Source organism: Sorex fumeus, unplaced genomic scaffold (assembly GCF_029834395.1).
Source record: "Sorex fumeus unplaced genomic scaffold, SorFum_2.1 ptg000047l, whole genome shotgun sequence".
Taxonomy (NCBI): Eukaryota; Metazoa; Chordata; class Mammalia; order Eulipotyphla; family Soricidae; genus Sorex; species Sorex fumeus.
This window is the reverse complement of record NW_026606104.1, coordinates 11955655-12016602: the sequence shown is the minus strand read 5'-3', so window position 1 is coordinate 12016602 and position 60948 is coordinate 11955655. Positions and strand designations below refer to the sequence as shown.

General features: G+C 38.7%; 2 protein-coding genes across 4 annotated transcripts in view; both read right to left on the bottom strand.

The window, feature by feature from the left end:
• Positions 1 to 2015: 2015 nt before the first annotated feature.
• Positions 2016 to 28174, bottom strand: LOC130031496 (guanylate-binding protein 4-like). The gene is given in 11 exon segments (XM_056122844.1): positions 2016 to 2276; positions 2627 to 2731; positions 4542 to 4735; positions 5281 to 5383; positions 12072 to 12284; positions 17740 to 18020; positions 21038 to 21283; positions 22654 to 22862; positions 23043 to 23152; positions 25094 to 25221; positions 27985 to 28174. Coding segments are annotated over 11 exon segments (2040 nt in total).
• Positions 28175 to 44604: 16430 nt separating this feature from the next.
• LOC130031684 (guanylate-binding protein 1-like) overlaps positions 44605 to 60948 on the bottom strand; it is a 19838-nt gene continuing 3494 nt past the window's right edge. For all 3 annotated transcript variants that reach the window (XM_056123119.1, XM_056123121.1, XM_056123120.1), the window contains 9 exons: positions 57734 to 57861; positions 56561 to 56670; positions 54152 to 54348; positions 51725 to 51967; positions 50073 to 50353; positions 48849 to 49061; positions 47638 to 47740; positions 47210 to 47403; positions 44605 to 44946 (listed from right to left, as the gene is read on the bottom strand). In XM_056123119.1, the coding sequence (XP_055979094.1) occupies positions 44830 to 44946; positions 47210 to 47403; positions 47638 to 47740; positions 48849 to 49061; positions 50073 to 50353; positions 51725 to 51967; positions 54152 to 54348; positions 56561 to 56670; positions 57734 to 57861 (1586 nt within the window). In that variant the 3' untranslated portion in view covers positions 44605 to 44829. The remainder of the gene's footprint in view (positions 44947 to 47209; positions 47404 to 47637; positions 47741 to 48848; positions 49062 to 50072; positions 50354 to 51724; positions 51968 to 54151; positions 54349 to 56560; positions 56671 to 57733; positions 57862 to 60948) is intronic.

Sequence of the window (60948 nt, the reverse complement as noted above, 5' to 3'; positions counted from 1 at the left end):
ATTAAAAAATTTTGAATGGGGTGATACAGCTGTAGTTAAATTTTTAACTGGATGGTGACTTTGGGTTCTGAAGCATTTCTATAGCTTGTTAATCTCTACAGAGATTCGTTTATGAGTTTTTGAATCATTGCTGTTTAATGAGCTTATATGGTGCCAGGGGCAGGTCATGGACGTGACTGCCAGGCTCCTGGAAGAACAAGAGGATGGGGGAAAGTTGCCCATTCCCTACTCAATGAGAAGTGGAGGTTTTGGTCACAAAATGGGTGTACCCAAGTTTTCAACAGATTCCTTCTTGAATGAGGCTCGTCCTGAGCCTGTGGAGTCTGGCTGTGAACATGGCAGATATTGGATTATGTAGGTTTTCAAGTGCAGAGGCTATGTTTGGGTGGGTGGTAGGCTCTCCTGCTCCCCTCCAGGGTGCCACAGATATGAGACTCAGCCAGGTGCAGTCTCCAGAGGCATCTCTCTGTCCTCATATTTTAACAAATGTAGATTATGTAAAATGTAATTTAAAGTGAAGAAAATGAACAAATAGGTTACAAAATTATAGGAAGAAGGATTAGGAAGTAGCTAGAGTTCACTAAATCCAGGCAGCATAACAAGGTGATTGAAATGTGTTTGAGAAAGCATTTGGACCATGGTCATGAACTTTATTCTAGTTAAGAGGTGATATATGATCATGAACTTGAACATGAACTTTAATCTTTTTAAGAGTCATGTATAGAGTGATGCATGAGTTCCATGGATAGCAGAAAGATAGAGAATAAACATAGGAGTCTGGATGGAAACATTTAGGAGGTATACTACACTTGGATGCATGGTGTAGTCCCAAATTTTAGTCCTGCACAGAATTCCTTTGCAATTTTAACCAACAATTCATTTTTCTTCCATCCCATGTATGCATCATTTTTTGTTGTTTATTAATGTTCTTATTGAAATGATGACACTTGTAGGGGCTGAGATGTGGAAGACAGATTCTTTTATATTCTCTAAGTTCCATTTTACTTTCTTGTTTATTTATAATGTTGTTTACATTGTCAACGAGGTTACTAATTCAATTTCAGCTTCTTTCATTCTGAACTGATGTCCTTCTGTTTTTTCTCCCCTTCAGGTAGGTGACCATGTTGGTTTCTTAATTTATTTATATTTGGATGAGTTTTTAAAATTTTTCCCATTAACTTTTAATTAACTTACTAATGGTCTCCAGTTTATCGCACATTGATAGCACTGTTGTTTTTAAGTTTTCTTAAGTAGTTTTCAAAGTTATATTGTCTTTGAATCTCTTTCTGGGTTTTTGTCCCTATCCATCAAAGCAACCTAATCTTACAGTTTTTCATTGCACCTGGTGTTATATGAGGGCCAGAAGTGGTGAGCTGAGTCTGAGTTGACCTGAGCAATTATGGGCTGTTTAGGTTTCCAAGAGTGAGCAGGTGGTTGGGCTCTGAGTTGTGTTCACGTGAATGACATCTGGGGATTCTGTGATTACCATTCCCCTATAGCTGTTATAGCACCTAGATGTAGTTGATCTGGCCTCTATCACAGGGGTTATAGTTCATAATGCTTGGAAATTGCTGTGCAGTTAAAGTTTGGCCTGCAGGAGGACTGGCGCATGGTAGGAAGCTTGCCACAAGTGAGGGGAGAGTGCAGTTAGGACAGAAAAGGGACCCCTGTGGTAATGATAGTTGGAAGTGATCATTCTGGATAAAAACTGAGTCTTATCCCCAAGGAAACTGGAGACATTTGTAGCAAAAAATGTATACTAGTGAAGGGATAGGTGTTACAATAGTTTATGACTGAAACCAATTATGAACAACTTTGTCAGTGTGTATCTCATGGTGATTCAATTGAAAGTAACTTAAAAAATTTTTAAAAAATCAAAGAAAATGTCCCGCCTGGTTGAATAGTAAATGGAGATTATAGTCACATGTATTTAGTAACAGTTGTTCAGCAAGCTGATCTTCATAGCTACTGGAGAATATTTGCATTTACTAGTCCATGTTCAGGAATAGCTTCTCTCAACCACAGGTCTTATGGACAAGGTTTACTTCTGGAGTGTCTTCCTCTGTGGCCTGGGGCAACAGCACATGTTTTGTGTTGACTTCTTTCAGCTCTCCCCATAAACTATCTGCATGACTGTGCAGAACAGATGGTTCAATGCTTGGGTCTAGTCGTGCAGCCCAGGGTCTGGTCTCGCCCAGTGTTGGGGCCATCAGGCTGTGGTACCAGAGATAACTATGGGCCTCACACATGCCAGGCATGGACTTCAGTTCTTTAAGCTATTATTATAAATAATTTTATAGTTCATTTTTTATTTCTTTATTTTAACTAATTTAATCATTAGTACTTTTTTTTTTTAATAACAGGACCTTATATTCCTGCTAGTCACTTTTTTTTAAATGTAGGAGTACTGCTATTTATTCAGACACTGATTAGCTGATTGAATTGGGCATGAACTCCACCGCTAATCATTTTTATTCCTCGAAATCTTTGCTTTGGATAAAGGCCATAGATTAGTAAGGTTTGAGCCTATTAATAATGCTCCTGCACCAATTATCTTATATTTCACAGGTAGGTTTGCTATCAACACAGTACCAAGAAAAATAAGTGTCTCTGAAACTATTTCAACCCAATTATTTTGGATGCTTGTAATATTTTCTTCTACTTGATTTATAGTCCTATTCATTTCTTCAGACTTATTTGTAAACCCTTCAGTACGTAGTTTTTCTTGATTCTGTAAAAGAGAGAATTTTTCTTTTAAATACTTCGATTAGCATTTAACAATGCAATAAGATTGTGTCTTTTATTATTATTGCTTTAGGTATTCTTTGATGAGTTTCTATAATTTTTCCATGCTTGTACCTAGATAATAAAAAAATCCAAACTTCATTGCATCTATGATCCCTTAGTACCATCACACTGGGGGTGGGAAACAGTTGTGGGTATATCAGACCTGACACTATCCATCCCAGTATATGTTTCATCTTTGAGGATACATGTGGAAGTACAGAAGTTCAATTCTAATTATTTCAGCATTTAACTCAGGAAACATGGTCATACATGAAACAAACAATGGAAAGTGAACTCTTTATAGAGCAGTGGTTATCAAGTATCAGGTTGGAACATAGGATACATTTTATTCTAGGAGTATGAATAAATCAAGAATATCTGGAAACAAGCAAATTTGATAGTTTTGGCATCCCATATTTTATTTCATGCACAGTGTGATCATTTCAAGACCAGGGCTTGTTGTAGTTCTTGCTGGTGCAGCTCCTGTGCTGCCTGAACTGAGTATCCTTTGATATCACTCCAGGGTTCTTGGAGACAATATCTTCAGATATTAAGTCCAGACAATGGCAACAGACTGATGCCAGGGGGGCAATACTCTCCAGCATATAGTAAAAGTAAGTAAAGTAAAGGCCCTCCCGTTGATCATCGATTTGCTCGAGCGGGCCCAGTAACGTCTCCATTGGAGACTTTATTGTTACTGTGTCTGGCAGATCAAATACATCACGGGGAGCTTGCTAGGCCCTGCCGTGCGGGTGAGATACTCTCCGTAGCTTGCAGGGCTCTCCTAGAGAGAGAGCATATAATATAGGTTGATAATTCCCTTTGGCTGGGCTTGGGGACATGATTACCTTTGAAGCCTTTAAGGTTGCTGTTGGAAACCTTTAAGAATAATAAGCTTTGTTACTATTTAGAGAACTTAGAGATGCTGAGTTTGTTTCCCTTGAAATTATTTGTTGCCATGCAACCACTGATCATCCCTTTTGTTTCCCCTTCCCTTTTGCCTCTGTATAATCATTGCTTGGCATGAATAAGCTTTTCAGCTGGTCACCAATCAATGACCTGCTTTTCTGGCTCCCAGTCAGTAGCTTGCATTTGTGTCTATGAACGATCAATCTTAGACTGGGTAGGAATCAGCCTGTAGCTCAAAGGTACCCGGCACCTTGGGACAGTGACAAGTGATATTTTTTTAAAAGATGTTTATATCATGTATCCTAAGGATTCAAGGAGTCATGCCCTATTCACTTGGGGCCACAATGGAAACTTTGTAATAAACACAGTCATCTAGGAGCTTTGGTGATGGTTATAATGACTAAAGTAAAATGTTACTGAAAAAGTGGTTCATTATGATTTACATTTTAGTATAATCCAGATTTATTCTGTTTCAGCAAATCATGTGCCCTTAGACTTCCCAATGTGGTACTTTTTTTTTATAGCTTCCTCCCTCCCTCCCTCCCTCCCTCCCTCCCTCCCTCCCTCCCTCCCTCCCTTCCTTCCTTCCTTCTTTTTCTTCCTTCCTTTCTTCCATATTTCTTTTCCACACCCTGCAATGCTCAGGGGTTACTGCTGTCTATGAACAAAGGAGTCACTCTTGGCAATGCTTGGGGGGTTGTATGGGATGCCGGGGATCAAAACCAGATTTGCTGCATACAAGGCATGCACCCTACCTTCTGTACTATTTCTCCAGCCCCTGTTATTTCTTTTTGAGGAACTAGGGTATATCCATCAGTTACTACCCAGGGTCAGTCAAAGGTTACCTTCAGCAAGTGTTCCAGAATTATTTTCAGCTCTTTCAATTTTATTTCCATTTCTTCCTCCAATTTCTTCTTCACTTGGATTAGGTTTTCCTTCAGAGTATTTTCTAGAGCCTTTGCTTTTTGCTCCTCCATTTTATTTCTCTTTCTCACCAGATCCATTTTCTTCTTAGATGCTTGATTTTGGGCCTGTTCAACTGTTTAGCAGTCGTTTTACACATGGCAAGAAAAAAGCAGTTATGTAAACTGAACTCATCTGAGCTCAAAGATTTAAACATGACTAGAAAGATTTTACATGATTTATTTATTTATTTTTGCTTTTTTTGGGGGGGTCACATCCGGCGATGCTCAGGGGTTACACCTGGCTCTGCACTCAGGAATCACTTCTGGCAGTGCTCAGGATACCATATGGGATGCTGGGAATCAAACCTAGGTCGGCCGCGGGCAAGGCAAATGCCTTATCTGCTGTGCTCTCGCTCCAGCCCTTTTACAGATGTTTTAAAACTGGCAAAATGCACCTCTGAATTCTTAATTTACCCAAGTCAGCAAATGGAAATTAAAATATGAATGAAATGCACTTTTTTGCTGTATTAATAGCTAAATCTTCTATACCTTTTCAGATATATCATAGTGTTGTACAGAAAGTGGAAACTTCTGGTTTAAGAAAGGTTTTGATCTCACGCTTGTCAAAGAGCTCTTCAGGGACTCACCTCCCATTTGTGAATACAACTCTCCCTTGTACCTGCTATACGTTTCTCTGCATTGGTGAGGGATTTGTCTGCGTGAAGGATGGCTTGCTCTGTTGATTCTTGAGATTGCAAGAAGCCCTGGAGGACCTCCATTGACTTTAAAAAGAAAACACAAGAAGCAGAGACTAGTCAAATAGCAAGTCTCTTGATGGGAGACATTACTGTTTAGTTAAACCAGAAAATTCTTCATTCTTATGAGGTTTCACAGTGGTTCCTTTTCTTCAGTTGCCACAATATAAAAACCTCTCTAAGGACTCATAAAATTTTCTAAAGCATTATCCTTCTTGATATACCAGTGGCTTCTCCTAAGATTGTTGCGAACTACCTACTTTGTTTATAGACATCCTATTTATGTGTTTATAGAAATCTTCCCTCTTATAAACATAGCTCCATCATTGTTTGCCCTATTTTTGTATTCTTTTTCATTATCAATCCTTGATTTTGGAGGGTATCATTAATTGATACTTCAATTTGTAGGTCTTTTAGAAAAATTTCTTAAACTCATCAGAAAGCTGAGTTTTAAATGACTTTCAGGTATTAAGAGTATCCTTATCATTTTTGCTACTTGATGGCTCTGTGATCTTGGAAACATTAACTTTTTGTACATTACACTCTTTAGTTGTGAAGGAATAAAATAATATTATTTTGAAAAATAAATGATAACCAATCACAACACCTAATACTTTTCAGCTAGGAAAAGAGTAATTAATGAATGCCAAGTATCATTATCAACATTGCTACTGGCACCACCATAATAATCATGATCACCACAATAATGTTTGGTATAATAATAAACATTAAACTATTGCACCTAATTGAATATTTTTGGTCTTCCTCAGGTAAAAGTCTTAAAATTCTTTAATTTTTAAACAATTCTAAGCACTGTGATTACAATAAAGTTAATAACATTTCATAAATACTATGTAAATTACAATCCAGCTTTATTGCTTCATGACTAATCTTGTAAGAGATGCAAATCAAGCCACTAAAACTCATTGATCTTTGGACAGAAAACTAGAGTTCTCTCAGAAGGGGGTTGAGGTGACTCCCTGATCTGCAAAAGCCCCATAGTTGCATCCACACCCCACAGCTGATGCCTTATAAATGACCCAACTTCAATGTTTCACAACTAATCTCTACAGAGATGCCATGTCAATGAAACTTCCTGGTACACCATTGGGGCCTGAAAACTCTGGAATCTTCTTGAAATATGGGTGGACAGCCTCCACTGCCTATTGCAGGAAGCCTCAGCAGGGACCTCCACATCCCACAGTCTCCACCATGTAAAAAATGCCCAGCTTCACAGATTCATTACTAATTCTTGGAATAGAAGCTCAGGCAAAGTAACTCACAGTTACCCTGGCCTTCACGCTGAGAACTATGTCCCCACACCCACACTGAGTGGAGATACTGAGAATCACCCCAGTCCTATAGATTTTGGAGTTCATGAAGTGCGTGGATTTATATGCAGCTATGAAACACTTCCATACTCCATAATACAGACAGCCCAGTAGGAACACAGCAAATTAGACTTCAAAGTAGCATAGAAGTCAGCTAGGTGCAATAAACAAAAAGAGAAACAGAAAGCTCAACTAGCAACAAAAAGCTCAGTAAACCCTCAGCCAATTACTTTAATAACTCCACTGTTATAACAATTTTCACAAATTTTCTTTTACTGAGGCATTTAAAAAAATTCTATATGCCATTTTTTCTCGTAACAAGCAATATAAAATAATTTTCTTTGTGCTGTTAAAGGGGCAGGCTTTGGAGATGAGTGGGAAACTGGGGACAATGGTGGAGGGAAAGTCACATTGGTGGTGGGATTGGGGTTGGAACTCTAAATGCCCAAAGAAACTGTATCATAAACAGCTTTGGAAACCATAGTGTTTAAATAATGTTTAAATAATATTTTAATAAAAACACTTTTTATAACAGTGTTTTTTTTGATGTTTTCCTTTTTTAAAAAAATTTTTTATTAGTGAATCACCGTGAGGTACTGTTACATACTTACGTTTCTGTTTGTGTTTCAGTCATACAATGATGGGTTGCCCATCCCTCCACCAGTGCACATTCTCCACCACCAATGATCTCAGTATTCCTCCCACCTCCCCCTCCCCCTTCCTGTCATATCCCCCCGCCCCTCCCCCCCTCTGTGGCAGGTCATTCCCTTTTTCGTTCTCTCTCTCCTTTTGGGTATTGTGACTTTCAATAGAGGTATCAAGTGGCTATTGTGTTCGGTTTATAGTCTATTATTGGAAGCTCCCAAGCCGAGCAGTCCTCCCAGCACCCTTTACATGGTGTTTCCTTCTCTGTCTAAGTTGCCTTTTTTTCAGCATGTGAGGCCGGATTCCAAGCCATGGGGCAAACCTCCTGGTCCTTATCTCTACTATTCTTGGGTATTAGTTTTCTCTTCTGTTACTTTATATTCCACATATGAATGCAATCTTTCTATTTTTGTCCCTCTCTTTCTGACTCATTTCAATTAACATGATACTTTTCATGTTGATTCACTAATTTGAAAATTTCATGACTTCATCTTTTCTAACAGCTGCATAGTATTTCATTGTGTAGATGTACCAGAGTTCCCATAATGAGTCATCTGTTCTTGGGCACTCAAGTTTTTTCCAGATTTTGGCTATTGTAAACAGTGCAGCAATGAACATACAAGTGCAGATGTCATTTCTACCATACTTTTTTGCCTCTCTGGTGGGTATATTCCCAGAAGTGTTATTGCTGGGTCAAATGGGAGCTCAATTTCTAATTTTTTTGAGGAGCATCCATACTGTTTTCCAAAAGGGATGAACCAGTTGGCATTCCCACCAGGAGAAAGGAGAGTCCCTTTCTCCCCACACCCACACCAATACTGGTTGCTTTTGTTGTTTTGGATGTGGGCCAGCCTCTTTGGTGTGAGATGGTCTCTCATTGTTGTTTTGATCTGCGTCTCCCTGATGATTAGTGAGTAGAGCATTTTGTCATGTACCTTTTACCCATTCTGATTTATTCTTCGAGAAATTTTCTGTTCATTTCATTGTCCTAAAGGTAAGGTAAAGGTAAAGGCCCTCCTGTTGATCGTCGATTTGCTCGAGCGGGCCCAGTAACGTCTCCATAGGAGACTTTGTTGTTACTGTATCTGGCATATCGAATGGCATACTCTCGGTAGCTTGCCGGGCTCTCCGAGAGGGGAGGAGGAATCGAACTCGGGTCAGCCATGTTGGCCGCGTGTAAGGCGAACGTCCTACCCGCTGTGCTATCACTTCATTGTCCTATTTTTTAAAAAAATTTTATTAGTGAAACACCATGAGGTACAGTTGTAGACTTACAAATTTTTGTGCTTGGGTTCCGATTATACAATGATCAAATACCCATCCCTCCACCAATGCCCATTTTCCATCACCATGGATCCCAGTATCCCTCCCACCCTCATCGCCCCTGTCCCACCCTGCCTCTGTGGCAGGGCATTCCCCTTTGTTCTCTCTCTCCTTTTGGGTGTTGTGGTCTGCAAAAGAGGTATTGAGTGGCAATCATGTTCAGTCTATAGTCTACTTTCAACATGCATCTCCCATCCTGGGAGGATCCTCCAAACACACTTTATTTGGTGCTCCCTTCTCTATCTGAGCTGCCTTTCCCCCTAGCATGCCCGGCTGGCCTCTAAGCCATGGAGTAATCCTCCTGGTACTTATCTTGGCTATTCTTGGGTATTAAAGGTAAAAGGTAAAGGCCCTCCCGTTGATCGTCGATTTGCTCGAGCGGGCCCAGTAACGTCTCCATTGGAGACTTTGTTGTTACTGTGTCTGGCATATCGAATACTCTCGGTAGCTTCTTGGGTATTAATCTCCTATTTTGTTACTTTATGTCCCCCAGATGAATGCAATCTTTTTATGTTTGTCCCTCACTTTCTGACTCATTTCACATAGCATGATATTTTCCATGTAGTACCACTTGTATGTAAATTTTATGACTTAATCTTTTCTAACAGCTACATAGTATTCCATTGTGTAGATGTACCAAAGTTTCTTTAACCAGTCATCTGTTCTTGGGCACTCAGGTTTTTTCCAGATTCTGGCTATTATAAAGAGTGCTGCAATGAACAAACAAGTGCAGATGTCACTTTGACTATATTTTTTGCCTCTCTGGGATATATTCTCAGGAGTGTTATTGCTGGGTCAAATCGGAGCTCAGTTTCTTAATTTTTTGAGAATCGTCCATACTGTTTTCCAAAAGGGCTGAACCAGTTGTCATTCCCACCAGCAGTGAAGGAGGGTCCCTTTCTCGCTACATCCGTGCCAGCATTGGTTGCTTTTGTTCTTTTGGATGTGGGCTAGTCTCTGAGGTGTGAGATGGTATCTCATTGTGGTTTTTATCTGTATCTCCCTGATGATTAATGATGTAGAGGATTTCCTCGTGTGCCTTTTTGCCATTTCATCGTCCTATATTATGAATGGGTTGGATGTTATCTGGAATTCAACCAGTGCCTTGTATATCCTTGATATTAGCCCTTTATCAGATGGATATTGGGTGAATATCTTTTCCAATTCTGTGGGTTGTCTTTGTATTCTGGTCACTGTTTCTTTAGAGGTACAGAAGCTTCTTTTTTTAAAGATAGTCCCATTTTTTAACCTCTGTTTACTCTTGCCTGATCAGTGGCAAAAAGTCATCTTTGAAGATAACCTGTAGATTCGATGTAGTGGAAGGTTTTGCCGACCTTGTCTTCAATGTACCTTATGGATTCTGGTCTGACGTTGAGGTCTTTAATCCATTTTAAACTGACTGTTGTGTACGGTGTTAGGTAGAGGTATAAGCCCATTTTTTTCCATGTAGCTGTTCAGTTTTGCCAGCACCATTTGTTGAAGAGGCTTTCCTTGCTCCACTTCACATTTCTTGCTCCCTTATCAAATATTAGATGGTCATATATTTGAGTGTGTATGTAAGGATATTCAAACCTGTTCCATTGGTCTGCTGACCTGCCTTTGTTCCAGTACCATGTTGTTTTAATTATTACCACTTTATAGTAGTAGAGTTTGAGGTTGGGGAATGTGATACCTAGCGTGTTCTTTCCCCCCAGAATTGGTTTAGCTATTAGTGAGGGTTTGTTCTTCCATATGAATTTCAGGAGTGTTTGCTCCACTTCCTTGAAGAATGTCATGGATGTTCTTATAGGGATCGCATTGTACCTGTACTATGCTTTGGGGATTATTGCCAATGTTAATTCTCCCAATCCATGAGCAGGGGATGTGTTTCCATTTCCTCGTGTTCTCTTTTATTTCATAAAGTAATATTTTTTAGTTTTCTCTGTACAGGTCCTTCACCTCCTTAGTTAAGTTGATTCCAAGGTATTTGATTTTCTGAGGCATGACTGTGAAAGGGATTGCTTTTTTCATATCACTTTCTTCTCTCTCATTATTTGCATATTGGAAAGTCATGGACTTTTGGGTGTTGATTTTATAGCTTGCTACTTTACTTTACAAGTCTATTGTTTCTAGGAGTTTCTTGGTAGAGGCTTTGGGGTACTCTAAATATAGTATCATATAATCTGTGAACAGTGAGAGCTTGATTTCTTCCTTTCCTCTCTGGATGCTTTTAATGTCTTTTTCTTGCCTAATCACTATTGCAAGTACTTCTAGTACTATATTGAACAGAAGTAGTGATAGTGGGCATCCTTGTTTTGTCCCTGATCTTAAAGTGAAGGCCCTTAATTTTTCCCCACTGAGGATGATGCCTGCTATAGGCTTGTGGTAGATGGCTTTGACTATATTGAGGAAGGTCCCTTCAAAACCCATTTTAGTGAGAGTTTTCACATGAATGGGTGTTGGATCTTGCAAATGCTTTCTCTCCATCTATTGATTGATCATGTTTTTATCTTTTAATTTGTTGATATGATGGATTATGTTGATTGACTTCTGAATGTTGAACCATCCTTGCTTCCCCGGTATTAATCCCACTTGATCGTGGCGTATGATCTTTTTGATAAGTTGTGGATTCTATTTGCTAATATTTTGTTGAGGATCTTCGCATCCATATTCATCAGAGATATTGGCCTGTAATTTTCTTTTTTTGTGTTGTCTGTTTGCTTTTGTTATTAGGGCGATATGTGCCTCACAGTAACTGTTTGGGAGTGTTTCTGTTTCCTCAATTTCCTGGAAAAACTTGAAAAGAACTGCAATAGGTCCTCTTTAAAAATTGGAAGAATTGCTAGTGAATCCATCAGGACCTGGAGTTTTGTTTTTGAGGAGACTTTTGATTACAGTTTTAACTTCCTCAATAGTAATGGTATATTCAGGTATAAATATAAAATTACAATATTCTGTCATCACACTCTCCACCAGAATGTTCCTCTGTCAACCAATGCCCCTCTGTCCTCTACCATGGTAAGTTCATGTTTGTAGTCCATTTCTAAGGCTCTTTTATCTTTGAAAAACCATTTGTTATTTGCCTCCCTATTTTTTCTTTATACCCTACCTATGATGGGGTTATTCTGCATGATTTTAACTCCTGGATTATAAATTTTGTTCTTAAATTATGATTCTTCAAACAAAAAACTATTGAACTATTTTATCATTCAAAGTACTACTCTCATCTAGAGTCCTAATAATACATCTTAGACTTGGAATAAAATTTCTAGTGTATTCAAGAGTGACTCTATATTTTAAAAATGTAAAACAACATAGATAAATTAATACATTCTTCTTTCTCTTTGTTATGAACTTATGTTCTTGATTACCAAAAGAAATAACAAAGACCTGCTGACTACTCTCTGCTCTTTTTCCCACTTCCATTTTTTACATACCTTAACTCCTTTTTTGGGTACCAATGCATAGTCCTGCTCAACTTTGTTCTTCGCTGCTAAGTAGAGACTGTGTCCTCCAGGTACAAAGAAAATTCCTTTTGAAATACTTTCCATCAGAGTTCTTGAAATCTTTCTAAGTTCATCCTCGCAGTGTTTGAAAGATGCCTCCTCATTTTGAAGCAAGAAGGCCTCTTTTTTTTCCTCTATCATGCTCTGCCAGGAAATTTGGAGAAATAGAACAAAAACAATCTGTTAGTAAGGAAAGTTCAATTCTAATTTTCTTGAAAAAAGAAAAAAATAACTGATTACCTAACAGAGAATTGTAGTGGACCTTTAATAGAATTCTTGCTTTAATCTCAGTTATGACAAAATCTGAAATTTGGAAATATCTTTATTGTGAATTTGTTGTTTTTATTACTATAGTTTGTGCTGGAGGGATAACACAACAGATAGGGAGTTTGCCTTGCATGTGGCCAACCCAGGTTCGATTCCTCCACCCCTCTCAGAGAGTCCAGCAAGCTACCGAGAGTATCCTGCCTGCACGGCAGAGCCTGGCAAGCTACCTGTGGCATTTCAATATGGAGACGTTTCTGGTGCCTGCTCGAGCAAATCAATGAACAATGGGACTACATTGCTATTTTACTATAGTTTAGGTAACATGTTGATAATAGTATTAGCATTTGTGATACTGACGTAGTTATCACACCTCACCATCATCAAAATTCCTCAAACCCTCCACCATTGATCTAATATCATTTCTAGTTTAGCTCATCATTTACCCACACTCTCAGTTTGATAATTTGTTTTTTAGGAATTTAATACTAAAAGTAATTCATTGAATTACTGTAAATCATTACAATTCATTATATTACAAAGCTACAAAATAATTCACGATTAAATTTCAGAAGTACAATATTTGATCACCAATCCCTTTACCATGCCCACTTCCCTCCACCAAATCCCCAGTCTTTCCCATTGGCCAGTTAAAAATTTTAAATGTTGTTTATATCTCTGAGTAATTTTAGTAATCCAAGGCCAAGAGTTCATAAATTTTTTTAATATTATCTATTTCCATGTTTTATTTCTGTGCTTATCAAAGATCAGTGAGGCCGTCTGGCACTTGTCTTTCTCCCTTTAAGTGACTTATTTAACTAATATGAGACCTTTCAATTCTATGCAAGTTGCAGTAAACTATATGATTTCATCTTTTTTATAGCTTCACAATATTCTATTCTGTATCTAGACACCACAATTACTTTGTTAGGCATCTGCGTTGCTACCATATACTGGCTATTGTTCTACGTGATGAACTATGCACATATATATTTGGATTAATAATCTTGTGAGGTAGATGTCCTAAAGAAGGATCACTGGTCAGATGGAGGCTCTATTTTTTACTTTATTTGGGAACTATACATACTGCTTTTCATAAATATTATAGTAAAGAACATTTGTTAATGAGGATATAATTTTTCACTACAACCTGGCAACAACAGTAATTTGAAGTTTTTTAAAATATGCCATTTTCACTGGTGTGAGGTGATATTTCATTGTCATTTTACTTGAATTTCCCAAATACTAAGTGAATATGAGTACTTTTTTATATACCTACTAACTTTCAGTGTGTCATCTTTGTAAAAATGCCTATTCATCTTCTTTCTTCATTCTTGATGCTTTTATTTGATTTTCTTTAATTGTTAAGCTTTTGAATTTTTTTTATATTTTTATAGAAAAATATAGAATTTTTTAAAATTAGAATTTTCTAATATTTTTCTTAGATATTAGTCTTTATCTGATGTACTGAGTGGAATAATTTTCTTCCATTTAATGGAACATCTTTATTTTAGGCAGAGTTCCTCAATGCTACTAAGTTGGAGAACCTAAGAGAAATCTATGAATTCTTATACAGGATTCATTCATCTCAAGATTAAATAAGAAAAAAGTAGAAAAACAGAAAAGGTCAATCACAAGTATGGAAACTAAAGTAATAATTGAAAATCTACTCACGATGCCAGAGTGGTAGTATAGCGGATAGGATATTTCCCTTGGACACAACTGATCTAGGTTCTATTCCCAGCTCCCCATATGATCCTATTAATATATCACAGGTAATCCCTTAGTGTTCAACCAGAAGTACATCTGAGCACTGCCTGGGGTGGCCCTCAAACCAACCAATCAACCAACCAACCAACCAACCAACAAACAAAAAATTTTCCCAGAAGAATAATCCAGGTCCAGATATTTCACTCTAGTGTTCTTCTACCAAACTTTCAAAGAAGAATTAATAACCACCTCCGAATTATTCCAAAAATATTAAAGAAACAGAAATTCTTCCTAATAGCTTTTAAGAAGACACAGTTATTCTAATACCAATAATACAGAGAAGTATTACAAATAAAGAAAATTATAGATCAATTTTTCAGGTAAACATTAATTCAAAGGTCATCCAACGAAATATTAGTAAACTAGTTACAACAAAAGAGCAAATGATCATATAACATGATTAAATATAGTGGGATTTGCTCCATCTGAAATGATGTTTCTATATATACATGTAACTTAATACTATATACCATATTGATAAAAGTAAAGATAAAACTCATATGACCAGAGAAAGCTTTGATGTGGTTCAACATCCATTCATGATCAAAACCCTCAACAAAATAGGAAGAAGAAACCTATCTCAAGTTGGTAAACTACGGCCATACCACACTGATTGCTCCCCATCTTGTCAAAATGGTAAGAGTCATTTACTATAAACCACAGCCAATGTCATACTTAAGAGCCCAAAACTGAAGGTGTTTCCTTTGATATCAGGCACAAAGCAAGAATGTTCATTTTGTCTATTGTTTTTTATAGCTTTGAAAATCTTTCCCATAAACAATTACGTAAGAAGAATAAATTGAAGGTATCCAAACTGAAAAAGAAGTTAAACTGTGACCATGTGCAGATGCCATGAAATTATACACATGAGGCCCTATAGACACTATTCAAAAACTCTTAGAAACAATATGTGAATGCAGCAAGTTAGTAGTTTTCAAAAACACACTACAAAAAATAGGTTGCATTTTGATATGTTAATAATGAAGTAGATGAATTTTAAAATTGAAATTTAATATGACAAATTTAAATAATATCATTTAGTGTCCTAAAACAGCAAATACCTAGGAATCAACTTAATAAAGGATTTGAAATTTTTTTTTTACAAAAATTTGTTTTATTTTTGAGTGTTTACATTTAAAATTCTAAGTAGCTATTGAAAAAAATCAAAACAGCATGGCACTGTAATAATGATAAAATGAATAGCCAATGGATTTGATTTAAAAGCCCAGATAAGACCTCTCAGAGTCTCCTGCCCCCGCGCCTGGCTGTTCTCACTGGGGCCCCTTGGAGGGGGGACGGGTTGAGTTTCCTTCCCCTTTCCAAACAGAGCCCTGGCAGCCGAAGACCTCCAGAACCAGCCACAGCCATGCTGAGACCACTCTCCCCACGTCCGGAAAAGCCTCATGCTTGAAGGAACTGGCAGAGGAACCCAGGCATGTGGGTCCAGGGGCTGAGATCTCCAAGCCTGCTCGGATCAGGACTGGGCCTTCTCTACCCAGATCCCCCATCTTCCAGTAGGCATTCACGGCCACGCGACATCTTATTATCTCGTTTTTACTTTGGAGAACCTGGCAGGCTACTGAAAGTATCCTACCTGTCTGGCAAACTTCCGGTGTCATACTCAATATGCCAAATACCAGTAACAATGATAAGTCTCATTCTCCTAGCCCTGAAAGAGCATTGAATATGGCTCTTTTAAAATCTTAGGGCTAGGAAGGAGATGTTACTGGTGCCTGCTCGAGGCAATCAACAAACAATAGGATGATCTTGATCGTGATCATGAGAAGACTTCAGATTTATGAACAGTTAATCAGTGACAAAGAAGAAACTGGCCTGAAGTGGAAGAAGACAAGCATCTTCAAAAACTGGGATAGGCAAACTAAAGTTAGATGCAAAATAAGAAAGCTATATCCATATGTCACACCATACACAAAGTTAATTCAAAGTACATAGAGTATCACAAGATTATATCAGAATTCATAAAGTTCATTGAGGAAAACGAGAGAACACTTTATGATATAAACCTCAGGTAAGCAACAACAACAACAAAGGGAACACATCACATTTAGAAGTTTTTTGTGATAAAAGAAGTTTTGTCCTTTTGATAGGAATCTTTAAAATCTACTGTCCTAGAAACTTTCAGTTTGAAATATTCCTAATTATATATTTTTACTATGATATAAACAATATATTTGCACATAATAGTACAGCTACTTTAGGGTTAGTAGTATAATTAATAGTAATTAATCCATGAACAATTATAAATGCAAAGTTAAACTGAGATTTTCTAAGGCTTTCCTTTGCAAGTTTGTATTTGTATTAACAAACAACATACGTAGCAAACCTCCAAGGACTGGAGCAATAGCGCAGCAGGTAGGGAGTTTGCCTTGTGTGTGTTCAACCCGGGTTCGATTCCTCCATCCCTCTGTAGAGCCCAGCAAGCTAACGGGAGAGTCCCACCCACACAGCAGAGACTGGCAAACTCTCCATGGCATATTTGATATGCCCAAAGCAGTAACAAGTCACACAATGGAGACGTTACTGGTGGCCACTCAAGTAAATTGATGAACAACTGGAGGACAATGAAAGACAGTCACAGTGATGTAGCAAACCAACTTCTCAATGTTCAGTGGTCTCTGAAAAGAACTGCACCCTTCTTGAATTTTTTTTTAATAAAGTAGAAGTACTGCTATTTGTTCAACCATTGATAAAGCTAAATGAATTGGGCATAGATTCCATCCTTCATAAATTATTTATTGAAAGTTTGATTGTGAAAATAATTAGGAACAAACATTTTATAACATTTATAAAATATATAAGTTAGTACCTATATATTGTGCTTTTATATTACAGCCTTTTTTGGGCTTTCTTCCATATGAACTAATAGGTTTATGTAACTTGATGAATGTTCAGAGGGAGACTTAAATTTAAATATTCAGTGAAGGTGGTTATGTTATGCAGAATTATAATATGCTTCAAAAGTTCTTTCCCCAGGTATGTACAATCTGTATAGTCACTGGTTTAAGGATGCCTCGTGAATATTAATTTTGTGGGTAGGTATATTATATGGCAGATATGGATTTTAGAAAATGAGAAATATCCACGTAGACACTACTTAATAATATGAGCCTTTTAAATAAGTGGAATTTTCTCAAGTTGGTTATAGTAAATGGGTAAAAAAAGATTACAAAAAATAGGATTTATTGCACTATCTTTTTCATGAAGATAGAACCTGCATATGAATAATAGGTTTGTTATTTTCAGCATTATGTAACACTGTACCAATACATATTGTACATAATCTGACCAGAAGAACTGTAAGGTAATAAATGTGTGTTTTAAATTGACACAAACACATGATAATTTGTTTTGATATAATAGAATTCAGTGACCCTACTCTTCAAAATAAGAGTAGGTGATTGATTGTTGTTTATGGAGTCCTATCAAAAGAATTAAAACTCTTTCTATAATTGGAAAAACAGTAACTATAGAACCATCATGGGGAAGTCTAGGCATCATTCTAGAAAGACAGAAATCAGGAAGGTAAAAGGCTAATATATATTACCAAAAGCTCTGTCTGGAACTTCCTTTTGTTATCCTTAAAGGAGTGCTCCATAAAAATTGCAAAGGCCTCTCTCTCACAGGCTGCATGCACATCTAGCAGGTCCTGAAGTGATTCTGTGGGGAACTGCACTTGCTGCGTCACCTGCTCACTGTAGTGGTCAACTGCCTTCTGCACAGCCATTGCATTCTCCTGCTGGGCCAGGAGTGCCACTGAATTTTCCAAACAAGGAACTTCCCCAACATTGATAGCATTCACATAGGAATCAACCAGAACAGCCAGTCCTGAATGACATGAGAGCTCTGTTATTGGTTTAAAATCATTATATATCAGATTTTTCAAAACCACAAAATATTTCTTGAAAAGAACTTAATTTTTCCTCTTTCCTCTCAAATATTCACATCCTTGTTTTCATTCTTTCTACTCCTCCTTATGCTTCTCTGAAACATTTTTCTTATAATAACACTATATGGTCCAATTACTCTCTCTTTACTGGTTCTCAAATTTAACACATTAAAGTATTGTTATCCACCAACATATTTAAAGACTTATTGTAACACTTTTACTATTGAAGTGAATGAAATAATTTTTTTCTACATTTAAGAAAATTACAACATTTGTTAATACTCATTCAATAGAAAAGACAAAGTCTATTATAGCAAAATCACCCAAATTTCATGACAGTGATACAAACATATGAAGTCAAAATGAACCTATCTCAACATGGGATACTATGTCTGCTCGAGTTGTCTAACCATGTAACCAACCTGTGTATAAAATGATGGCATAATTTTTTTCTCAAATTTTATGAAGTTTTAGATATTCAATATCATTATGATTATTTTCTTACTGTACAAATTCACATAATATCAGATTATTCACACTGAAAGAACTTATGTCATATGACACTTCACCACAAAGATTTCTATGTTTCACTGCAGTTTGTGCTTAGATCATTAGTGTATTAGTTTCACTTCATCACTTGATCACTTGACATCCAGTTACTCATCACGTTGCTTGAGCGGGTGCCAGTAACGTCTCTGTTCGTACCTTTCGCGTGCTAGTGTAACCCAATGGCGTCTGCTCGCTACAGTAACACGAAGAGCCTAAAACCAATCATTCAGGGTCTTGTCGAAGAAGTCTGACCATCTTGTAAGTGGGCGTCCACGTGACCTTTTGACAACCCATGGAATCCAGACAGTAATGGCGCTAGTTCAGCAGTCATCTGCAGATCGCATCCACTACCTCCACTACCCAGGCGCCACCACACTCCAGGCCGCTTTGCAGATGCTCAGGACGAGACTCATGCACGAATGAAGCCACACAGAACCAGGTAAGCGGAACATTGCGACCTTGGACTCCAGGCTCAATGGGATCCGGAAACAAAGATCCTCTGCCCGCTCCCACCAACCTCCAGCAACCCAGGGATCAAACCCAGAAGCCCCACCCTGCCCTGCCCTGCCTGCTTCCACCAATCTCAGGTGATCCAGAGATCACACCTAGAAGGCCACCCTGCCGGTGCCAGATAAATACCTCTTCGGCCAACCTTCGTGATGAGGTAAATATCTTCACAGCCACGCGACACAGCATAAAACATTAATACCCATTTTTCAAGATTACCGCACCAGATTTGATGGGGTTCAAATATGGTTTGAACCATGGGAACACCTTCAAGGGCAATTTGCAGCCACCTTAAAACCCTTTATCCCTCTTGGAGAGCCTGGCAAGCTACTGAGAGTATCCTACCTGCACGGCAGAGCCTGGCAAGCTATCTGTGAGGTACTTGATATACCCAAAACAGTAAATACAATGGGTCTCATTCCCCTGACCCTGAAAGACCCACCATTATGGCAGCATTAAGAAGGATAAGCAAAGAGAGGGTGACAGAATCTCAAGGTCCAAAGGCTGCCAAAACAAAGAAGGACTAAAATGACTGTCTGTACTTTCAATGAATATACGCTGGCATCATATGCATCCATTGAGCGAAAGATCAAGTATGACATCATTGATCTGACCGAGGCAAGAAGGCATCAACCGTATCACTCCATTTTTGACACTGGAGATGAACTGTTCCTCGGAACATGCGAAAAAAGAGGCTTCAGTGGTGTCGGTGTCCTTGTCAACAGAACTTGACCATGAGCATTAATTCATTGGAATGCCTAACAACCCAAATCAGATGATTACACTCAAATAGATGTGGCACACTGCCGGCAGTTTCTATCTTCGTTGTCTACTCATCAACATCTGATTATGACGAAGAAATTGAGTGTGTTAGTTTAGGAAGTATAAACCATCCAGTAGAGAAAGTTTAATGAAGAAGTACATATAATTCTTGAAGAGACTTCAAGACAGTGAGTTGTCCCATGTAGACTCATCTCTAAGTTGTGATCTCTGAGGCCTTCTCCGAATGGGGGCATGTTGATTGCCCATTCTGTCAAAAGTCCCAGTAGCACATACTCACTCAACCATATGTGTGGCTGTGTGACAACTCCAAATTTAACAAATGGGACAGCTATTAGAAGCACAGCAAATGTGATAGCAACGTTGCATAGAAACCTACTAGGCTCAATGAGCCAAAAGAATAACACAGAAGACTCAACTTATTGTTGAGTAAATCTTCAGACAATAATTTTAATAACAGTTATCTTGAGATATAAAATTTTTCACAAATTTTCTTTTCTCTTTTTTTGTAATTCCCTTTGTGATTTTGTTGTAATAAACCATATAAAATCCATTATTTTGTGTCTGTCCTAGAGAGATAGCACAGTGGTAGGGCGTTTGCCTTGTGCACAGCCCAACAGCCAAGCTGAGTTCGATTCCTCCGCCCCTCTCAGAGAGCCCAGTAAGCTACCAAGAGTATCTTGCCCGCATGGCAAAGTCTTGCAAGCTACCCGTGATGTATTCAATATACCAAACACAGTAACAGCAAGTCTAAAAAATGGAGACGTTACTGGGCCCTCTTGAGCAAGCAAATTGATGAACACGGGAGGACCGTGACCACGATCATGATTTTGTGCCTCCCAAGGTGGCATGGTTGTGTGGCAGGTGGATAACTGAGAACATTGGTGCAGGAATTGGTGATTAAATGCCTGAAACAACTGTATTATGGACGACTTTGTAAATCACAGTGTTTAAATAAAGGTTCAAACATTTTAGAAAAAAACAAGCACATGTTTCTCTGCATGGTATTAACATCTATCTTTGCATATCAGAAAGCGAAGTAAAAAAATTTAGAGAGCAATAATAGTTTTACCATACACAGTAAACCACTGAGAGATATGCTATAATAAAATTGACTCACCACTGCCTTTGATAATGATTCCACCTTTTAGGGTCTTGGGTCTTGCATTTGTGAAGATATAAGAACAGAAATTTTGGCATTGGTCCTGGAAAATTGATTCCAATTGGTGTTCTGATGCTTCCTCAAGATTGAGCAATAGATCATCATCTTTTGTGGGTTGTTTAAAAACAAAGCATTTCCTTTTGGGAAAGAACATCCTGATAGAATGTTTAGAGTCATTGGAACGTTTAATTTTTGAATCCTCACCTGTAGAAATGGGAGGGAAAAAGTAATCACTGAAAGAAAAATTTTCTATTAAGGGAATAAAGATTTCACTTATAAGGAATCTTTATATTACTGTGAATATGCTGCTTACATATATACCATTATTTAATCATGTAATTGAGCTGGAGTGATAGCACAGTGGTAGGGCATTTGCCTTGCATGCAGCCAACTTGGCCAAGCTGAGTTCGATTCCTCCACCCCTCTTGGAGAGCCCTGCAAGCTACCGAGAGTATCTCGGTCCCACGGCAAAGCTACCCGTGATGTATTCAATATGCCAAACACAGTAATAACAAGTCTCACAACAGAGACATTGCTGGGCCCACTTGAGGAAATCGATGAACAGCGGGAGGACATTGCTACAGTGCTACAGTACTTCAATCGTATGCTAACCTACTCAAGATTTGGAATTTCATCAACCTTTTGTACAGAAGTAGCAGTGAAGGAAATACTATTTGGGGTATGAAGCAGAAATATTTATCAAAATTAATGATCCTTAAGATCATTTTGTTAGCCCTAGTATAATGTGTACCTTACTAGATGCTTGTTGAATGATAGGTTCAAAATTATAAAAAATATTCTCCTGTGGGGACTGAAGTGATAGTATAATCACTTTTGTGATAGTATATAGCCTTGTATTTTCTTTACTTTATGTCTTTCTTCTATCTCTCCATGACGAATCACATTCTTGGAATCATTATCCTCTTTAGAGCAGGACCAGTAGTACAGTGAGTACATTGCATATAGCTGACCTGGTTTTGATCCCCTGTACCACATAAGTCCTTAGAGGTCTGATAGGAGTGATCCCTGTGCACAGAGTCAGGAGTATGCCCTGAGCACTACCAGTGAGGCCCCCACCCCAAACCTTCAAAACATAAAAACCTTTGACCATTTACTGATACATGTATGTATCATTATATGAAGGATGTAATCAATCAAGCCAGTAAATAGCATAAAATGATTTCAAAATGTAGATGATTTGGAAATATTTTGATTTGTATTGAATTTATCCAAGTTGATGAACATTTTTCTCTCAAGTGTAAGAATGTTTGCATTTAATAAGTAACACAAATGTATAAGTGTTAGGAAATTTTTGCTTTGATTTTATTCCTCATTTTTGATGCCATGACGTTTCCATTAACACTTGGTTCAGTATTAGATTCTAAATTTCTTCAGTGAACTTAAACTCTGGCTTAATAATGATACCTGAGAGAATACCCACTTGTCATGCATCAATTACCATTACATCAGCCTCACTCTGATCCCAAATAAAGTGTGTATCAATTGCTGAATGACAGGCTCAGTTGAAGTCACCTTCTACTGAAATTTACATCATTCAGAACATGCCCTAATACCTTCAACCAATTTCAACGCATTCTCCAGGTACTCATCTTCAGTGATACTCTGTCCTTTTGACTCCAACTTCAACTTGAAATCCCGTAAAGCCCAAATAAAGTCTGGAAAGAAAGTCACAAACTCCACTGAATCATTTAATTCTTCAGTACTTGGACAAGACTTTGTTCTGATTAGTTCTGCTAATTCAACTACGTAGTTGGAATGTTAGCTAAGGAGTGAGAAATAACCTACAACGGTTTCCAAATCTCACCCCAAAACCAGGCTTAAAAATACTCCATTGCTCTGCTTTTACTTCTTAATAATGGTGGGTTTTGGAAAAGAAGAAATGTTTCAATTGCCATTCCCATTGATTCCGTTAAATATGGCATTTTAATTTTTGAAAGGATACTGTAGCTGTTCCAAGACTTGGTAGTTGATGGTTCCTATGCTGTTGTAGACTAATACACTGCTCAGAAGAACGGCCAGTGCAAAGATCCAAGAGTCATTTCTGGAGTCACCCTAGAATATGCATTAGAGAAAAGCACGTTGGAACCTATTCTTTGTTGAATCAGCAATTGCCTATTTACTGTGTTATTCATTTTATAGTTGAACAGCTAACATAAAATTTGAAAATTATTCCAAACTCAAACTTAAAATTTTGGTGTGTGCATTGATTCACTCAGGACTTTAGTTTTTTAAGTTATTAAGCTAAGTGTAGGTGAGTGCAAATACATGTCAATTTCTGTTCAATGCTTGAGGTAAAATAGATATATAATGTAACATTTGAGATAAAAGTATCTGCAAATTTTTCTGAATTCTGAGCTATGTGGGGATTACAAACGTCATTCAATGGGGCTGGAGCAATAGCACAGCGGTAGGGCATTCGCCTTACAAGCGGCCAACATGGCCGACCCGAGTTCGATTCCTCCGCCCCTCTCGGAGAGCCCGGCAAGCTACCGAGAGTATTCAATATGCCAGACACAGTAACAACAAAGTCTCCAATGGAGACGTTACTGGGCCCGCTCGAGCAAAATTCATTTTACATCTATAAAATACCAGATGCCATAGTGTTCATTTCAAGCCTTTTAGAAGATTTTCTGTAAAGGCTGATATAAATGTCCACAATAATAAAATGATAAACTCTGCTAGGAGTGGAAGCCTGTATTTATTGTGAAATACAAAGAAGGAATGGCAAAATCCCAATAAATAATTGGGTAATTTTGATAAAAATCAACCATATCTGTGTAAGATATGAATGGATTACACAGAAAATAATTGGGAATTGAATATCTGATAGAAAGTGCAATTGTAGTGATCAAGAGATCAATGCATGTGAAAAACCCAACACAATAGTAAGGATTGTCAGAAACTTCCAGTCATATGAAGGCAATAGAGGCAACTTTCTTTGTGACAGTAGGTAATTATGACTATATTTGTGACAATAGGTGATAAGGCTAAGAACAAGTCTGGGGGCAACTTCTGGGTGACTCAGCAGTGATATGTTTCTTAACACTCTACAAGTTGTGAAAGCAGCAAGTGATTTTGTTGCTATTAAAGTTTTCAACTTGGCAGTTTTTGGATCCTTGACAGATGCAATTAGATTAAAAAAAGAAGAGGATGATGAAAACTACTATTAGGAATCAGCAGTGCTTTCTTTGTATTTTAAGATTGAACATTGCATATTATAAGTCTGAAGTTAAAATTCCAGAATTTCTAAACTGAAACAATAAACAGAGGCCTACTCTTGTTATTTTCTATTTACTCATTAACTCATAAGGGAAAATATTGTTTGGAACTAATACTAAAATAAAATAATAAATTGATACTATTCATAATGCTTTGGTCAATCTAGCTCTTGCTTTTATAGAAATCGGTAAAAATAAAAATCCTAGAGATATAGATTTCAAATCTCAGTGAATGTTCCTGGTGCAAGTGAATAATTTCTTAAGACTATTTAAATAAATTACTTCACTGAAGTCAATTTTTATCTTTCTCATCTCCAGTCCCATATAATTCATTTACTTTAAACTCCTATGGCTCATATATTCCATATATTACACTTTCCTATTATTTTTCTCCCAAATTTGAATGACAGGGTAAGGCTCCCAGTTTATATTCATGATACTGTGAATCATTACATTGCATATTTGTTGTTTCTCCAGTTTGTCTCTGAGTCCTCATCTTCATCATTGTATACCTAAAATAACTAACACAAAACCAAGAACTTACATACTCATTGTTGATTTGTTATCTTGAATCATCCACCATAGTGTTAAAAGTAAGAACTATCCTTAGTAACCAAAATACTTATTGAAAGTTCCAGTAAAATTTCAGAATCAATTTAGTCTTATTATTTATAACTGTTTTTGCAATTTATGGGAATAAGTCATAAAAGTTGAATTGGGGGGCCAGTTATGATGTAAGTAGAATATCAAGAGAAAAGATCACTCATTGCCTTGCCTTTTCCACATCGCCCAGGCCCTCAGTGTCCAGAAGTATCAGGGTGTGGTCTATCTTGGAGGGATGAGGTACACACCACATCCAGATGCCCTTAGTTTCAGCCTTCACTGTGCAACCCAGCTGGAAACCTACAAAAAAGAAGAGGAAGCAGATATTCCAAAAATATAAATTTCTGACTGAATTTATTTGCTAATTTGAGAGCTTATCTGGGACCAAGGTGGCTTCCTTTTCAGCAAAGACGGTAGTCCAAGGCTGGAGAAATAATATACCAGGTTTGGATCTGCCATTTTACTGGCTGAAAAAAAAACAGCCCTGGATCACATTTCCCAAAGAATGTGATACTGCTAAATCTTCCCAGGTAGACTGGTCTGGGCTGAGAAATCTGGGGTCTTCTTGAGATGGGAGAGGGCAGACTCCCCTTTCTGCCTGAAGGCACAGCAGGCTATAGCCATATCTGACACCCTCTGACACAGAAATGGCCCAGCTTCACCACTGAACTTCATCAAACTGCCAAGTCACTGAATTGTTCCAGAACGGTAGTTTCTAGACTATGTTTTGTACTTGCAAACCTGGGTTTGATTCCTGGAACCCTTATGTGATCCCCTGAGTAAACCCTGGGTACCACCAGGTCTGGCCCCCTATCTGAAGGAAAATAAATATAAATAAAAACTATAGTACACTTTTACACAGAATAAGCACTTGTTCAAGAAAAAATTTTTAATTTTTCTTTATTTTATGTAGAAATGTTTTAAATTTTGACCCTAAAATGATAATTTAATTAAAATAACAGGCCTTGTAAATTAAGATTTAGCATCAGATATATCAGTCAGACAAAAAGCATGCAAAGAAGCTGTGGAACATATACTTCTATGCAGAATATCTATTATATTTATAATATCTATTTATAGCTATTTATCTATTTATAGCTGAAGAAGATAAATTTGTCAGTTTAAAATTTATTTTTCCTTTACTGCTTTCCTTTTCTATTTATGTTTTCTAACTTGTAAAGTTAATGCTCTTTAACCCTCTTACTGTCAGTTGGTTCATCTCATGCCCTGTTTATGGAGGACTGGATTTTGTAGCGATGGAGTGAATTCTGGTAAATAAGACAGGTCCCACCTTCTAGGTGCTTGCACTAGAACTTCTGTCTCGTGTTGAGCTCCTTGAAAACTTGTTTGAAACAGAAGTAATAGTTATAGTGCAAATATTTTCCATGAATTTGAAAGCTAAATATTAATTTTAAAATAAAAAAATTTTATTTAAAAAAACATGCAAAGAGAGGAAAACATAACTATTCTGAATGTTCCTAAAAAGGCACTGGGATTGTAATTTATGAGCAATTGGTAAAATTTAAATGTGATATGGTGTCATAAAGGAATCAAATTCTGATCATCCACATACAGTATTAAAGGGATTTTTATCTTAATGGACCTGTCATTCTTGGGGTGATATTAGTTCTACTGCTTAGCACTACTGAAGAACAGCTATAAACTGTACATTTGTACCAGGATGTAAGAACAATGTTCATGACAAAATAATTTATTCAATATAAAAGATAGAATTTATACAATATAAAAATAGAAATACAACCAATATTAATCAATGTCAAGTGAGTAAGTAGTGTTATCTTTTGACAATTCACACTTAGAAACAGTGAAAATAAATTACAGGGACATATGACAACTAGATGGATTTTATAAAATGCTTTTTGAAAATAAGGGTAGTAAGCTCCAAAGAACATCAGGGTCTAAGTCCCTTCTTATGAAATTTAAGTAAATTTTTTAGAAATATGTACAGATGATAAAATTTCTTCTTAGAGAGGAAATATGAAAGATATACCCCAATGGTGAATGTTTGGTAAACTCAGGGACACTCTCTGAGGGTGTGGTTTGGACTTTTGTGTTTATCTTCATTCCCTGGAGACTTTCATTTATGCCTCTCAGAGAACCCATCAAGCTATGGAGAGTGTCCTGCCCACATGGGCAGAGTCCAGGTAGCCCCCCCGGGGTTTATTTGATATGCCAAATACAGTAACAACAATAAGTCTCATTACCCTGACCCTGAGAGAGGCTCCAATTGATGGGAAAAGACTAGTAAGAAGAGGCTGCTAAAATCTCTGGGCTGGGAGGAATAGAGACATTACTGGCGCCTGCTAGAGTAATTGAACGACCAATGGGTTGACAGTGATACAGTGACACAGTGATACATTGGAGATATGAGAAATTGATAAGGGTATATAGTTTAACAAAGTTTTAAGAACTAAAGCAAGGAGAACTACATCGTAATCTCCTAGAGATATGAAACATTCTGCTGTCTGTCCCTTTTAAAGCAGGATATGTTGAAAACTATTTATATGTTATTTGAAAACAGCCTATTATTTTTAGAGAAAAAGTCATCTAAAAGAGGAACTGGAGAGATAGTACAGTCAGTAGGAGTGTTTGCCTTGCATGCAGCCAACTCAGGTTTTATTCCAGTATTCCATATAGTCTCCAAAGTATCACTAGGAATGGTTCCTGAGCACAGAGCCAGGAGTAAAACTTGAGCATAGTTGTATGTGGTCCAAAAATAAAACAGAAACCGAAACCAACAAAAAATTCATGTAGAAGAAAGGAAGCGATTATTTGCTGTCACTGAGCTCCTGGAAGCTGAGTGGATGGGATCAAGTCAAAGGGATGGATAATTTAATTGGGCCTGGAAATCTTTATTGCTCAGACAGATGATTTAGAATTTGTGGGCATCTGGGTCTGAAGTTATAAATGTTCCCTTGAGAATTAGAATTTTAATCAGAGTGCTTAGATTCTTTCTCAACATGATGTGAAAGGAAAAGGCATGCTCAACCTTTGTTATTAGTGTTTTCATGAAAATGGCTCCCACTGCAGAATATCACTCACCACGGTTATGTCCAGCCAGGCGGTTCATTAGGTAGGATTTACCTGTCCTACATAGCCCTGTAATGGCCACCACCACCACTGGCTGAGATATAGTCTCAAGAATATTCAGTGCTTTGCGATTTACTCTCAGATCATTTTTGTAGTTTTCCACCAGACAGATGGGGTCCTTCATGATAGGTCCCTTTGACATTGTAAGCTGTGAAACATAAAAAGAATTTAACGAGATCTCAATATGTCTTAATGGACACACAAATCATGCTTCTCTTTTCTCCATTCTGCACTTTTCTATATTCATATGTTTCTAAAAGTTATTTAATCTAATGTATCAGGTCTGATGCACATTTTTCTTTTTTACCTTAAATATCCCTTAAAACAAACTTGTTCTGGGGGCTGGAGCAATAGCACAGTGGGAAGGGTGTTTACCTTGCATGCGGCCGACCTGTGTTCGATTCCCAGCATCCCATATGGTCCCCTGAGCACCGCCAGGAGTGATTCCTGAGTGCAAAACTAGGAGAAACCCCTGAGCATCACTGGGTGTGACCCAAAAAGCAAAACAAACAAACAAACTTGCTCTCCTGATAGAGTGAAAACAAAAATATAAACCAAGCAATGGTGATGATGAGAGCAGGTTGTATGCTTCTATATCCGAAGCAGGGCACTTGACTGAAGGTCTAGGTGGATATTGGAGAAGCAGATAGTCCCAGGCAGGAGCTGTCTCAGGTAGTGGTCTCTGGGTCAGAGGAGAGTGTGCTGACTAAAGCAAATTGTCCTACTGGTCCCATGTTAATGGGTTCGGTGTTGCCTGAGTTGTCTTCCAATTTTCTAGAGGAGGTTTGCACTTGTGTTATTTGAAATAAATCATCTCTGCATCTGTTTAATCTGGAACTGTAATTTTTATATACCTTCAGAGGTGTAATTTGAGTAAATTGTGGCCTTTCACCCACTTCATCACAGACCTCAATTATTCTATTTTTTATAATTTTGACTTTCATACAATATAAATTTAGCAAATTTATATAAATATGGTAAAAATTTTATAACAATGATCATTTCTTAAGCCATTTTTACTGAGTTACCAGGATTTAAAATACTGCTAGTTTATGCATACAGTGCTCCTATACTACACCCATCACCAGAATCGGATTCCTACCTCTGCCCCAATTTTTGTTTGAGTCAACTGAAATGTGCAAATAAGCTGGTGGTTAGGGAGGATTATGGTGGGCTGGTACACAGAGATGGGTGGGGGAGCTATCAACCAATTTTAAGAAGTTGTAAAAGTAAGGTATGATGTGAAAAAAGAATTTCTCTTGTCAGTTCCCAGCTCCAGACTGATGCCAACCCACGCTCCAGAGCTGGAATCACCAGGAGACTGTTAAACCGTGTTTGGGATAGAAGTGAGAGATCACTCTGTGATGCAAAAGCTAGGAATTTTATTTCTAGCTCAAGCTAGGGTCTGAGTCTCGTCAATGCAGTGGAGTCTTGACAAAGATCCTGACTAATTTTTTCAGCATTTTATACCACAGGGTTACATAAGCGTCTCCCAGTCTTTATGGTTCACAATGAATTATATAATGGTTTGTTTTTGGTGTTGGCCCTACTGGTTCGGCGATCATTGATTGGATGAGCCCTCCTGATGGGCCCTGGAACTTTCCAAGGGGAATCTGGTTGACTAGTTTCATATTGTTCTAATTTGGGGGAAATGGAAACTTAACTCAGGTTCAGGAACCTAACTCAGTTTCAGGAACTGAGCCTACGGCCAGCTGGATTCTTTTTACTTTTGCTGCCTATCTGGGCGTTGCCACTGCTTATGGTGTGACTCATTTCCTCACTCCCCCCTTTTCTTGTGGCTTCAATAGTAATCATACTCTTGTATGCTTAACTGTGCTCTGGACTGTGGATTCCTGGCCAATCCAGTGTATTGCTGTCTTAAGACCATAAGCTGTACTGTATTTATTTTGCCCTTAAGACAAACCATGAGCTTGTTCAGGATAAAATATGCCTGTAGCACAATCTTTAGCATAAACACAATTCAGGAGGACTGGAATTGGCAAAGTTGGAAGGGGACAAGCAAGAGGTTACGTGCAAGCAAGCCAAGTATTTTTGGGTCCCTGGTATAGGGGCTCTTCTAGATAACCTGTGGTATAATCACTGGGAGGACACTCTATGCTTTTGGTTACAATAGGCTTGGTAGGTCCCTGAACAAACATATGTCCCAGCATGGGCCATAACTGGCACAGATCAAGGTTAATTCTACCTGTCTCAGTATCAGAAAGTACTCAGTGCCAAAACTGGGACAAGTAAGGAGCTAGCTCCACAGCTGTCACTAGGAGCGAGCAGAAACAGAGAAAAACAATGCCCCTCCCAGGGTTCCTTTAAGTCACTTTCTTCAGTCTTATCTTGAGGGGTTCTTCTGCCATTGTCTGGACACGACACTGGTCAGTGTCGTTCTGTCTCCAAGCGGGAAGGCAGCTTTTACATGTGAAGCCTGTGATATTCTTTAAAAGGGGTACTATCATATGATGGAACAAGAATTAAGAGCAGTTCTCTCCAAATGATTATATATATTCATAGAACTAAGAATGAATACTTAGATCTAGTTTAGCTTGCCCACTCTCCGTGAGCAATTTCAATTGACAAGACAGAGAGAGCAATTGATCCTGCCCTTTGTGCTGAGGTTCCCCCGGTTAAAGCTCTGGCTTCCACGATCCTTGCCAGGCTAGTGACAGTATGTTTTGGATTACCTAAGGAGGTTACCTTTTAAATCAAAATTAAATACACTTATTTAATCACCTTTGTAAAATTAGAATCTGATTCTTATAAAAAGCAAGTTACAGAAACATGATTCTCTCTTCCTTCAATTTAAATTTGCCAGATGTCTTAAACCTGGCTCGTTCTTTTGTATAAACACTGCAAGATTAGAACCTTTCCATTTGGGGTACCCTGTTACTGAAAAGTCCTGAGGGTTGGTCAAAGACAGAGTAGGAGATACACCAATAAGAGCATTTAGTGATTTGCCTCACATCAGGGCTACCCCAGGCTCAGTCAGAAGATCAGGTCCCACAATGAACTAGAGGCAGAGACTTCAGGTTGAACTGGATGTGGTCTCAAGCCTCTCACCCTCCACAGGAGTGTCCTGACAATCAGTAGTCCTTCCCATCCCTTCTTCAGGGCTGGGAGAGATCCCAGCCTCTTGTTTCGGGACACTGAGGCCAGGGCCAAGGCTGAGTCAGTCATTGTTGATTTCCAGCTTTCTCATTTTCCCTGGCACAGTCCTTCCTTGAGCCAGCCTGCCTCTAGGATCTCCCTGAGGTTTGTAGGGCACTTGAAACAGTAACTGTTTAATACCTACTCCTGTCATTTACACTAATCTCCTGAGTCTTTCCCTGGAAGAGAGCTTTTGGGGTCCCATAGCTGGTTTTCCTGCCTGCACTAGGAATAGACCCTATTGCAGAAAGAAAAGGCTTTTATCTGGGTTTATGCAAACATACATAGTGCCAGGAAACATTAACAAACCTGCTGAAGGTACATAGGAGAGAAAATCACCTATTTCACCCTACTCAAAATGAGATGTATCCATAGATATTTGCTATGGATCCTAGTCAAAATAAGCACTAAATTCTGTAGTAATAGAATATATAGTTTAACAACGTCATGTCTAACTCATATAGTTCTATCTTGAAAACCTTGATTTTCAATTGTCTAAGAGCTATGTAACAGGAGCCTAGATACTAGAACAATTCTGTAGATAATTTAGATATTTAGAGTTTCTTATAACAGTATAGTTTGATTATATTCTATTTCTACAGAACTTAATGCTTCTTTTGACTAGGATCCATAGTAAATGGTTATCTGTCTCAGAAACCCATAATTCTGGATTTAAGATTTGGGAGCTTTGCCACCATTTCTGCCCTGAGGGGAAAGGGTGTTGCTCCCTTCTGCCCTTTTCCCTATGGAAAGAAAGATGGCAGCCGCTTCGGAGCTTTATGGAAAGCCAGGTATGAGCCGTGATGTGGCGACTGAAACCTCATGGGAAGGGTGGCGTTCCCGGCATGTCCTTCACACCCTACGGAGGTCACAAATTGCTCCCCCACGAACGGCTCTCTGGCATGGCCATGGCTCCAGAGCACAGAAACCAATCTTATAATTATCTGACTCTCAGCAGAAATACTTCCAGGCTTAATAATTAAAATACCAGAAATCCAAAATTGCACGGCCACTAATGTGGCCGCGCAACATTATTTGATTCTTGTAACCAGCTATAGAAAACCCATTATTTCACCATGCCTTTTCAGCATGTCTGATTTGGGGGTGTAAACTCTAAATAATAATGGTGCATCTTTTGTTGAAACAATGAACCTAATCAAAGTAGATAGAGTGTTAACTAGAATTCATCTGCCTCACAGGCATTGGGAGGGTTGGGGGGGGTTATTGGGGTTCTTGGTGGTGAAAAATAAGTATTGCTGAAGGGAAATATGTTTCATAATTGCATGGACAAGACTTAAACCTGAAAGCTTTGTAACTTTTCCCACAGTGATTCAATAAAAAAAAAAAAGATTTGGGGGCTTGTTCCCTAGGATTCCTGAGTGCAAAACTGAACAGACCACGTCTCGGTATAGTCTTGTTGAGACCTAGAGGGCTGAGTAATGGAACTCAGAATTGTGCCTTGTCAAAAGATAAAGATATCAAGCTTTCCTGCTAGAGTTTAGACCAGCTTTCTTTTTACTGAATTAGAAAAAAAGTCATTTTTAAAATTCAAGTGGCTAAGAGCAGCCCATTTTGGCTTTAGTGGTTTCTGAGAATGGAGAATTTTGTGGGTGAGGCGCAAGGCCATGAACCGCCCCAATACCTGCGGCGATGTGAGTCAAGTGGAAAACAACTAGTCTGTTCTCTTTTACAAATTATTTTTAATTAGTCTACACACTAACTTTATTTCGTCTAAGCTTTGTTACCAGGTATCAAACTAGTCTTGACCTTAAGAGTAATGGTTTATCTACAAGTAATGGAATCCTTACTGTTTCATGATGATCTGTGAGTGTATTAACTCTTCTTTATCGGTTTCCTTAGAAATTGGAAATCTAAAGATAAAGTTTCTAATGTCAAGTAAATTTTTGCCAAGTAGATATATGTTATAAAGATCTTTTATTGTGAACATTGTAAGCCTTCTGAATATCTATACGACTGATGTAATGCTTTTGAAAGAGTACTGCAGAGTACATTTTAGTCATGGTAAATGAGATAATGATTAGCAACTTCTTTCCAAATTTCTTGATACATCAAGCTATATTGTCCTCCCGTTGTTTATCAATTTGCTTGAGTGGGCACCAGTAACGTCTCCATCGTGAGACCTGTTACGGTTTTTGGCATATGGAATACGTCACGGGTATTTGCCAGGCTTTGCCATGCGAGTGCGATACTCTTGGTAGCTTGCTGGGCTCTCCGAGAGGGATGGAGGTATCAATCCTGGGTGGGCCTTGGTCGACTTCTTGCAAGGAAAATGCCATACCTGCTGTGCTATCACTACAGCCCCAAGCTATATTAAGTTCAGTAAAATAAGGAGGTTAAAACCTGTGAGATATGGCTAGAAGTAAGGAATATAAGTGTGTCACTGTCCTCCCGTTGTTCATCGATTTGCTCGAGAAGTATATAATTAAAAAGGATGATGGATGGAGCTATTACTAGTGGTAAAAGGGAAAGAAATCCTGTTAAAGTGAAGGAACAGGACAGAATAAATATAAATAAACATATAGAAGACTTGAATATCATACTATATTTTTATAAGAAACTTTGTATTTGTAGAATTGTTCTAGTATCCAAACTACTGTTACAGTGCTCTTGGACAATTGATGTGGTACATGGTGTAAAATCCTTATGATTTGAGATAATTAAGAACTTTTAAAATTAAACTAAAGAAGAATTTCTCATGTTTCATAGAAATTGATGGTTTAAGGTTTTTATTAAGCTGGTATGTTAATGTATGAATTTGTTTTTATTTGCACTAGATAATGTGAATGTGAGTTAAAATTATTGTTAAAATAAATAAAATTTTTATTTATTTATAAATAAAAACAAGGGGTTTAAGGAAATCTCCCCCCTTTTCACCCCTCCCCTGAAAATCCCTTGAAAATCCCAATTGTCCAGTTGTGAGTGTGAACCTCCTTCATGGGGGAATTCTGCTTTCTTTGAAAATCTTTTGGGTCGACTGCCACTACTCCAACCTAGCTTTGACAAAGGGATTGTAGAACAGAAGGTATAATCTCTCTTCTGTAATTACTGTCCCTACAGATATTAAGGACCAGCTCTATGTGGGGCATGGAGCACACCGCCAGAGTGAAGGGGAACTAGTAACTCCTCATCCATATCTGGTCTGCATCAGGTGACATAAGAGTGCCACCCACCAACCTTGGTGGAAAGATTATTACACCATGAACCTGACCACAACAACTGCTTTGGTGGTGGATGGAATCAAAACCTGGGTCCACAATTCACACATAAATGTTGCCTGCCCCCTTGGGGACAGAATGGCACCTTATGGTGACATGTCCAGACAACTTAAAGGAACCATGGAAGGGGCACGCATTATTCTCTGTTTCTGCATGCTCCTAGTAACAGCTGCAGCTCTTTACATGCCCCAGTTTTGGCACCGGGTGCTTTCTGATACAGAAACAGGTAGAATTAACTTTGATCTGTGCCAGTTATGCCCCACACTGGGAAGTGAGTTTGTTCAGGGACCTACCAAGACTATTGTAACCAAAAGTATAGAGTGACCTCCCAGTGATTATACCGCAGGTCAGCTAGAAGAACCCCTATACTGGGGACCCAACAATACTTGGATTGCTTGCACTTAACCCCTTGCTTCTTCCTTCCTACTTTGCCAATTCCAGTCCTCCTGAATACTGGTAAAGATTGTGCTAAAGGTATATTGTCATGGAGGGGAGCTGGGAAAGTCAACTTGTCATCCTGATTTCCTCCTTTATAGGACCCCTCGCATCCCTGCTTTTGCTCCTGACCACGGGCCCCTGCATTCTGAATGAGCTAGTGATTCTTGTTATAAATACAGTACAGCTTATGGTCCTAAGGCAGCAATACATAGAATTGGCCAGAAATCCAAAATCCATAGAACAGTTAAGCATGCAAGAGTATGATTACTCTTGAGGGTGAAAGATTAAGGGGGAATGTAAGGACAAAACTGACACCATGACAGGTGGCAAAAATGAGAATGAGAAAACTCAGGTAGCCTTAGGTTCAGTTTCTGGAATTGAAACAGTTTCAGTTTCCCAGAAATCAAACAAGGTGTAACTAGACAACCTGAACCGACCTGGGAAGATCATGAGCTCAGCAAGTAGACTCAATTGGTCACAATGTGTCAGAAACCACAGAGAATGTACCCAGCAACCACAAGCTTATTAGAGCCCAATATATACCCCACATGCTTGCCAAACACCCTTATTTGGTAATTAAGTAAGACTTTCTTGAAACAATAATCAAACACTATATAAACTGCTTGCACTTGGAGGTCAGGGTCGCTATCAAGTGACCATTTTGTAGTTGAGATTGTTGACCCCAGTATGCTGGAATAAAACTCCTAGCGGGTAGGCTGTTTGCCTTGCACGTGGCCAACCTGGGTTTGCTTCCTCCATCCCTCTCGGAGAGCCCAGCAACCTACTGAGAGTATCACACCTGCATGACAGATCTTGACAAGCTCCCCGTGGCGTATTCGACATGCCAACAACAGTAACAAGTCTCACAATAGTGACATTACTGGTGCCCACTCGAGCATTTGGATGAATAGCAGGAGGACAGTGCTACAGTGCTGCAATTCCTTTCAAAAGTCCTTTCACACTTTCTTTTCCAGAAATTCTTTCTTATGGCCTAAAGACAATAGCCTGAACCTGGGTGAATAATGGGACTGCCTTCAAAAGAAAAAAGAAAAGCTTTATTTTTGGCGAGTTGGGGAGCGAGTGGGGTTTTGGTCACACCCAGCAGTACGACTGGCTTACTCCTCGTTCTGTGTTCAGGGACCACACTTCTCACAGATGTAGCACCTATGAGGTGCTGGGGATTGAGGCAAACACCCTACCAGCTGTACTATCATTCTGCCTCACCCACTTTGTTACAGTCCTCATCTTCAGCCACATGAACCTCACCCTCAACACAAGAAAGTGAAACAGGTAGGCCAGTAGATAGGGAAGGGCTCCCTATGGCAATCAGTTTATTAACTTACGGGGAGATAATAAAACTGACTAATCCTTAGGCTGTCAGCACCCAACTTTGAACACAGAAACTAGGGCCTAGTAAGCCCTTTACAGGGTACCAACACAGACTCAGAGAAGGCTGGACCCCCCTCCTAGAGAAGTTCCAGCAGGAATAAAGGGCAGGAAAGGAATATCAAAGAAGACCATAAACTAAAACCAAATGTACCCCTTTGGCACCCCCATAGTAATGGTCTCTTATCTAGATAGAAAGCCCTATGGGCTGAAAAGGTAGCACAGCAGGTAGAGTATTTGCCTTGCATGTGGCGTTCTGAGTTCTATCTCCAGTATCTCATATGGTTCTCCGAGCACTGCCCGGATTAATTCCTGAGTGCAGAGCCAGGAGTAACCCCTGTGCATGGCTGAGTGTGACCAAAAAGACAAATAATATATATAATAAATAAATAAATGAAATTTAAAAAAAGAGAAAACCCCACGTGACCAACTTGGGAGAAACTCTATAAAATCCATCTTGAACAAAGGAAGTGCATGAATGTGCTGCTTCGGCCCCTGTGTGTGGCCCTGATATCCCCTTCCTTGAGATGTATCCTTCATACTTTCTTATCTAGTGCTGGATGTGTGCTAGGGCTCCCTCTTCAATCTGGAGAAGTCCGCACTCCTCTCTTGGGCACATTTTCTCACCTTCTCTTTCTGTTACTGTCTTTCTCCCCTTCCTCATAACTTCCAAATTAGATCTGCTACGCTTCACTGCTTGTCCCTCCTGAATTTCTTTTCTCCAAGGAAAGGCAGGGAACAAGGGTGTGAGCAAAGTCTCAGACTGACATTCCTTTCTTGCAAGGAGCCTGACTCACAGCAGGCTTACAGTCCTGGCCAGATTTCCCAGCTGTTTCCTGTGTAGCAGAGGTGGATTGAGAAAAAATTGGCAGATTTCTTTCTCAAGGTGGCCACCTCTATCCTCCCCACTTCACATAAATCACTCGGTGACCCAACCAGCATCAGAAGGAAACTTACATATAGCAGACACCAGTCAGGGTCGGATGGGAAAGGTGAATCCCCAGCTGCTGTCTCTGCTGCGGCTTCTGTGTCTGTGTCTGGCTTGTCTGGATCAAATTGCTAAGAAGCTGGAAATCTAGCAGTTTTATTACACCCATTCCACAATGAGTCATGTGGAGGTTAAACATTAAAGGATACATATAAATACATATATTATATATATATATATATATACCTTTTTAGTCTGGAGCGATAGCACAGAGGGTAGAGCGTTTGCCTTGAACATGGCCAACCCAGGTTTGATTCCTCCGTCCCTCTCGGAGAGCCTGGCAAGCTACCGAGAGTATCAAGTACACTGCTGTTTCTGTAATATTACTTCATTAGAATTTGAAAAACTAGTGCCAAACTTTGGATACAAACAGGACAATTAATGATAAATGACACTAATTAGGACACTCAATGATAAATATTCACCTCAAAATCAAAGGGGAAAAGTGTTTCCCTTGTCACAGCAGTTAGCAGATAGAATTTGATGAATACATAGAAAATCTGCACAAGTTAAAGGTTATTTTAAACTTCATATTCTTACCCACATCGTCATACACATAAGCTCAGATGCAAAGATGCCTGTTTTTCATTTGGGAAATACCTGTGTCTCCTCTGGCCCACCATAACTTCATCTGTGTGATTAACATCTTGCAAATGAGAAGGTCTGAAATTTATTCTCACTATCCATGAATAAAAAACCTGAGTTTATTCTCACTATCTATGAACATAGAATCCTGTTGTCAATGAACTTGATACTTTATTTTCTGCTTTTCCAATATGTGAGGTTGAAAGTTAAAGTGAGCATAGACAACTTTGAAATGGGAAGATCACAGGTTAATCATTTAGAACTCTGACTGATAAGAATTCGTGTATGTCTAGGGATGTGGTGCTGCCAGCAGGTCAACCTATACCCACGGGGCGAGTGCATCAGCCTGATTGTGAGTTCAGACTTCCTGATACCCCAAAATTGTTGCTGTGCCTCTGACCAGACCTCAAAACTTGGGACCAACTTTATTGAGAAATTAAATGGCCAAAAGTTATGTATGTGGGAGCCAGGCCCTCAAATCGCCTCTGGCTCAGTAACTATAGAAGCTAATTTATAGACCTTGCTTCAGAGACCCATAACTAAATCTAGAAAAAGATCAAGAACCACAGTTACTCTCAGATCAGCATCAGGCTGAACAGACCAGGGTAAATTGGAGGGAGCAGGTCAGCCTATTGCCCGTCCAAGCAGATACCCAGCAGCTGCTTTCTTCCACAATCTAAAATTGCCACCATGTCCCTGGCTGGACTCTAGCGTCCTGGGATGAACTAAACAAGATATAATCTGCTGAATATTTAAGTATGTGGGTATGTGACTGAAATCTCCAGACCTTCTCAGGGTCAGGATAGACTGCCTCCCCCTGGCCCCCAACATACACACACCTCCCTGTACTTCCAGAAGCCTTGGCACTCATGTCCAAATCCCAAAGCTGTCACCAGTTAAAAAAGCTACCTTACTCTTATCTTCCAGATAAAAATACTGAACGTCCTGAACAATCACCATGACCTCTTAGCACCTGTATTGCAAACCATAATGCATAAAAGAGAGAGAGGAGTGATTATGGGCAGCCTGCCATTAAGGCAGGTTGGAGGGAGGGAGTTTGAGGGATGATGGGAGGGAGGTAGGGGATATTGGTGGTGGGAGGTGTACACAGGTTGGAGGGATGAGTGTTGGATCATTGTATGATTGAAACCAATCACAAACAACTTTATAATGGTCTATCTCACAGATCACTGTATCAATGTATCACTGTCCTCCAGTTGTTCATCGATTTGCTTGAGTGAGCACCAGTAATGTCTCACAATAAATTGTGAGACTTGTTGTTACTGTTTTTGGCATATCGAATATGTCATGGGTAGCTTGCCAGGCTTTTTTGTGCAGGCAGGATACTCTTGGTAGCTTGCCAGGCTCTCTGAGAGGGGCGGAGGCATTGAAACTGGGTCGGCCCGGGTTGGCCCCGTGCAAGGCAAACACCTTACCCACTGTGCTATCGCTCCAGCCCATTTCTTATTATAAATCATCAAAATATTATTGATATTTCTTATCTATCCTCCTTAAACATATATGTCTTGTATGTACCTAGCCTCGTCATATATATACACATATATATGAATTTTTTTGTTTTTTATTTTGTAATCCCTCCATTAAATTTGAATAACAGTCTTAGTATGGTAAGGACTCTAGGATTAAGAGTTTCTTCATTTCTTACTTTTTCATTCCATTCTCTTCTTGCCTATAGGGTTTGATATGATTTTTGTGAGTTTTAAGTTGTATTCCTTGTATTTGAGGTTTTGCAGCTCTTTTGCCACTTTAAGTAAATAGTCTCTCTGGTTCTTGCCATTTTGACTACTTTGTATCTTGGTGTTGTTCTGTCTGACTGTATTTTTTTCGCTTGGACATCCTGGATCTGTGCACATGCCTCCCTCCACTGACTGGGAAAGTTCATAGCTATTGTTTTCCTACCAGCAGTTATTCCCTTATCTCTTTTTCCTCCTCTCTAGGTATCTCAATAGTTATGAGATTATTTCTCTTGCTATAGTCCGCTACTCTCATCCACTTTTAAAATTCTTCTTTCTATTGCATATATATATATATATATTTTGCTTTTTGGGTCACACCCAGCCATGCTCAGGGGTTACTCCTGGCTCATGCACTCAGGAATTGCTCCTGGCGGTGCTCGGGGGACCATATGGGATGCTGGGAATCGAACCTGTGTCGGCCATGTTGGCTGCGTGCAAGGCAAACGCCCTACCCACTGTGCTATCCACTCCAGCCCCTCTATTGCATATTTTTGTTGTTGTTGATGAACTTTATATTGCATCCGAAACATATTGTTTAGTTTTCAGCTTCTTCAATTCTCCTACTGTGACTCAGTACTGTATCACTGTATCACTGTCATCCTGTTGTTCATCGATTTCCTCGAGCAGGCACCAGTAACGTCTCCTTCATCCTAGCTCTGAGATTTTAGAAAGTGCCACATTTGAGGCTCATTCAGGGTCAGAAGAATGAGACCCATCATTGTTACTGGTTTTTGGCATATTGAATACACCACGGGGAGTTTGCCAGACTCTGCTGTGCAGGAAGGACACTTTTGGTAGCCTGCCAGGTTCTCCAGAGTAAGAATTAGATAATAAGCTTCCAGGAGCTGGGCTTTATAGTCTCTGGGTCTTGGCTGTTGATGGGATTACATGGAGCCAGGGGCAGTTGGTGGGTGTAATGCCTACATACTGGAAGATGGGGGATCTGGGTGGAGGAGGCCCAGTCCCTATCCGAGCAAGCTTGGAGATCTAAGCCCCAGGTCCCACACACCTGGGTTCCTCTGCCGGTTCCTTCATGTGTGAGGCTTGTCCAAACATGTGGAGAGTCAGAGTGGTCTTAAGCATGACTGTGGCTGGAACTGGAGGTCTTTAGCTGCCGGGGCTCTGCTCAGAGTCAGGAGGGAAACCCAGTACTGTATTTTTTAACTCTTTCAATTCTAATTTAATTAAATGAATTTTTTAATGTTTCATATATTTTTTTAGAGATCAGGCAGATCTCTATACACTTTTTTTTTGTTTGTTTTTTAGATAAACTTGAAGAGTTAGCCAGCTCCTATCCTCATCTGCTAAAGTTACTAAGTTCCTTTGTTTTCTTATTCTTCCTAACTCTTCATGGATCTTAGGAGTGGTACTTCAGATCTCAGATTATTTGAGCAGCAATCAGGTGTGCTGTCACTCACAAAACTGAGCTACAATTTACGCCTCTATTGACTCCTTCCACTACCTCTGCCTTGTGAGGAATTTCTGGCAGAGGAGGCAAGGGTGGAGATAGGTTATACAATCTTCTCATGGGGTTTTCTTGGAAGAAGGGACTGTGTTTAGAGTAAGACTGGGGTGAGGGCAGGGAATCTACTAAGTTGGTTCACAACAGGAGGTTCAAGTGTATGGACTATGTGGAGAAGAATGGGTATGCAATACGGGGTGTGGATGTGGACCTTCAGAAACCATTAAGACTGGGAATGGGGGCTCCAGAGACTCACATGGAAGGGAAGGGAATTACTTCCTGGTCTGTAAAGGCCTCAGGGATTTGTGCTGCAAGGTTGACTTCATTTGCAGAACAAAGAAGCAAGCTCCCCGTAGCTCATAAAGATAGAAGTCAGGTGTGGAAGTTGTCAGACATTGAAGTCACTATTTAGTTTTTTTTTTTTTTGCTTTTTGGGTCACACCCGGCGATGCTCAGGGGTTACTCCTGGCTCATGCACTCAGGAATTGCTCCTGGCGGTGCTCGGGAGACCATATGGGATGCTGGGAATCGAACCTGTGTCGGCCATGTTGGCTGCGTGCAAGGCAGATGCCCTACCCGCTGTGCTATCGCTCCAGCCCCCACTATTTAGTTTTGAAGACAGAATTTTTTAAAAAATTTGTGCTTTTGAGGGAGGAGTCACATCTAATGGTGCTTTGGAATTGCTTCCAGTACTGCTCAATATTGAGGCTGGAACTTAGGACTTCCCCATGCACAATTGCACACAACTTTTTGAACTATCTCTCTAGTCCCAGAGTTGTTTTTTTAACCCTGCCTTTTCTTCAACAATGAAAATTAATTTTATTTATTCCATTGTTGCAATACTTAAAAAATAAAAATACAAAGCCTCTCTACACAAACATTCTATCTAATTTGGTGCTCATCTCATATTCTATAATGTTCAAGTGAAGAAATATTACTTTATAGGTGACGCTTGACTGTGAAAGACTCAGTCTCCACCCAGTGGGAAAGAAGGTGTTTCCTGAAAGAAAAGTTTCCAAATACAATCAGAAAAATCAGTTGTGCTAACATAGATTTAGTGTCACTAGTTTCTTGCCTGCTTTTCTATTATCATGTAATACTTCAAAACACTACACAATGTCTTAAAGATTCTAACATATGCAATGACTCCTTAAGTTTCTCACAAATATAAATGAAGAATTGTGTAAAATGTTTTTTGGTGTTACACAAAATATGAGTCTAAAAACTATGGATTGTTGATGCAACTACTTTTGAAAATAAAGTTTCTTGGAATACCTACCCATTCACTTATGTATTGTTTATGATTGCTTGCACACAAGGAACAGGTGAACACTTGAGATAGATTTCATAATCCACAGATCAATGAAATGTTGCTATAGCGATAGCACAGCGGGTAGGGCGTCTGCCTTGCACGCAGCCAACATGGCTGACCCGAGTTCGATTCCTCCGCCCCTCTCAGAGAGCCCGGCAAGCATACCGAGAGTATTCGATATGCCAGACACAGTAACAACAAAGTCTCCAATGGAGACGTTACTGGGCCCACTCGAGCTATTTATTATCTATGGAAAAGTTATTTAACACTCTATGAAGACTCAAGTTTCAGTTTTTGGTTAAAAACTTTAGAAAAGAGTAAATTCGAAATCCCGGTGAAGCTTATTTTCCCTCCAGCTTTAAATAATTCTTGATTATGTTAATGAGCATTGAGCACTTATATGGGATTTTAAGTTAACTAGAATGATGTCAATATATTCTATGCAATACCAAGAGAATTATCTAATTGCTAAAATTTGCCAAATACAATTCATACTTTTATGGGGAATATGAGCTGGTTTTCAAGATGACTATTAACAATTGGGAAAGGAAAACCTATTTTTTTTTTTTAAATTTTATCGGGCTGGAGCGATAGCACAGCGGTAGGGCATTTGCCTTGCGCACAGCCAGCCTGGCGGAGCTGGGTTCGATTACTCCGCCCCTCTTGGCGAGCCCGGCAAGCTACCGAGAGTATCTCACCTGCACGGCAAAGCCTGGCAAGCTACCTGTGACATATTCAATACGCCAAAAACAGTAACAACAAGTCTCACAATGGAGATGTTACTGGGCCCGCTCGAGCAAATCGATGAACAACAGGAGGACAGTGACAGTGACAGTTTTATTGAATCCCTGCTGGAGTGATAGCACAGCGGGTAAGGCGTTTGCCTTGCTTGCAGCCAACATGGCCGACCCGAGTTCGATTCCTCTGCCCCTCTCGGAGAGCCCGGCAAGCTACCAAGAGTATCTCATTCGCACAGCAAAGCCTGGTAAGCTTCCCATGAAGTATTTGATATGCCAAACACAGTAACAAGTCTCACATGTTATTGGGCCCCCTCGAGCAAAATCAATGAACAAAAGGAGGACAGTGCTACAGTGCTACACTGTGAGATAGTTACAAGCTTTCATGTTTAGGTTACAAACACACAGTGATCAAACACCCATTCCTCCACCAGTGCACACTCTTCACCACCAATATCCCAGATATATCACCCCTTTCCCACCCTCCCCCTGCCTCCGTGGCAGATATGATTCCCCATGATCTCTCTCTACTTTGGGGCATTACGGTTTGTATACAGACCCTGAGAGGTCATCATGTTTGGTCCTTTATCTACTTTCTGTACACATCTCCTATCTCAACCGATTCCTCCAGCCATCTTTTTCTTAGTGATCCCTTCTCTTTTCCAGCTGCCTTTTCCCCTTTACTCATGAGGCAGGCTTCCAGCTATGGAGCAATCTATCTGTCCCATGTATCTACTATCCTTAGGTATCAGCTTCATGAAGAAGACCTATCTTAACTGAATTAACTGAATTTCCATATTATCTATCATTTGAGGTTTATTTCTGTGAATTATATGTTACTACAAAAACACAATTGTTGGGACTGGAGCAATAGCATAGAGTGTAGGGTGTTTGCTTTGCACGCGGCCGACCCGTGTTCGATTCCCAGCATCCCATGTGGTCCCCTGAGCACCGCCAGGAGTAATTCCTGAGTGCAGAACCAGGATTAAGCCCTGTGCATCGCCAGGTGTGACCCAAAAAGCAAAAAACAAAAAACCAAAACAAAACAAAAAACCAAATGACCAAATACACAATTGCCATCCTGTTAGTCTAGTGCTATATTATCTAACATTCAAAAAATTCCTGTTATTATTATATGTATGGAATAATTTCAAGGGGGAGGAAAAGTTTCTTTCTTTAACTATTTTGATGTAGACCAATTTTGGGTAGTGGTTTCTTTATCTTCCTAGGGAAATTCTGTAGAGATTCTATGATGAATTTGAATTCTATAAGTGAGGGCTGTTCATTCACAGGGCCCAGGGATCACACCATTGCTTACAGTATGCAATCTCAATGTGAAGGAAATCTGCATTATTTTCACCGAGATAGTAGATTGATTGTCCTTAATATTGAAGCCCATTGTATTTTTGATCAGACTTGCTTAACTATGTTCCAAGTCTTTACTCAGTATTTATTAGTCTATAGGTGGTTACGTAGATGAATAAACAATTTTTCTGTATGGCACCAGTACGTGGGTATGTTTTTTATTAATAAAAAGGTTTATTGCATCTTTGTCACAACAATGAACAATATTGCTATGAAGATAGTCATGATTTCAATTATAGTAATATTGCAAAGTATTGGCATTATGAAATGCAAAACCTAATTATTAGCAAGTATAGAGAAATTTCTCCAAATTTTAAAACTTCTTGAGTTGTGCCTTGAATAACAGTCATGAGGAAATCTCTATCCTTCAGGTCTTTAGCTTATGACACATATTTTCTTTGGTTTTGATACTTCCCTTTGCAAATTCTTTATCTCATTAGAGAGTCGTTCACTCTCAGCTTTGAATCCTTCTTTTAGCAGTTTCTCCTGTTCCTGAAATGACAAGTGGAGACTTGTTTTAAGCAAACTATTGAACCATACTAAAAAAAGTTTACTTGCAAAGTATTATCATTGATGATTTAACTGTTTATCCAATACCCCTTGATGGAGACATACGAAGACATTAATGTTACTACCACACTTGCTAGCAAACTTGTTATATATGTTGAATTAAGGAGTAATATCAACAATAAGTTCTATTATTTAAGAAAATATCTATAGAATAATGTAGCTGTAGTGCATAGATTTGGGGAAAGTAAATTTAAAGTTTATATAAAATATAAAACAAAGCTCCCAGAAGCGCTTTGCTGTGAATGACTTCATACAGTCTAGCCCACTGATGCACCTAACGCAGCACACATGTGTTTGGTTTTAACATACTTGCTTGTATTCTCTGGGCTTAAACTCCATCCCTCTTGGAGAGCCCAGCAAGCTACCAAGAGTATCCTGCCCTCATGGCAGAGCCTGGCAAGCTACCCGTCATGTATTCGATATGCCCAAAACAGTAACAATAACGGGCCTCATTCCCCTGACCCTGAAAGGGCCTCCAATAAGGCAGCATTGGGAAAAACCGAGTAAGGAGAGGTTGCTAAAATCTCAGGGCTTTAACCAGTCATCTGTTCTTGGGCACTCAGGGTTTTTTCCAGATTCTGGCTATTGTAAAGAGTGCTGCAATAAACAGACAATTGCAGATGTCACTTCGACTATACTTTTTTGCCTCTCTGGGATATATTCCCAAGAGTGGTATTGCTGGATCAAATGGGAGCTCAATTTCTAATTTTTTGAGAATTGTCCATACTGTTTTACACAATGGAGTACTATGGAGCTGTTAGAAAAGATGAAGTCACGAAATTTACGTACAAGTGGTACTACATGGAAAGTACCATGTTAAGCGAAATGACTCACTCAGAAAGAAAGGGATAGACATAGAAAGATTGCATTCATCTGGGGAACATAAAGTAACAAAATCGGAGACTAACATCCAAGAATGGCCGAGATTAGTACCAGGAATTTTACTCTATGGCTTGCCAACCACACATACTAGGGGAAAAGGGAGCTCAGATAAAGAAGGGAACACCAAATAAAAGTGTTGGGAGGATCCTCCCAGGATGGGAGAAGCATGCGGAAAGTAGACTATAGACTAAACATGATTGTCACCCATTGCCTCTTTTGCAAACCACACCCATTAAGAGAGAGAACAAAAGGGAATGCCCTGCCACAGAGGCAGGGTGGGATGGGGGTGATGGGGAGTGGGAGGGATACTGGGATCCGTGGTGGTGGGAAATGGGCACTGGTAGAGGGATGGGTATTTGATCATTGTATAATTGAAACCCAAGCACAAAAATGTCTAAGTCTGCAACTGTACCTCATGATGTCTCACTATTAAAAATTTTTTAATAAAAAAAAAATAAAATCTCAGGGCTGGCATGAATGGAGACATTACTGGCGCCCACTTGAGTAAATTGATGAATAGGGGGATGACAGTGATACAGTAATACAGTGAAATTTAAAGTTTTGGAAAGGACTCAGCATCTTAGATAACAATAGGAACATTTGTAATGCATAAGAGGGGTTAAAGTACCAATGTTTTAAGGTATTTGGAAGAAACAGATATCAGGAAACAGATATCAGCTCTCTAGGATGACTGAGGTATTCAAGACTTCAGAGAAGAAAGTAACTGCGAATATGGAAGAAAGAGCAGGAGATCTAGATTGAGAATATTTCCAGAAAACACAGCCAATTTTTTGAGATCTAACAAAGCTTTAATCAATGAGGAACTGAATCAACAGTCTTCTTAAGATGGAATATATTCTTGGTAAAGAAGATGTAACCACTAAAAGGTTACAATTTTCTAAAGGTTTAGATGATGCTCTGAGCTCAGGGATCACTTCTGGTGGGTTCAGAGGACCATAAGGACCATATAGTGTTACAGGGATTGAACCTGGGTTGATTGCATGCAAGGCAAAGCCCTACCCCCTGGACTATTATACCAGCCCAGCAATAAAGTATTTTAAATTAAGATCTGTATGTATTCTTTTTTTTTTGTTTAATACACAATATTGACACATAATTTAAAGACTACTGTAAAGTGTACACAATGAGATAAGAAAGCAAAGAATTGATGTGAATCATTTCAGGGTAATATTTGCTTTGTCATAGGTTTAATAATGTGAAAGACACCCCTCAGGTATGTCTGTGTTTAGTGAAGAAATGGTGAAAAGTCAAACAGAAACATTATGGTTATTCATGTAAATACCTGAAGTTTAAGTGCCACTGTTCTATTTTGTTCTTTTAACATCTGAGCCCTCTCATTTTCTATCTTCTCAGTTAACTGTCTCACATGCTCCTGATAACTCTTTTCTTTATCTTCCATCATTTGCTGAGTCTTTTTTTGTATATCTTCCAGTGTTTGTGCTGCAGCTTTTGCAGATTCAGCTTTCACACGTTCCACTATCAAAGAAAAAAGAAAAATTTTTTGCCTGTATTAAAACATTACATCTTTATTCCCTTTACTTGTACTTATAATTCCTTCACCTGTAATTGTTCCTTCAGATTAAATGTGCCTTACTCAGACATGACCCCAACAATTTAAAGCTATCTTTGTTGTTTTTGCTCTAGTAAAGGGATTCTGGGTACACCAAACCAAATTATTTAAGCTTAAAGAGTTTTTGAAAGGATTCCTACCTTCAATGACCTTTTCCTTTTCTGTGAGAGTCTGGTCTGTCTGGAGAATTGTATCAGTCACAGATTCCTTGGAACTCAAGTATGCCTGAAGAACTTCTTCAGCCTTAGTACCCAGAGAACACAAAGTTAGTGGTGGGCAATGGTTATAAGCATTTGATCTTGTCTGTTCATGCCATTTTCCTCTAGGAACTGTCCTCTTGTCTAAAAATGGCCGAGGGGTGAGATTTTCCTGCCATATAAGGGTCAGTCTCCAGTGCCAATTATGCCATTCTACCAAACAGAATTATTTATAAGAAACTGGTTAGATGTGGGAAAACAAAAGTATCTTTTTAGTAGCCCAAGGACTCTAATTTTGTGATGGTTGGTTTTGTTATCTCCTATGAAGTAAACTTGCTAGAGAATGAAGCTGTCTCAGAGAAAGCAGGAGATGGAGAGAGGAGGAAAGTAGGGAAGGAGGGTGGGGTTGGAAAAGCAAGATAGACAGATGATGATATTCTTTGAATATCAGATCCAGCTAGTCTTAACGCCATAAAACCTAAAGAGAAGAGAGTACCAAATGAAGGGTGTTGTGAGGGCCCTCCCAGGGTGGGAGAAGCATGCTAAAAGTAGTCGATAGACCAAACATGATTGCCACTCAAAGCCTCTCTTGCAAAACACAGTACCCAAAAGAAGAGAGAGAGAACAAGGGGGAATACCCTGCCACAGAGGCAGGGTGGGACGGGGGGGGGATGAGGGTGGGGGGGATGCTGGGACCCATGGGGATGGATGACGGGCACTGGTGGAGGTATGGGGACTTGATCATTGTATAACTGAAACCCAAGCACAAAATTTGTAAGCCTATAACTGTACCTCATGGTTTTTCACTAATAAAAAAAGAAAAAGAAACCTAAACTGATAAATTACCATTTCTGTTTAAGATACTATTCATGAATTTCTGTCTCTTGCAGCATAATTACTCTGTTCTAATAGTGGATTGCAGCAATACCCTGATGGTTAATCCGATAAACCAATTTAATAGCAATTGTTAATTGAGCACACACTCTTGTATAAGAACATGGGTCATATCTGTCTCTCTGTACATGTTTAAGGAATAAGAGCACAAATGCTGACACTGCTTTCACTGCACATTCTTGTGAAATGACTCTAGTGACACAGCTGTTTCAGAGAGACAAGTGAGCAGCTTTCCAGATGAACAAATCAATCTTGGTTACCTGCAGTCCCTTCCCTGGTTCCTCACGGTATCTTTTCTTCAATTCTTTTGTCTTCTCTAAAAACAGACGGTAGCCTCCTGATTTAGAATAAATGCCACATTTCACTTCTTCTTCTAAAGGACTGAAAATATCCTTAAGCAAAGCTGAGCAACGATCTGATGATACTTTCAGATTCTGTTTGCAAAAGTCATCTCGTTTTTCTTCTAGCCGAACCTTTAATGTGACAATCATAAGTGAACAGAATAGGGAATAAAGTTACCTTAATCTTAGAATTTCTGGAAAGCCTCCTTAAAAATAAGTCTAAGTTTCCTAAAAAATACATTCCACCACCTTATCAAGTTCATAATTCTTTCTCTTGATGTTAAAAAAAATTGTTTGGGGGCCATACCCAGCAGTTCTCAAGGCACAGTCCTGGCTCTAAGCTCAGAGATCACTCTTGGAAGTCTCAGGGGACCTCATGAAGTGCCAGGGATTGAGTTTGGCCAGATGCATGCAAGACAAATGCTCTACCCACTGTACTATAGCTCTAGCCCAGATCCTGACTTTTAAAAGAAATTCCTTGGAGATGAAACTCAAACTAACAATACAAAAGCTTTATGCTATACTATCTGCTTTTCAAATCAAGCTAGTAACTGTTTTTGGAGTAACTGTGGTCCAATATAAGGCTCCTGAAAAAAGCTGAGACTATGGTATTTTTTTTTTATCATTTTGCTGAAATAAAGGTAAATGTCCTCCCGTTGATCATTGATTCACTTGAGCGGGCCCAGTAACGTCTCCATTGGAGATTTTGTTGTTACTGTGTCTGGCATATCGAATACGTCACGGGGAGCTTGCCAGGCTCTGCCTTGCAGGCGAGATACTCTCGGTAGCTTGCTGGGCACTCTGAGAGGGGCGGAGGAATCGAACTCGGGTCGGCCATGTTGGCTGCTTGCAAGGCAAACGCCCTACCCACTGTGCTATCGCTCTATCGTTAGTCTGATAAGTGAGTCCATAATTTTCTTAGAAGTTCTATTCTATATTAGAATAGGATATAGAATACATTCTATTAAATTGTGGAGAAGACTATTCACGAACCAAAACTGTTTCTCATATTTATGACAATAATGAACGGTAGTTGTCACCATTTTAACATTAACTATGAATCAATCCTTTCAAAATAAATATTCATTTTCTCTTTGTACTTGCTTTCTGAGACCCAGATTCATATAAAAGTGAGAACAATACCGCTAATTCCTTCTGAAATACTTGGTCTACGTCTTTGAAGGAACTCATGATGAAGAGTTCAATGGCCTCTTTCTCAATGGCTCTGTGAAGGTCCAGCAGCTCCTTGAGGGTTTCTGTGGGCAGCTGCAACTTCTGGCCCATCTGTTGACTATAATAATTAACGGCCTTTTGCACTGCAGCTGAATTCTCTATCTGTGCCAAGGCTAAGACTGCATCCTCCATGCAGGGCATTTCTCCACTATTGATAGCATTGACATATGTCAGCACCAGGTTCTCTAGACCTACAAACAGAAAGCAAAAGATAATGCTTGATGCAGGTGGGGTGACAAGCCTCCAACCATGGGCCAGTCTTCCTGGTCCTTGTTTATATTGTCTATCAGTAATAACCTCATACTGGTGTTTTATATCGCAAAAATGAGTGCAGTAAATATAAATCTGTCTCTCCCCTTCTGACTCATTTTATTCAGCAAGATACACTCCATGTCCACCCATTCAAAAGCAAATTTTATTTTCCTAATAAGTTTTCATTTTTCCTAACAGCTGCATAGTATTTCATTGTATAGATGTGCCATAGTGAGAAATTGTTCTTTTCTATATATTGTTGATTACATCTATTTATACCCATTTGTCTCTCAGCATTAGTGTCTCCAACATCAATTGGAAGCTTGCTACAAAGTGCAAACTCTTTTATTCTGTTCAGATCAGATGGATGAGAAAGTTATGTGTTTATTTATTTTGACAGTGTTGGGGATCAGACCCAGGATGAATATTCTACTAGGCTACATCCCTGGACAAAAACCCTTTTGGTCAGCATCACTGAATGATATATAGGCACATTAGAATTTGAGAATTTCATGGTACATACCATAGATTCATAGGTCTGTATTTACTGGGTACGAACAACTGCTTTATACCTAAGCAGCAGTAAGACAGATACAGTACCTATCTCACTTATCTTTAGATCTGCCTATGGTAAGCATTTGATCAAAACTTGTGCAATAAGCCAAAAGATCTCATCTATTTTTTCTTATTATAGTTGTATTAAAGGTCACTTTCTGTGATGATAGAAATGTCTTGTGTGTGCTGTCAAGTATGACAGAATCACATAACCAAGGATGTGAATCTTTTAAATATGACTTATGATAGGAATTTTTCTTTATTTTATAGTTAAATTTTTGAGCCATAATCACTGTTAAATATCCCTTAAGTACTGCAGACCCCGTTTAACACAAATTTTTTTAATTAGGAGGTAAATTAAGGCCACAGCCAGCTGTGTTCAGAGGTTACTCATCAGTGTGTGCTCGGGGATCACTACTGGCAGTGCTTAAAGCACTATGTGGTGCCAGGGATTGAATCAGAGTAGGTTGCATGCAAGGTAAGTACCTTACCTGCTATACTATCTCTTCAGTCCCACACCAGCTTAATTTTAATAAATAGAGATTTTGCTTTTCTTCATCAGCTTTCTTATCTTTATTCACCCAATAAATTAGACATAATCCATTGAAATCATTGATACTGTATTGAAGTTAGCACATTAGAAACAGATTCACATTTCTCAAGAGTGAATCTGCTTCTTCTGAATCTTAGGGAGATATTAAATCTTTGGTCCTTTACGATTAACTTTGACAATAAAGATTGGAAAGGGGACTTACGAAGTCCATTGACCTTGATGCCTCCTAAAAGAGTTTTTGTTTTGGAACTGCTAAAGATGTAGGAACAGAAATCTGCAGCTTGTGTTACAAATTCAGGATCTAGCTCATCATCGGGCAATGTCTCAAGATTTTTTAGTTTCTTTCGGTGAGTGGGTTGATCAAAGATGAAGCATTTCTTCTTTGGGAAGAATTTCCGGATACAGAGTCGAGGCAGATTAAAATTTTTATCTTTTTGGCTGGTACCTAGGTGAAATAAAAGGAGAGAGAGAGAAAGAAAGAAAGAAAAATAGGAAGGAAGGAAGGAAGGAAGGGCTAACACTTTTTTTGGGCAAAGGGTCAAATGTTAAATATTTTAGGCCTTACATATTAATACCTGGATCTTCTTTCCAGGTATTGTTTTACTATTATAGCAGGAAAATAACCATAGCATATAGGTACACCCATTTCTCAAAAATTCTGAAGTCACTTTAATCATATGGAAGATCTATGCAAGTACCTCTTATCACTAACCAATTGATATTTAAAGAGTTTTGCTTTTGTTATAAAAGGTAAAAAAATAAAAACTTGTATTCAGTATTTCTTTTGGAGCAGATATTACAGAGGCAGTTTGTATGTGTTAATTGGTTTAACTTGAGTTTAATTTGGGGTCTGAGAATACCAAAAGTTTTTTACTATTAAAAAAGTTTTCATATAAACTAATGGTAGTTGCCTTTTACATATGAAATAAGGTCAATTTTATAGAAACACTCTATCTTCTGAATAAAGGGGAAATATGTATGTATACATGGGAAAAATTTTCTAATAAAAATTTATTTGCAAAAATAGCTGATAGGGTGGATTGCTATCATTTGACTGTGAGCCATGAACTTCCAACCCCAGAGTCTACTGATCATTCTTTGATATGTGCAGGTATATTAGTGAAGGGCCTCCTCACATCATGGCAATGAAATTTCTGGGAGGTAATAAAGTCACCAATTCTATGTCTGACCCACCTTCTGGATATAAGAAGCAAAACCTGATAAGGCCTTCTCCAGCAGCAGACTCTGAGAAGACTGGACCCCTCCCTACAGAAAGGGCCTGAGGAAATTACTGAGACCCTTTAATTTCTTGCTTTAATTTGATTAACCTTCAGCTAGTCCAGATCAGAGAGTACTAGACCTATACTCCCAGAGAAGATCCACCAGGAACAATGGTAAAAAAAAAATAGAGTTTCGAGGACCACTCACAACTCTACCCACTTTGCAACAACCCTATGCTAAGGACTTTTATCTTGCTAGAAAGTCCCATGTGAGGGCAGCTTGGAAAAACCCTATAAAAGCCACTTTGAACAAAGGGAGGGCATACATATGTTGCCCGAGCCCATGTGCTGCTTCTACCCATGTGGCCAAGCATATGTATCACCCACATTTCCCCTCTTGAGGTGTGTACTTTCATGCTTTCATTTCTAATGCCCGGATGTGAGTAGAGGCTTTCTCTGATCTTAGAGTAGCCCGTGTTCTCCCTTGAGAGCATTAGTCTCTTGCTTTTTCTCCCTCCTCACCTTCAAAACCCTCCAAATAAAAATCTGTTCTATTTCACTACTTGTCTATTCCTGAAATTCTTTTCTGTGAGGCGAAACAAGAATCCTGAAAACCCTGGGTAATGTCTAAGACCGACTTTCCTCTCATGCACAGAGCAACTCCTCCTCTCATGCACAGAGCAATTTCAAAGCTCCCTGAGAAATTGGGTGGTGGGGATCAACTCCCAAATTGAGAAAACCAAGCAGACATGAGGTGTGCCTTGATGGCCACCTAGTGGGACTGGCAGGACTCTGCCCCATGCTGAGCAGGGGCTCATCGCAGACTTTATCAGTTCTAGTCTTTCCAGATGGGTCTCATGGTGGCAGAGGTGTATCAGGAGAAAGTGACCATCTCTCTCCTCCCTGCCTCACATAAGCCATGTTGTGGGGCCCACTGACATCACTTTGGCTTCTTGATTTAATCATAAATGCCATTCTTTGACTAATGGCTGCACCATATGCTCCTAAGCAGGCATATACAATTAACTGTAGCATAGCCAAAGGTGAGAGGAAAGGAAACATTCTTAAAATTTGGGGAGAGTATAATTAAAATTAAATTTGATTCCTCCGCCCCTCTCGGAGAGCCCGACAAGCTACCGAGAGTATCTCACCTGCACGGCAAAGCCTGGCAAGCTACTCGTGATGTATTCAATATGTCAAACACAGTAACAATTGTCACAATGGAGACGTTACCGGGCCCGCTCTAGCAAATCAATGAACAACGGGAGGACAGTGACAGTGACAGTTTATATAATAAATCAATACTAGTTCTTAGTAATAGCTGAGATTAGAATGTAAGTGTAAAAATGGTAAAAATGACAGTTTCTGACATATATCCTGCCCATTTACCAATGCTAAGTACTTGTTACCTTTCTTAAGCTTTAGTGAGAGCTCCAGGTACTCATCTGGTGTGATATTCTGTCCATCTGCTTCCAAATCTAGGGAGAAATCCCGTAGGGTCCACACAAAGTCTGGGAAGAAGCTCACAAAGTCAGCTGAATCATTGGTCCCATTGTCACAGGGTGAGGATTTTGCTCTGATTCGATCTGTTAGCTCTGTGACATAGCTGAATTCCAAGCTCAGGAAAACCAACATACCAGATTAGGTACCCATCCATCCCCTTCATATTTGCTGCACATATTCCATTACCATCATTTTCCTTTTTTTAGTTTTAATCAATTATTTAAAAAATAGTTTAGGTAGCATGGTTACCTTAATATTCTTAACTTTCAAGGTTTTTATGTAGAGACCATGCATTAACTACTACCTGTGGGGTCCTCCTCACCACCTCCAGAGAAAATGGGTATTATTCAACATAGCACAAGCACCACCATTTTTAAGTGGCAGTCATTCTGCACCAAAGCTTGCTTAGTAGAAAAATTTGTACGTCCATGACCATGGCCTTGAAGCATGTCTGAAAAGATGAGACATGAACCTCCAGAAAGTTAGCTAGACCACCAAGAATCGGGCAATTTTCAGAAATAAGGATATGAAAGGGTGTGGGAACGAAAGAGGGGAGTCACTCTTCTATTAGAGGAAACAGCGCTGACTGGGTCAACTTTCTCCACTTTTTCAGCTTTCTGAATTCAATGCTTGCTTGACTTGTGCCTAATAAAACTTTATACTGTAAAACTCGTTGTTTTGTGTGGTCTTTCAGATACTGGACCCCTAACACTACCAAAGTGCCCAAGGCTCTACCAGTGTCATTTGTCACCTCTAGTGCACTTCTTCCCTCTCCTCCCCTCACATTGTTTGACAAGCTCAATTTTGTATTGAAGGTCAGGGTTTGTTCTCATATGATATTGGCTATCCTCTTATCTAGTTTCTCTATATACAACAAATAAGTGAGATAATCCAGTGATTTGTTTACTGCTTTGTGTCTTTGCAAAATTTCAGTTTAACCCTGCATATCCTTGCTCAGAAGTGCAGGTGAAATTTCTGCAACTCAGCTGGTCTGTCCTGAGGCTGACACAGAGGACTTAGACCTGAACTGTGGGATGTACAGGAAACTCCCAATTTCCTGTGGGCTCCAAGTTCTCCTCCAGCAGCAGGGAGCCTTTGAAACATATCAGTGTCATAACACCTTTTTATTCTTGTGGTTAACTGTTTCAGAGAATTACTATTCTGTTGACTTATTTTAACTGTCTTTCAAATTACTTCTCTACTTCCAGTTTCCTTTAACAAGTGCTCTGTCTTTTTCTTTCATAGCAATTGTAATTATTTTCACATTCTACAGTATCCTATCAACTTGTCTTTAAATATTGACTTTTTCTGTTTCTAATTCACCTATTGTATCTTCAATGGTTACGTATCCTTTATCAGGATACATAAATTGTATAAATACATTGCCAGAGTGTTTCCTTGGCCCTGGCACATTCTTTTATCTTTTGAAATCTAAAATTTTGTTGAACATTCTTGGTTTTTAATAATTAAAAGCTCTTCTGTCAGGGAGAGGGTTGTTTCTGTTCCTTGAGTAGTATTTTCTTCCAGCTGAGTTCTAAGCATTAAATTCCTTTGTACTTTGCTTCTTTCTTCTCCCACCTTTCCATCCCGCACTTCAGGTAGTGTGTCTGCATAGAGACTTTACCTTCTCCTTTATCCCATATACTGCCAAGATGTTTCTCTTTTCTCTATGGCTGCAGGCACTATTGTTCTCACCCTTTATCCCCATAGCCACTCCCTCCATCTACGCCTGCAGTTTCTGTTGCAACTGCTTTCTCTGAAGCTTGTAACTCTTCTCTCTGATTAGTTTTCTGGACAAAATCCTCCAAAAACTTTGTCTCTAAGAATGTGTTATTGTTTGTAGCTGTTTAGCTTTGATCCCCTTTCTGCCATCTTGGCTCTACCACCACTTGTCATTTTGCCTTTTACCTTTGCCTTTGCTGAATTGTCAGTTCCTTAGTAGGTACAGAGGATATTGTTTGTCTTGAATTATATTTGAGTTTTCTCTTTTTGTGCTCTATTCAGAAGGATTCACATTTAGGTAGCTGTTTTTATTATTTGATTTCTGGGCTTCCTCAGTGGTGCTCAGGATGTTGTGTGGGTGGGTGGGGTCACTCACGCTCTAGGAGGACATGGCACTGCTCAGAAGCTAAGGTGCCAGGAATACCAACCCGCTCTTAGCTCCAACTCTGCTTGGGAACCTCCAGGGATCTGGAGATGTCAGGGTGGAATTCATTCATGAGCCCATATCCCTGTACTATCTACCAAGGCCCACCATCTGATGTTTAATTACAGGTCTCTGACTGTGCCGCTATTCTGCACTACAGAAAGGATACTGCAGTTGATCCATGGCCTGCTGAGTGATGGTACCTATGCTGTTGTACACAAAGGTGCTGCTCAGGAGGATTGCTAAGGCAAAAATCCAGGAGTCGTTCTGATTGTTACCCTGGAAATCAGAATACATTGGGACAAGAATAATGTATCATTCCAGGTCAACAGTAGAAAAAGTCAGTGAATTTTATTAAATAATTTTGGGCTAATGACTGCTAAGGAGGACAAAAATTTATACAAAAATAATTACTAAGAGAACTTGGACTTTTAATAGCTTTTTGATTTATATTTAGTTTATGCTGATTTCACCAGATTCAATTATAGTTAAATTGCAGGTAATGGCAATGCAAGAATTTAAGGTTATATAAATTTTAAGATATTATATAGCACAGTAGCACTGTCCTCCCATTATTCATTGATTTGCTCAAGTAGGCACCAGTAAAGTCTCACAAAAAATTGTGAGACATTTTACTTTTTTTGGCATATCGAATATGTCATGGGTAGCTTTCCAGGCTTTGCCATGTGGGTGAGATATTCTCGGTACTTTGCCGGGCTCCACTCTCATAGAAAATTGCATTATATGAAATAATAATGCTTATTTCTATTTTATTAGGTGATTATATATTCTTTATACTTTGACTTTTTTTAAATATCCAGAAAAATTCTATAAGATAAATATAGATCTAGTATATCTATTCTGCAAGTCAGAAAGCTGAGGTTAAAAGTTTTAAAATAATTTTCTAAGACAGTTGAACTTGTAGCAGAGTTTAAATTTAAACACAAGGGCATGGAGCACCAGAGTTTAAAGTCTCAAATTAATTTTTCTGTAGAGAAGAGTTAAAGCATTGATTTATTCCACTAAGTTTAAGTACCTATACAAGGTTACTCAGCTCTAGCATATTGTTAGTAATTAGAGTACCATCCACTTACTACTATGCTATTCTTCTACAATTCTGTATTTTGAGTATACTTTTTGATCTATTTCCTACATTTGATCTTATGGTATGTAATGGAAACAAATAACAACAAACATATATACATATATATATGTATAGATAGGTATAGATATATGCACACATATAGGTTAATTGCAAGTTCCTATTTAAAGACAATTTAACACTTCGAAAAATATTCAGACATAAAGTGCTTTATTCCACAATGGTATCCTCAATACTTACCTTCTCTATGTCTCCCAGGCCTTCAGTGTCCAGAAGAACTAAAGTATGGTCGGACTTCTCGGGGTGAGGTACACACCACATCCAGATTCCTTTGGTGTGAGATTGCACTGTGGATCCTAGAGAGAACCCTGCAGAACAGGGGTTAGTGGGATTAATAGGAGGAGAATTTTAATTGCAAACAGGTATGGAAATTGGCCTAAAAGTGAACTTAATCAAGCTTAGAGAACCAATTTTATAACCAGTTTTAGTTTTAAAGGGGGCATAATTTTCAATACTATGAAATATTTATTTTTTTCAAAATACGTGCTTTGCATATGGGAAGCCCAGGTTGATACCTGGCATCACATGATACTCCAAATGCTTGGAGTGACCCCGAGCAATAAATAGGAAAGTAGTCCCTGAACAACAATTTGTTGTGCTCCCACCACACACACAAGCCAAAACAAACCAAACAAATAAAAATACATATATATATATATACATTTTCATAGTAATGATAAACTATAAATAGAAATTAGTTTAACATAATATAGTCCATTGAATATAAGCCCACAGTCAACTTCACACTCAATGGTGTAAAACAATGCTAGCCTGCTACAAAAATTTACCAAAATATATAATAAAGTATAAAAGTTCTAGAAGAAAAAATTGAGGGAAAGCTACATAATGTTGAACTTAGCACTAATTTCTTGGATATGGCACCAAAAGTACAAGTGAAAGAATAAAACAGTTAAATTGGACTTTAATATATTAAAAACTTCTATGATTCAAAACACAGTCTCAACAGAGCGAAAAAGGTAACATGAAAGAAGGTGAACTTATTTGCTAGTTTTGGATCTGATACGGGTTTGAGATCCACATTATATAAAGAAAAAATGGACGAGAATTTAAGTAGACATTTAATTTAAAAAATACAACAAGGATCACGAACAAATTTTAAAAAATCTCAACATAACTAGTCACTAGGAAAAAGCACACAAAAACCACCATGAGTCACCACTTCATACCTATTAGGATGATCACTATTTTTTTTAAAAGTAGGAGAAAATAACAAATATTGCCAATTAAGGGGAAAAAACAAAAAAAGCATGCATTTCTGGTGTAAGGTTAAAATAGAATTGCTATGGAAAATTATATGGTTAATTAAAAGAATGAATATAGTATTACCATCAATTCCATTTCTAAGTCTATACTTTAAAATATGTGAAATATGAAATTTGAATAGATAATTCTACAAGCATGTTCATACTAACATTTTTCCTAATAGCCAAAAGGTGGAAACAACTTAAGTATTCATATATAGATAATGGATCAAAATTAGTATGTATTCAGCCTTAAAAAAGAAAGAGGTATGACATGCGATGCATCACTGATGTACCTTGAAGAAATTAAACTAAGTGTCAGGGGAAAAATAATGTATGATTCTTATAAGAGATTGCAGAACAGGAAGATTCATAGAGATATAATGTAGAATGGCACTTGCCAAGGTTTGAAAATTTATTCTTTATTGGGAACAGAGTATCTGTTAGGGAAGATGAGAAACTAATGAAGAGGATAATGGTAATGTTAGACAAATGTGTCACATAACTGAACTCTTGAAATTGGTTATAAATGGTGAGATTGTCAGACAGAGGAAGAGAGACTGACACAGAATGATCCCTTTCATTTGCTGGACATAAAGAAACATAAAGGAGGAATAACAAATGCTCAAAGACAATAGAAACAAAAAATAAAACACTAGTATTCTGAAGGAAGCATGTACCACATATATAATATTTATATTATATTATTTGCTCGAGTGGGCCCAGTAACGTCTCCATTGGAGACTTTGTTGTTACTGTGTCTGGCATATTGAATACGTCACGGGGAGCTTGCCAGTTTCTGCCATGCGGGTGAGATACTCTCGGTAGCTTGCCGGGCTCTCCGAGAGGGGCGGAGGAATCGAACTCGGGTCGGCCATGTTGGCTGCGTGCAAGGCAAATGCCCTACCGCTGTGCTATCACTCCAGCCCAATATAATATATTATAATATATATATTATATTATATTATAAAATCTCTTGTAGAACGAGTCAAGTTGGTGGGAGGCAAATGAAGTTGGGGGGTCATTGGTGGAGTGAAGTGAACACTGGTGAAGAGATTGATATAGAAAAATCGTATGCCTGAAACCCAATATTGAATAACTTTGTAATTTCACAGTGACAAAGTAAAAAAAATTTTTTTAAGAAATAAAGAAGTTGTACATATAATCAATGAAGTACTACTCAGGCATTAAAAACATGGAAGATTATCTTTTGTGACAGTATGGATGGTACTAGAGGTAATTAATATTAACAGAAGTAACCAAAGATTAAAGAAAAATAAATACTGGGTAATTTCTCTCAAATGCAGAATATCAACAACCAAAGGAAATGAATTAACACATCCCAACAAAAATAGCTCTTAGAATCTAAAAAATATGATGGTTATCAAAGAGAAGGGGGAATAGTTGGAAGAATAAGTGGGTATCCGTCTGATAATAAACAATATTAGAATTTTTGTAGAGTTCAACAAGGCTTATACAGATATAAAGGTGTGAAACTATACTCTCATAATTTTTTCCAAAGTACTGCAAGATAATAGCAAAACATACAGTTTTAATTAGACATAAAAGAAGCTAAGGCAAGTGGAAAGAAAGATAGGCTGACTCTTATACTGAAGAGAAAAATAAAGGCAGAGCTGTGGACTGAAAGCTAGTTTCCAGTATTTATCACCATTTCTATTTTTCTCTTTGAATCACCATACTCAATGCTAGCTATGTGGGTTGTCAAAAGACACTCAGCAGACCTTTCCTGGTACTGAAAACAAACCGAAGATTAGACAAGGATAACTGTCCTTGCTCAAAAGCCTAAAGTTTATACTCAGTCCACCTTGCCCCCCAAACTTAACCCTTACTTTGTTTAGGTTTATGGATAAGGTGGAGTGTGTCTCAGGGAACCAGCCACAGGGGATTTTATTATTCTTTCTGAGATATACTGATCTATGACCCACCCTTTCTTCCCTGTTCTTTTCTTTTAAAAAACCTTTCTTGTGAATGTTTAGACTTAGCTGACTGCTTTGAGGACATGAGTTAACCTTCATCTAACTGGCTTGTTGTCAATAAAGCTTTTTCTGTGCTGTCACTGTGTGTGTCTTTGATTAGCCTTCAAGTACCTTTTTCAGTTACCACATCACTTAC